Source organism: Lycorma delicatula, chromosome 2 (genome assembly GCF_047948215.1).
Source record: "Lycorma delicatula isolate Av1 chromosome 2, ASM4794821v1, whole genome shotgun sequence".
NCBI classification, from domain to species: Eukaryota; Metazoa; Arthropoda; class Insecta; order Hemiptera; family Fulgoridae; genus Lycorma; species Lycorma delicatula.
Genome location: NC_134456.1, coordinates 13423531 through 13495619, shown reverse-complemented (window position 1 = coordinate 13495619; position 72089 = coordinate 13423531). Strand labels below are relative to the sequence as shown.

At 32.1% G+C, this 72089-nt stretch overlaps 1 protein-coding gene across 1 annotated transcript; it reads right to left on the bottom strand.

The window, feature by feature from the left end:
* Positions 1-17402: 17402 nt before the first annotated feature.
* Positions 17403-71790, bottom strand: LOC142320124 (lysosomal acid glucosylceramidase-like). The gene is made up of 10 exons (XM_075357802.1): positions 71681-71790; positions 52085-52288; positions 49580-49706; positions 44448-44598; positions 39264-39421; positions 33887-34121; positions 27406-27613; positions 23885-23955; positions 20881-21254; positions 17403-17545 (listed from the first exon to the last, which is right to left on the bottom strand). The coding sequence occupies exons 1-10, from the start codon at positions 71727-71729 to the stop codon at positions 17446-17448; spliced, it is 1677 nt and encodes a 558-aa protein (XP_075213917.1). The 5' UTR covers positions 71730-71790; the 3' UTR covers positions 17403-17445.
* Between the last annotated feature and the right edge of the window lie 299 nt (positions 71791-72089).

Genomic DNA, 72089 nt, shown 5'->3' with positions numbered 1-72089 from the left:
CATATCCTCCAGTATATGAGGAGATGGTGGTCGAGATTTATTTGGATGGGATGCTGAAGTTGACATCCCAGAAGAGATAGTTACATGGGTTCCCTTTATGGGGAGCTTATTAGGTGGCTTACTGCCAGCTGTGATAGTCGCTATTCGTGGCGGTACGATTTTGGGAATAGGAACTTTCGTATGTATCATACTGTTTGATTCACTAGCTGCGATGGAGGACTTTTTATTCATTTTTGTCAGCTCTGAGATAGTGGCTGTAAGTGAAGCTACTTGATCAGATAGCATCTGAACAAGTTTTTTAAGCTCATTGCAGGATCCGCACTGCTGATTATTAGCATTTGTAGGAATTTGTTTAGTTGTAGCGGTGGCAAAAGATACGTCTGGTTTAACCAGGTTCCGTGAGTTGTTTATCTTTTTATATTCTCTACGTGCAGCCGGAAAAGATAGTTTTTGCTCCGTACAGATTTTGAGAATTGCCTTTTCTTCTTTAAAAGTTGGGCAATCTCGGGAGCGGGCTGTATGTGGACCACTGCAGTTTGCACATTTTTCACTTTCTTCGCAGTTAGTGTCGTTGTGACCTTCTTTACCACATCGAGCACAGATCTCAGTTTTCGTGCAAGATGTTGTAGTATGACCAAAACCTTGGCATCTGAAACATCGCCGTGGGTTGGGTATGAATGGTCGTACCCGAACCGAGAGGTAACCCACTTTGATCTTTTCTGGTGGAACAGGGAGACTGAATGTTAATATAAGAGACGGTGTCGGTTCTTCTGTTCCGTTCTGCCGTTTCATTATACGTTTCACCTCAACAACATCTTGGTGGCACAGCTCGTCAACTATTTCAGAGATATCTATATCCAGAAGGTCTCTACAAAAAATTACACCCCGGCTCGTATTTAGCGTTTTGTGGCATTCTGCGCTTATATTTATGCCACCCATACTACGGAGACGTAAGATAGATCGACTCTGCTCATCGTTGAATGTTTCAACCAGAATCGATCCGTCGCGTAATTTCCTGATATTCTTCGGGGAGCCACTTGCACCTGTTATGGTTTTGTTTATTAAAAACGGTGAGACCTTTTGAAGGGAGCCACCTTCCTGACTATTTTTGAGAACAACGAATCTGATATTTTTATATTTTGATTTTAAGAAATTCTGTTCAGTAGGACTTTTATCCTCGTCAGACGAAGCTGATCGAGGTCTCTTCGCAAGACTTAAAATGGTGGTTTTTTCAGATGGACCACCAACCATCATAGTATTTATTATTGGAACTGAAATTTTGGTCCCACGAGTACCGGCGAAAAATGGACCACTCCAGCAGAGCGCACGCGTACTGGAGCTAGAGCTAAATACAACTGGGTTCGCCCTGGTGCCCAGAGGACATCGTTCGAGACTCACTACGTAGAGCCATTCACCCATCGGCACGATTTGTTCCCACCTTGGGTTACGGTTGCGTTTCGTAAGATGTCGCAACACCACCGAGTGTAAATGTAAGAAATATCAGTGTAGGTTGTTGTTGTGTAATTGTGTATGTGTGTATGTTGTAATTTATGTAGTGTTCTTGGTGTAGTATATGTGTAAAATGTAAAGTGTTCCGCAGCTCATTGTATAGTGGGAAGAAAAGCTGCGGAGGCTAGGCCCGTGGGGACGCCAACCCCCAAAGTCTTAAAGAATAAGACTCCCCGTCGGGGTATTCCACCAGTTGCAGAACTCCAAGCGAAGCGGATCGTTTCTTGGATTTAGTTGTTGAAATGGTTGTTTATGATAAGGAAGAAACTAGTTTTGTTCAAGTGTCTTCCAAACCATCGAAATTCCGATCCGCTTAGGAAGATATTGTGTATTGATCCGTGGACTGCGTTGAACCGCACAGATAATTTCATCAACAGACATGTTGGACAGATCGTTTGTAGCTGGTGCGAATATTAGGTAGTGAACCCGTTTCCGAATATTGCGAAAACTCGCGTTAATTGTTTTGCTATCTGGAACCCTGCGATTCGGCAAACGTATTTCATATTCTATTGCAGCAGTTGTAGCATTTCATTACACACACACACAAAATGAATACCACATCAGCGTATTCCTCAGATGCAAATAAGTACGGCATTACTTCAACGACAAACTGATCACGTTCAAACTAAAATTCACAGAAAACCTTCGGTAACGATAGCGCAGTTCACAATACCCGATATACTTAGTGTATCTTACAGAATAATTTAATCACTAATATAGTATGTTATTTTAATCAATAGTTTAATCAATAATATACCTGTTGTTATTTTATTGCAAAGTTTGAAATAATAATTTTTCAATTAATTTATTGTATTTCTGTCATTAATAAAAAAATTATCTAAGTAATTTTTATTTTACAATTGTTGTGTAATTTCCTCTTTTTTTTAAATAGTTTTAAAAGTAAATTTTTTTTACAAATTTTTTACATCACAAAAATTCGAATTTGGTTTTTCTAACATTAAATAAGTACTTTTGTGACAAATGTAGTAATGTATACAGTTCCTAAATAAAATTCGAATTTTTCTAACTTTTCTTTGTTTTATTCAACTTATCTTACACCAATCTGTTCGCGATTAAATTTTCTACATGTACGGTTTAAAAGTTTTGGGTTTATTACCCGTTTAACAAAGTTATTGTACATCAAACATAAAAATAGGTTTTTTACCCCGATTTATTAATTTTCACCCCACATTTCTCAAAAACTTCTGTAGGTACCGTTCTGGGACCTATTTATACTAGATTGATGGATTACAGATTAAGACATCTAGCTTTAATTAATGTGGCGATAAAAAGATGTGTAAAAATGTAGAGGAAGACGAAGAGCGGAATACAAAAATAATTAACTGTAGCATGCACTTAACTTAATTCATTGAAGTTAAAATATTAGTACAAAACAGAAAGAAATAAAAAATAGCAACGAACTTCTCAACCGACTGATAACTCAAAAAAAAGATATTTACAATATGTTTTTTTTTATTTATTCATAAAATATTTACCAACATGTTTAATATAAATATTTCGTACAAGGAAGTAAAAAGGGGAAAATCCATTGGACGCGCGGAGCCATCGACCTATCTCGCTTACTTGCGCTCTGAGAAAAATTTTGGAACGTATGATAGATAAATTATCGACTCACGCGAGTGCTTGAAAAAGTATGGATTTCAACCCATCAGATGGGGTAGCGTAAATTTCATTCCACCGCAGACCAGATGATCAATGCTGAAAATTCTACTTTAAATAGTTTTTTTGATTTAGACAAAGCTTCTGACACGACTTGGAGATACGGAATTTAAAAATAATTACAAGACTGGGGAGTAAGAGGAAAACTTCAAATTGTTATCAGTTATTTGGACGAAAGACACTTTTGCTTCATAACTGGAAACCAATATTCGTTGCTCAGGAAGTTAGAAAATGATGTACTTCAAGATTCGTCGCTTAGCGGAAACTTATTCAGAATCGCAGTGAACAAGCTTATTCCCGCTATACTATATGATGTTTAAAAAAAAAAGAAGACGATCATATGGTATAGCTTGTTCACTGCGATTGTGAATAAGGTTCCGCTAAGTGACGATTCTTGAGTACACATGATGTTGGAAAAAGTTCATATGTGGACGACTTTGCGATTTTCTACGCCAGCACTCAAACCGCAATGATTAAATACAAGCTACAAACGTCTATCAACAAACTCGTCGAAGTAACAAACATGAATGTATTCCGGTTTTCATATGAGAAGACGTGTTGTGCGCACTTTACTAGGCAAATATAGGCATACAGAAGTTCAGTTTTGACAATGGACAACAGTATTATTGCATATAAAGAAACGTTTGTTTCTTAGGTTTCACTTTGGATAGATACCTTTCATGGAGGCCGCACAAACTGAACTAGCAACTAAGTGCCAGAAAGTCCTAAATGTCATCAAGTGTCTGTCAATTTTTAATTTGGACTCTGATAAAGAAGTATTGTTGAGACTTTACAAAGCACTGGCCCAATCTAGAATAGATTACGGATCAGTAGCGTATGGCTCTGCCAAAAAGTCTTATCTTAAGAAACTCTATGTTATCCATAACAAAGGAATCATGCTTGTTACAGGAGCCTTCCGTATAAACCCGATTAACAGTATTCTGTCATATAAAAGACATACAAACTTTGGCTGAAACAATCTGCAATGGCCCACCTATTTCAGACCGGCTGTAATAAGAAGAATGGACATCTGTGGAAGCTATTGTAGTGATTTGCCAGAAGTTATCCAAAAGAGAAGCCCCACCGTGGTTGATTTTAATGGCCACATTGACTTAAAGAAAGAAATAGGACAGGGATTACTTGATGATTATATTCAAAAGCTTTTCGACGACTGATTTCTAAATACAAAAATCACATCTATATATTCACTGATGGGTCGACAACCGAGAACGGCGTCAGAAGTTCATTAGTTGAATATGGTGAAACCCACCTTTGGGGCCTATCTAATATGGCCAGTGTCTAAACAGCAGAGTTATATGCAATTCAGCAAGATCTTCGTTATGTATTACAATACAACAAGGAGAAAGTGTTTGTCTGCTCCAATTCCTTAAGTGTAATCACTGCTTTAGGAATGGGTTCACATATGATGCACTTGATCAAGAAATTAACAACATTTAAAATTCTTAAAGATAATGGTAAACAATGCATCTTGATATGGACACCTGGCCAAGTCGGCATTCCTGGTAATGAAGCAATTGATAAAACAGCCAAACAAGTGGCAAACAGTTGACATTACTTTTGTTCGACTAGATGACCTTAAAAACTATAGCAAACAGGTTATAAGAAAGAAATGAATAAGGAAACGGGGGAGGCTTAATTCTGTTAAGAATACCCCACTTCGCATTAAAACAAAAAAACGTTCTTACCCATCGAGAACAAGTAAGTAGCCCTTACAAGACTTCGAATAGGTCATACTAGACTTACTTCAAGTTATCTGCTAGCAGAAGAACAGAGACCAATATGTGAAAGCTGCGTGACACATACCTTACAGTACAAAAATAAGTTTGTTATGTAATTAGTTTGTAGCATGCAAATCCAAGCCCACTCTGATGTAATATTAGTGTATAAATGGCGATTTTAATGGTTTAGGTATATTATTTAGCAATTCAGTTTCCTTAAGTTGAAACCAAAATGAATGATGGCAAAAAAAAAGAAATTGCCAGATTATTGAGACCAGTTACATTTCAGGATGGCAAAAATATTCTAAGTGGCATAAACTGCTATTAGTCAGTAATAAATTCAAACAGCCTGCCATCAAACTGCACCAAAAATTCCTTGAATGTGGTAGGATCTGCAGAGATTGATTTATAAAATATGGTTTCAGTTTTTGGCAATCTATCATCAAAAATGTACACCCATTTTCAGGATGTTACTCCCTAAGACACATTACATCATACTGTAAATCCCAATGGTAAACAATTTTGGTTTAGGTCGTGGAAAAAAATAATAAACCACTCCCATCTAATATAATAGTTTTTAGCTGGGTTTATTATTCTATCATCGAAAATTTCTTCAAGGAATATATGCCACGGGTCTGCATCGGCCAGCAACCTATGACCAGCGACTATTGACAAGAATAGTAAATGATGAAGAACTTCAACTCTGTACTTTTCTGGCATCAATGACCCCCTAAGTACTCCATAAACAGGAAATTTATGGACCTTATTCAAGTTAATTCTTCTTTACATTGTAAGAATTAAAGCAATAAGCTATTATATCTCTGTCTACATCCACACCATGTGGCAACTGTATGTGTTTTTCATCATGGTTAGAAAAGAATACACACACATACTTTTTTATAAACTTTCACAAACTAATGTTCTCAAGGGCTAGCAAATGGTTCACAAACTAACAACACTAACTTTACATCTCATGTACAATTTAGAATTATCTATCTGCATACAGGCATATGAATACTGATGAATATTAGGCTTTATAGTATAAATACTGTGTACTAATAAACACACATTTTAGCTTTGATAATTAATGCATACTAATGAGGTTTACCAGTCAGTTTATTTGTCAGTCATTGAGAATTTTCAAAATACTGTTAATTCCTACTCATAAAATCATTTGGATATTTTCTTTTATTTCATAACTAAATATCTTGTCAAACATGATCAGTAAAATAAATAAAGAGTTATCTGTTATTCATTATGTAAGAAATAAATTCAAACTCAAAAAGCTGTTTCTTTAAAACAAAATATATCTGTTTTCATTTTTATAATATAAAGTTGAAAATTTAAACATTATTTAGTCTAATCAGTATAACTTAGCACCCTTCATCAATTAAAATGTAAAATCTGTAGCACATCATATTTTTTTCCACTAAATGATTACAGATTGTATAAGAAATTTTTTTCAAAAATTTTATTTTTTAGAAATTTTTTATCGATGATTCCTTTGCCTAATCAACTCAACAAAAAAATATCCATGAATATCAGGTAGCATAACCAGGAGAAGCATTTCAGAACTTAACCTGACTCAAATCCATCTTGAAATGAATAAAACCACTTTCAAGAATCAAGTATCCTACAACTGGTTTGGAATGAGAGGAAGTGAACATTGAATCTCTCCATATTCCATGTCTTACACAGATAAAGTCATGAATAAACTAAAACTGTTATACTTTTGTGTTGGACTCAACATGAAATACTTCCTGGCTGTATGTGGAAGATGGAAACTACAAAATAAATGACAACCTGTGGAATGTAGATAAGACTAAATTTATAATACCTTCAAATAAAAACTGACAATATTTATTATAACTATCATATACTTATGTTAACATCAATAGAAAAAAATGTTCCAAGAAATAGTGACATTTCATATTGGAAATTACATTTAGTTGAATGGGATTATTTGTTCACTTTAGTCATTCTAATTCATGGTTATTATTTTTTTAAATAATCTTTTATAAACAAATTTATCAATTACAGTGTATGGCAGTTAGTTTTTATTAATACTAACAAGTATTTATAATCATACCACAATTAGTTACTAGTCAGTCAATCATTTACAGTAATTATAATTTTTGCCAAGATTTCCCCAATTTTATTCAAAATTACTATATTACAGTAAAAAAAGTAATCTCCATCATACATATAACCAATTAATCTTGGATGAATGTTTGATTTTCTTTTACATGCAGAATTAATAAAATATTTCTGCAAACTGACAGGACTATAATTAATTGCTTACTTAAGCTTTAACTAGATATAATTTTAAAACTTTCACAATTTTCTTACAAAAAATCAAGTAAAATGAAAACCTTTTGATATGGCGTTTAATGAATGAAAATAATTTTTCTTTTTCCTGTTTAGCCTGCGGTAATTAACATTCAGATAATACTTCAGAGGATGACATGTATGAGTGTAGTCTTGTAGTCTCAGTTCGACCATTCCTGAGATGTGTGGTTAATTGAAACCAAACCACCAAAGAACACCGGTATCCACGATCTAGTATTAAAATAACTGACTTTACTAGTTATGAAAATAATCTAACTTGAGAAAAAAATCAATTCAAAAACGTCTATAAATTTAAGAACTGTAGTCTAAGTGAAGTTGTAGAAATGATAAATAATAACTAAAATATCAGTTAACAACAATAACTCACAAAGTATAAAAATTTAACAAAATACTGTTTTAATTAATAATAATTAACTCAAAGTATACAACAGGCAGAACCAGACGAAACAAATAGTAACATAAATCACAACACAATACACATCTCAAACGAACCGCGATCATACAATCCATTATCACAACCACTAACAATACCGCGACACAATACCACGGGTCTTGTAATCATCTGTTAGAGTATGTCGCCAACATAGTGACAAAAAAAATTTATTCTACTTTTTAATCTTGAGAGGATAATCTCTATAGGAGTAATATCATTCCTAAAAAATGTATTTGCATATAAAATTTGTCAAGCATATTTCTATAAGTATTGTAAATAAGTAATTTTTAATGAGTAAAAAATACATCGAGACAGATATTTATTGAGTATACGATAAATTGGAATAATATATATTTAAAGAATTTAATAAATTACATGAACATATATTAATAGAATAATATTTGTAATTATGCAATGTTATAAATTAATTACTCCTACTGGTAAAATTTATTTTTATACATTTCTCGGTATAAGAGCGCTGCTTCAAGAAAAGTGCTGTAGCATACTCATTGAATTTTTTTTACCTTTTCTCGCGTTTTACAGATGTTATAAAAACTAAAACGAATTAAAGTTTTTTCATATTAATAATGCGTTTTATTTTCATTTTGGTTAATTATATTGAGATTTAAATAAAGATACTTAAACTTCTGACATTTAATATATTGTAATACTTCGTTAGGTTAACATCAGTTACCATCGGTCAACCCACCGGGATTGGTGTAGCGGTGAACTCGTTATCGCAAATCAGCTGATTTAAAAGTTAAGACTTCTAAGGTTCAAATCGTAGTAAAAGCAGTTACTTTCATACGGATTTGAATACTAAAATATGGATACCGGTGATCTTTGGTGGTTGAGTTTCAATTAACCATCAAACAACCAAAGTTTTGTTATGGATTGTGACACAATCCATAAACATCAAAGCAATGGACAACCCCAATATGTACAAGACTACACTTGAATTACATTCATACATATCATCCTCTGAAGTAGTAATACCTTATGGTGGTTCCAGAGGCTAAACAGAAAAAGGAGAGGTTTCCTGACATTGTTGATCAATATATGACAGTCAGAAAACCTTGGCAACAACAGTAGCTGAGAGTTTAAAAAAATCTAGGAATGCTTGGCTTATAATTTATGAGCAGTTGGATGTGCAGAAGCTGTCAGCTAAAGAGTGACAATGCATTTGAAAACACAAGAATGTAAACAAGTGAATATCGTCTCTATTTTGTGACATTTTTGAGTTATAAAGAAATACTTTTTTAATGATCAGTTGCTAATTAAATACTACAACACTTATATTATTTTGTTCTAATAATATTAATAATTATTATTATTAAATATTAGTTTGTATGCCAATATCGTATTCTTGACAGAGAAAGAAATTTAAGACTCGGATATCAGAAGAAAAATTACGGGTTGAAGTTTCTTGATATAATGAAGTTATTTGGATCTGGAGGGAGTAGCAGAAAATGCAGTATCAAAGAGTGAACTTTGCTCCTTTTGATACTGTCTTGATAAAGAAACTTATGAATTCTTTTAGAAGAGTTAAACTTGAGAAATAATGTACAAATCGAACTGTACTTCAATTTTTGAAGTCTTAATTCTACTCATATGTTACATAATTTTATTTCTGGGTCTAGGTCATTTCCCCTCTTTGTGAGCTTAAACATTTTTCAACCTCTCTTCCATTATTATTTCAGTTTCTACGAGACCTAGTTTTGTTAACTGTTCATTGGTTTATAAAATTATTATTATTAAACAAAAAGAAAACTGTATTTTTTGGTAGTTTAGTACATGACTTTTATTGCCAACGTAAGGAAAAATAATTGAATGACACCAATTATTTATTAGAGACTACAAAACTACATATAACTAAAGATATTACCTGAAAAAATAAAACTAAGGACTATCCCAATCTCATTCGATCTGACATTTTTTGCAGTAATATCCAGAGTTGATGTGATCACCTCTTGGCACATCTGGATAAAGTAATCTAGATTGATCTAACTGTTATCAGGTAGTAAAAGTAGCCTATAAATTAGTTTTAATTTTTGAAAGATTGAAATACCTGCAATCTTTTAAAAGCTATACACATTATTCAGTCTTTAAACATTGTATTTATTTTTTACAACTTTTTATCACACTAAATGAATTTTTAATTATGTGTCTTCAGAAAAATTAATGCCCAAATTTAACTTTTAGAAAGATTGAGCAAGTATTCCTCCTCTATGAATCATGAGACCTTGCCGTTGGTGAGGGGGCTTGAGTGCTCAGGGATACAGAGTAGCTGGACCGAAGGTGCAACCATATCGGAGAGGTATCTGTTGAGAGCCAGACTAAGGAATGATTCCTGAAAGAGGGCAGCAGCTCTTTCAGTAGTTGTTAGGGGCGTAAGTCACAATGACTTAAACGGCCATATCAACATCACTCAGTCCTCTGAGTACTGCGCAGCTGAAAGCAATGGAAAACTACAGCTGTTTTTTTTTTCCAAGAAAATGTGGCTCTGCATTTTCAAAAGCAATAATGGAGGCGCCTTCCTTGGTAAAATATTCCGGAGGTAAAATAGTCCCCCGTTCGGATCTCCGGGTGGGGACTACTAAGGAAGGAGTCACCAGAAAAGTAAAAAATAACATTCTACGAGTCGGAGCGTGGAATGTTAGAAGCTTAAAAAAGGTTGGTAGGCTAGAGAATTTAAAAAGGGAAATGGATAGGGTAAACGTGGATATAGTAGGAATTAGTGAGGTTCGGTGGGAAGAGGAAGGCGACTTTTGGTCGGGTGACTTTAGAGTAATTAACTCAGCGTCAAATAATGGGCAGGCAGGAGTAGGTTTCGTGATGAACAAGAAAATAGGGAAGAGAGTGGAGTATTTCAAGACGCATAGCGATAGAGTCATTGTAATAAGGATAAATTCAAAACCTAAACCGACAACGATTGTTAACGTCTATATGCCTACAAGCGCCCATGATGATGATGAGGTAGAATGTGTATACGAAGAGATTGATGAAGGAATTAAACACGTAAAAGGAGATGAAAATTTAATAATAGTTGGAGATTGGAATGCAAGCATTGGAAAACGCAAGGAAGGAAATATAGTGGGTGAATACGGGCTGGGCAAAAGGAATGAAAGAGGTGACCGACTTATAGAGTTTTGCACGAAGTATAATTTAGTAATTGCCAACACCCAATTTAAAAATCATAATAGAAGAATATACACTTGGAAAAAACCAGGCGATACTGCAAGGTATCAGATAGATTATATCATGGTTAAGCAAAGATTTAGAAATCAACTCGTTAACTGCAAAACTTACCCTGGAGCAGACATTGATAGCGACCATAATTTGGTGATAATGAAATGTAGATTGGGGTTTAAAAACCTAAAGAAAAGGTGTCAGATGAATCGGTGGAATTTAGAGAAGCTTCAGGAAGAGGAGGTAAAGAAGATTTTTGAGGAGGACATCGCAAGAGGTCTGAGTAAAAAAGATAAGGTAGAAAATGTAGAAGAAGAATGGGAGAATGTTAAAAAGGAAATTCTTAAATCAGCAGAAGCAAACTTAGGCGGAATAAAGAGAACTGGTAGAAAACCTTGGGTTTCAGACGATATATTGCAGCTGATGGATGAACGTAGAAAATATAAGAATGCTAGTGATGAAGAAAGTAAAAGGAACTATCGGAAATTAAGAAATGCTATAAACAGGAAGTGCAAACTGGCGAAAGAAGAGTGGATTAAAGAAAAGTGTTCAGAAGTGGAAAGAGAAATGAACATTGGTAAAATAGACGGAGCATACAGGAAAGTTAAGGAAAATTTTGGGGTACATAAATTAAAATCTAATAATGTGTTAAACAAAGATGGTACACCTATATATAATACGAAAGGTAAAGTCGATAGATGGGTGGAATATATTGAACAGTTATACGGAGGAAATTAATTAGAAAATGGTTTTATAGAGGAAGAAGAGGAAGTTGAGGAGGATGAAATGGGAGAAACAATACTGAGATCTGAATTTAAGAGAACATTAAAAGATTTAAATGGCAGAAAGGCTCCTGGAATAGACGGAATACCTGTAGAATTACTTCGCAGTGCAGGGGAGGAGGCGATTGATAGATTATACAAACTGGTGTGTAATATTTATGAAAAAGGGGAATTTCCGTCAGACTTCCAAAAAAGTGTTATAGTAATGATACCAAAGAAATCAGGGGCAGATAAATGTGAAGAATACAGAACAATTAGTTTAACTAGTCATGCATCAAAAATCTTAACTAGAATTCTATACAGAAGAATTGAGAGGAGAGTGGAGGAAGTGTTAGGTGAAGACCAATTTGGTTTCAGGAAAAGTATAGGGACAAGGGAAGCAATTTTAGGCCTCAGATTAATAGTAGAAGGAAGATTAAAGAAAAACAAACCAACATACTTGGCGTTTATAGACCTAGAAAAGGCATTCGATAACGTAGACTGGAATAAAATGTTCAGCATTTTAAAAAAATTAGGGTTCAAATACAGAGATAGAAGAACAATTGCTAACATGTACAGGAACCAAACAGCAACAGTAGCAATTGAAGAACATAAGAAAGAAGCCATAATAAGAAAGGGAGTCCGACAAGGATGTTCTCTATCTCCGTTACTTTTTAATCTTTACATGGAACTAGCAGTTAATGATGTTAAAGAACAATTTAGATTCGGAGTAACAGTACAAGGTGAAAAGATAAAGATGCTACGATTTGCTGATGATATAGTAATTCTAGCCGAGAATAAAAAGGATTTAGAAGAAACAATGAACGGCATAGATGAAGTCCTACGCAAGAACTATCGCATGAAAATAAACAAAAACAAAACAAAAGTAATGAAATGTAGTAAAAATAACAAAGATGGACCACTGAATGTGAAAATAGGAGGAGAAAAGATTATGGAGGTAGAAGAATTTTGTTATTTGGGAAGTAGAATTACTAAAGATGGACGAAGCAGGAGCGATATAAAATGCCGAATAGCACAAGCTAAACGAGCCTTCAGTAAGAAATATAAGTTGTTTACATCAAAAATTAATTTAAATGTCAGGAAAAGATTTTTGAAAGTGTATGTTTGGAGTGTCGCTTTATATGGAAGTGAAACTTGGACAATCGGAGTATCTGAGAAGAAAAGGTTAGAAGCTTTTGAAATGTGGTGCTATAGGAGAATGTTAAAAATCAGATGGGTGGATAAAGTGACAAATGAGGAGGTATTGCGGCAAATAGATGAAGAAAGAAGCATTTGGAAAAAATATAGTTAAAAGAAGAGACAGACTTATAGGCCACAAACTAAGGCATCCTGGAATAGTCGCTTTAATTTTGGAAGGACAGGTAGAAGGGAAAAATTGTGTAGGCAGGCCACGTTTGGAATATGTAAACAAATTGTTAGGGATGTAGGATGTAGAGGGTATACTGAAATGAAACGACTAGCACTAGATAGGGAATCTTGGAGAGCTACATCAAACCAGTCAAATGACTGAAGACAAAAAAAAAAAAAAAAGAGCAAGTATTGTAATTCTTTCACAAAGAGTATGCAAAAGAGTAGTGTAATGATAATTAAACATTAGATTAAATTTTTAACAAGTTTTTCACAAATAATAAAATATGTAGACTAGATTAAAAATTTAGGCAGAAAAAATGGTGAGAGAAAAAAGCTCATACAGAATGATAACCAAAATGAAACACTGCTGTTATCATTTTTATTATTTTTTTATTTCAACAGATATTTACTATTGTGAAGTAAATAAAATAATATTCTACATATAAAATCATTACCAATAAATTACAGAATTGATGGAGTGTGATTCTGTTGTGATGAAAGTATAATCATTATCTGGATTGTATGTAGCAACCACAGTAAGTGAAGATTTCTGAAATAAAAATGGGGTATCATATTCAGAAGTAGTAGTACAAGTAGTACATACGATTTTAAACATTATAAAATACTGAGATAAAAGTTTTGTTAGAATCTATTTTCTTCTTTAAGAAGAATGTATAAATTAATTGTGTGTTCTTAATATTACCAATGCTGTTATATAAAGACAAAAAATTTGTTCAGGGTAATATCAGAAACTTCTGACCAATAGAAATTTCTTTACTATTTAAAACCTTACCAGATTTTATAATGATGACAATCCAAAACCTCCCTCTAAGAATAACTGGGGAATTATTTGTCATAATATTTGATTTTTGGTTTTATAAAATCTTTGGATAAGAAGGAACTTTAGGTTTAAGCCTGCTATTTGCCAGCTTACTCATTAAAAAAAGCAACCTATTCGGAAAATTATTTTATAAAAAGCTTATTATGGTAGGTGGAAATAAATAAAAACTGATGTTTCAGAGTTTAACAATACTGAACCCCACTTTTGCTTCCAGGTGCCCTAGATCCTGGTCCTAATTAAAATAATAAATATCTAAATATTTTAAGTTTGATACTTTGTCAAATTGCATTTAATTAGGAACAACCATGAAATTTATTAGTGTATGCAAGGTTAAGACCCTCTTACCCTCAGCCTCCTAGTAACCCTTAATATACAAATACAAAGTATTGTGGTATTTTATTGCAATAAACCATTCTTTACCAATGTACATTCTCTACTTCCAGAGATAAGTAATAAGTAAGAAACTTAATCCTTTTGAACTGTCCAGAGTGTCCATATTAAGGTATCTGGGACCTTAATACATGAAAATTATAATTTGCAATATTCAAACTGTTTTTTTTTTAAATTCTGTTTTAGTTCAAGGGAAAGTAAAAGAACTAGGATTTTAATGAAAATCCTTTTGTTACATGGTTAAATTTCTCTTGGTTTTAAGGAACCTTAAAATAATAAAACTGAAATATTGCTTTATTGAAATTATTACTTGGCTGGCATCAAAGCTCTAGAGCTATGCTGCAAGAAGGAAAGTAGAATGGTAATCAGTCAAAAATTGGGGTATGGTTTTTTTTTTTAATTTTTCGACATTTCAGGACACAGGGACTCCAAAAAACAAAAAAGTCGGGGTAATGTTTGTATGTGAGTGTGTGTGTGTTGGAGTGTTTCAAGCTTATAACCTTTGAGTGAGTGGATAAACTGATTTTGATCAAATTTTATGCAAAGTCTCTTGTATATGGGGCATTTTTTGGTAATAATTTTTTGGGGTCTATATCCAATGTGGTGGGGGTAGTATTTGAGGGGCAATTTTCTCAAAATTTTGTAAACGTAACCCAATTTTATATTAAAGCTGTTACATTATATTAAGCTAATATTTTATATTAAGCTAGTACATTAAGCATATTTATTTTAGGATTTAAAAAAAAAATTACTCCTTCCACAAAACTTGAATAAAGGCTCTCTTTTTATTCATTGCATATTTTTAACTAAATTTTTTATCTTCTGAAGCATAATAGTAGTGCAAGTGACTTGAAAAGTCACTTCTAAAGTATTATTTAATACTTTGGGGGCAATGTTTTAAGTGGGGGAGCTGATCAAAGTTTAAAAATATCAAGTTTTTTATTTTTAAAAAACTTTTTTAGGTTTTAATTCTTTTAAAACTAAGAATTAAAACTTTTAATTCTATTAAAAGTTTAAATAATAAAGTTTTAATATTATTACAATAACATTTAATCATAATTAACTCAACACCATCAACAAGAAATCTTACATAACTTTTTATTGGTTATTCATTCTTTAGTGGAATATTTTTTTAGTTTCTTCCATTTAACATAGTAAACATAGAAAAATAAAAAAAAATTCTTGGAAGGAGATTTTGGAGGTGGGAGAGCAGAAAAGATTACTGAAAAAATAGAGAAATATTGTTTTTTTTTTAATTTTTAAAACTTTTTTTGGTTTGTTTAAACATATAATGGTAATTTTACAACAAAACTTCATCATAAATTACCCCCAACCCAAAAAGGATGTTAAAAATAGCCTCTCATTGCAGTTGAGTTTTAATAAATAATATCAATAAATTAATCCAAAATATAGCTAAATAAATTTCTTCATTATCTTGATCAAACATTTTCTGTTGTTTTCAGTTTTTTTCCACCAGAAGCCTAAATTTTTCATAACTACACAAAGACTCCACAATTGTTATTTGCTCCTTTATTAGTGGCAAAAGTTTCCTCAGAGAGTTGTGTTCTCCATGCCGTAAGTGAAACTCATTCACCATCCTCTGAATAACACCTTGTTGAAATCAACTTCTTCCTTGGCAGTTTTTTACGAGGAGTACTGAGTTTAGTTCCACTAGTTTTCTGTTGTTCTTATTGCTTTAAAATGCACTGGAGGGATCTAACGGTCGTTGTTGTTCTAATTGCTGTTGTTGGTAAGATAATAGTTATTATTATCTTTTCTGCTAAGATCACTGTAGTTTCTATGTTTAGTATTACTTATCTTTCTTAGCTTCTTCTTTTATCTTTGTTGATGTGTTTTGGAACCAACTGTATTTCAATATATTACTATAATAATATGATACTGTCAATAATGTTGCTATGTTTCAATAGCAACATAGCAATCTATGTTGCTCAATCAACTATCAACAGCTTCACAGTTGATGCTATTGAAAGGCTACAAGGAAAGTTGAAGAAATGTAATATTATCTTTCTACTACGTTTTATCTTTCTGCTGCATGACAATACACCTATATAATTCTTGCTTAAAGAATTTATATTTTGTGCCAAGATATCTAAATTACCAGATATCACTCAATATTACTATCTCTTAAGGTAAGAATGAAAGAGTTTTAACAGGTAGGAACATTTTAAATCATCTGGAGGGAATAGCAGAAAGTGTAGCATCAAAAGGTGATCTCTGGTCCTTTTGAAAATGCCTTGATAATGAATTCTTTTGGAAGAGTTAAACAAACTTGTGAAATAATATGCAAATCGAGCTGAATTGCAATGTGTTACGTCTTCATATTACTCATATGTTATGTAATATTATTTCTGGGTCTAGATCATTCCTTTCTTTGTGAACTTAAACATTTTTCAATGACCCCCTCTTGCATTATTATTGATGTTTCTACAACAAGACATACTTTTGTTAGCTGTTCATTGGTTTATGAAATTATTATTATTAAACAAAGAGAAAACTGTATTTTTTAATATTTTAATATTATGTTTTATCAAATTTGGTTTAGAACATGTCTTCTATTGCCTTCCTAAGAAGATATAATATAAAGAAGTTCCTCCTTCCTTATAAGACAACAAAATTACATATATGATATGTAACATATATTACCTGGAAAAGTAAAACTAAGAAATACCTCAATCTCATTAGATTTGGCATTTTTTACAGTAATATCCAGAATTCACTTAATCTGCACTTATTCAGTCCTTAAAGGTTGTATTTATCTTTCATGACTTTTTATAAAGATAAATACATTTTTAATTTAATAATTTTAGTAAAATTAATACCTAAATTTAAATTTTAGAAACATTGTGCAAGTATTGCAATTCTTGCACAAAAAATATACAAAAATGTAGTATAATGGCAATTAAACATGAAAATTATATTTTTAACTAGTCTTCTTCAAAGTAATCAAATATTCTTCAAAATCTAATATTCTTCAAAATAATAATTTTAACTAGTCTTCAAAACAATAAATATATAGAATAAAATAAAAATTTAGGCAGAAAAAAGGAGTGAGGAAGAAGTTGATTTAGAAAGAACAAAAATGAAACATTACTATTATTATTCTTTTATTTCAACAGGTTACCACACTGAAGTAAATAATCTAATATTCTACTTATTAAAACATTACCAATAAATTACAGAATTAATGGAGTGTGATTCTAATATGAGGAAAGCATAACCTCTGTCTGGATCGTAAATAGTAATCTTTGTAGGTGAAGATTTTCTGAAATAACAAATGGATTATCATACTCAGAAGTAGTAATTACAATCTTATTTTAAACAATAAAAAGTACTGTGATAATAAAAGTTTTGTTTGTTAGAATATCTTTTCTTCTTTAACAAGAGTTTATATAATAATAATATGTTCTTAAAATTACCAATACTGTTAGATAAAGACACAAGATTTGTTCAGGGTAATATCAGGAACTACTGAACCTCAGAAATTTCTTTACTGTTTGAAATCTTACCAGATTTTATAATAATCTGAAATCCCATAATCTCCCTCCATGATTAACTGGGGAATTATTAGTCATATATTTGATCTTTGGTTTTACAAAACCACTGGACAGGAAGGAACTTTAGGTTTAACCTCGCTATTAGCCAGCTTTCTCATTAAAAAAAGAAACATTATTTGGAAACTTTTTTAGTAAAAGCTTATTCTGGTAGTAGGAAATAAATAAAAACTGATGTTTCACAGTTTATCAGTACTGAACCCTCCTTTACAACCAGATGCCCTCGATTCTAGTCCTAATTAAAATAATAAAAATTAAAATATTTTTTGTTTGATTCTTTGTCAAATTGTATTTAAGTAGGGACAAGCATGGAGTAATATATGTGAAGTTCAGGTCCTCTTACTTCAGTGTTCCTAGCAAATATCTATTTCCAGAGATAGCAAGGAACTTAATTTTTTGACCTTCCCAGACTCTCCAGCCCCCTCTACATGACTTAATACGTGAAAATTAAAATTGCAGCATTCAAACTGCTTTTTCAAATTCTGTTTTATTTCAAAGAAAAGTAAAAGAACTAAGGTTTAGTACAAATCTTATTTGTGTAATGATCTAAAATAAAAAACCAACATATTGCTGCTATATTGAAAAAATTTGTTTTTTCAAATTGGTTTTGAAATTCTTATTTTGAAGAAATTATGAAAGAAAGTGGCGTCAGAGAGTTTTGAGTCTCCTTGTCTTTCTGAATACTAGTCAAAAATAACTATAAATAACTAAAGATAAGATAAATAATGTTGAAAATTACATCATTCTTCTTAAAAATGTAATCTACCTTTAACACTAACTTCATAGCATTAAAATATTTATTCTATTTCGCTTGAACTAGTCCTTGATTCTAGTTCCCTTTTATTAAGAATATTGAAATATTCAATCTGTTACTTCATTGTCTTATGCTTCTAGGAGCTAGAAAACACATTATAAAGATTGAGTCCTGATATCCACCTAGATATCTCAGATCTTTAATGGCTTTAATTTAAAAAGAAATTAAATTCCATAGTATTAAAATTTTACATTTAAATCATTAATATAAGAACTTTCAAAAACAAATTTCAAAGAAATTTGAGCCTTCTTACTAAATCAGTCTTCGTTTAATTAAAATAAATATCATTTTAATTACATCACTAATACAGAAATACTAAAGAATATTTTTATTCATTTCATTATAACTGTGTTTAAATTTGTTTCACAAAGATGCATTTTTAGTATTTATAATCTCTTTCTGTTTGTTCTCAACCTGCTCAGTACTTCCTACTACTATTATTCTCCTTGTAGAGAGTTTTTATGAATGTCAAGATTACTATTATTGAGCCTCTTCTTCATGACTTTTGTTTTTTTAGAGTTATAAAAATTATACAGCATACAAATCTTATTCAGATTTATTCAACTATGTGATATACAAGAACTGGTTTATTTAATATGTCTAAAACAATTGCGATTTCACTTTTGTTCACATATTTTTTTTTTTTGCAAGATGTTACTAAGTTATACCATGTATTGGGGTAAAATTATTATTTGGAAAGGATTCACCACATGTCATGATATAGGCCAGGGTGACATTACGATAGTTGTTTGGATCATACTTTTTTGAAGAGTACATACAAATGCTGGAAAAATGGTTAATACCTCAACTTCAAGAAAAGAAATTACAAAACATGAATTCTTAATAAGCCTCCACAATGTATATATGTCTAGAAGTGCAGGGGACTTCTTAAATATATTGTATAATAAAATCAATGTATCGCCCCCCATGCATTGATTACATTTTACTAATCAGACAAGCATGTGATCTGAGAAGATAAAAAAGCACATTAAATTAAAAGTAGATATTTAATGGGAAAATATAGATTATAAAAAAATTATACCCCATGAATGATGTGTTTTTTCCAGATCAAGCAGCGATTGCTTTGCTCTACATTGAGGAACTTTTATACTATCACTATAATAAGAATCTAAAGGTACTCATTAAGTAACATTAACTATATGTGAATGAGGTAGATAAAATTAACAAGAATAAAGTGCTAATCTACTTAAAAAATGTAGGATGTTAAAAAACAGCTTCTTATTGAAGTTGATTTTTACTAAATAATATCATGGATCAAACCAAAAAATAGTTACGTAAATTTCATAATAAAAGATGCATAATAAAGAAATATGATTTCTTAAGATGAATTTTCTTGAATGGAAAGTGCTGAAGAGCTTAAATAATGCTTTTTTCTGTAATTGGAATCTTGTTTGTGCATTAACTTATTTCTTTTGTCCCAATATAAGACACAGAGGAAGAGTCTGATACTGTAGGTAAAAAAAAAACATTTAATTATACTAAAATTAATACTTAGACTACACTTATTTATTCATGATCAATATGTAGGTTATATTTATTTATTCATGATCAAAATACTGCTGCCTTACTTTTTGTATTTGGGATGAAAAATGAATTTTGTAGTACAACAATTTGTCTTTGTTTCTTATGATCTTTTGAATACTAATTTTTGCACATACCTTGAAAAGAGATTTTGTGATTAAACTAGATTTATTTAAAAAAACTCCTATCAACTTTCATGTTTATTTAAGTAATCTTAAATCTCTTTTAATTATTTCTAATAATTTTTCTTTTCTTTTTACTTTATTATGTTTCTATACTGTAATTAAATATATGAAAGAATATATATTTTTTTAAACAATTTTATATCATACTTCATCATTCAGTGAGTTTCAAAGAAATTGTAGTTTTTAGGCTTGAATAAAGTAGTGTCTATCACCATCAACAGTGTCTAGTAGCTTCTTTGTACTTTATTTATTTTCTTCAAATCATTCTATCAATCAAATCAAATCAAATCAAATCTTTTCTTCAAATCAATCAATCACTCAGGTAATTAATAAAAGTCAATTGATTTCCATTCATTAAAATCAATGAAGCCATTCTGGAGTTATTAGGGCATAAAAAACAAATTTTACCTTCCTCTAGTTGTCAGATAAAAATAGGAGGAAATCCATTTAATAAAAATTAAATATAAACATAATTTAAAGTAATCATATATATAAAAAAACTTACGGATTATAAAAAATTATAGTACGGCTACCATCAGGATTAAGTACGCCAATATGTTTTACATCAACAATAGGTGGTCGTGTTGGAAAAACTGGGAAGATAGTACTGGTACTAACAGTTGTTGGTGGGGTTGACGGTGCAATATCTTGTTGAAATGGAACATTTTTAACCGAATTTACATCTATGACTTTGGATCCCGGTTGCAAAAATTTTGAAAAATGGCCTATCGCATAAAATGTTGGCTGTTTATAAAATTCATCTTCAGTTTTATTTATGATTATTGCTGCATCGCATGTTAGATTTGATACGTTTGGGCCACCATCTAAATTCAAACTTAAATTCCAATCTAAGTACGTTGTTACCCAGTGACTCATATTCTGTAAAAATAACACAATATTTAAAATTAGAAAAAACTTTAAAGTAATCAGAATGTTGGTGGAACTTAACTATAGCTTTTTTCTAGTGGTTGTTTGCATCTGAAGAAAATCTGTATTGTATTTACTACACAACTGTATTACAGTAATGTAGGTTTATCTTAAATAATATTACTCTCTTTGGAAGTTAGTGTTATTAATGAAGAGAACAAAAGTAATTGTTGATAAGAATGAAAAAATCATTAAAAAATATATACACAGTATATACAAAGTATCCCGCAAAGAAACGGAGAAATTTTCAGGACATGTTCTAGTGATGAAAATAATGACAAAAAATATTCATATAAATTTAGGTCTGGAAACGCTTTGTTTTCGAGTTACTGCTAGCGAAAGATTTCGCTCGATTTCAGCTCTTCTAATAAAATGAAACCCTACTGTAATTTTTGGGGCCCAAATTAAGGTGTAACGTTAGTGATTTCTTATGAAATTTGAACTGGGAAATAAGATAAAACAGATCCCAGAACTGTAACTCTAGTATTTGTTAAGATATCCAAGATAAAACACAAAATTCGGTGTCGAAAAAAGTATTTTATAGTTTGTAGCACAAAAGCTTTATTAAATTACTAATAAATGCGGAAGATTTTGTAACAAAACTTGTAGAGAATTTAATTTTGTAAAAATTAATGTAAATACAATAAAAATCAAATAAAAACTTTTAAAAATCGATTTTTTATTGAAGCAAAACAGACGAAAAAATACAGAGAAAATAGTATTATTATTTTTTCTGTACCTAATGAACATTATTTTTAATATAGCAAAAATTAAAAAAAAAATCAATAAAATACATGAAATGATAAGTGGTAACAGAATAACAAACTCATTTATAATAATTTTTCGAATTCCCTCTTTCACAATGTACACATCACAGCTCGCCGTAAAATGTTTCCGGTCGCTTTTCGTTTCATCTCAGGATCGTCTGTATAAATTCAATAGCATTTCATATTTTAAATAGTAACTCTTTTTAGAAATAACTTTTTGTTGATATACTAACTATCGTTTTCATATGTTCCCAAATGAAGTAATCTAGTGGCTTTAAGTCAGGTGATCTGATCGTGGTAGCAAATTGATCAGTTTAAGAAATTAGCATTCAAGCGATTTCTAGCTACTAAAGAAAAATGTAGCGTTGGACCATCGAGCTGAAAAATCATTTTCAAGGTAGTTTGAAAAGATACATCCTCCAAAAGAGCCAAAAAATTATTTTTCAAGAAAAGAACGTATGCATCTCTCGTAAGGTTTTCATTGAAAATAAATGATCCCAGAATCTTGTCATAAATAATCCCACACCAAGCATTAATGTGAAGTGTATGTCAAAAACTAGTTTTCACAGTACCATGTGGATTGCCTTCGCTCCATAAATGAGTATTTTTAGAACTGAAGACTTCGTTTCTCGTAAAAGTGGCTTTAGCAGTAAGTAAAATTGAATTTACCTTATCAGCGTTGTCTAGAAGCCAATGTCAGAAGTTTAACCGCTGTGGGTAATCTGATGGCAGAAAATTTTGAACCTTCTGCAGGCGGAAAGGATAAAGAATTTCTTTCGCTAGGTGCGTCAAACTTTGTTTTTTGATTAACCAGTGCGACATGAAATTCGCCTCGTACTAGTGCCTGGGCTACGCTGAATATGTTGATCAAACGATGTACATTATTAACACGTTTTACTTGTTCAACAGAAAACGAACACGTTGGAAACGACCCTTTCGTTCGTAAACGCTGAAACACCAAACAATGTTTAAAAAGAATGCTTAAAAGACTGCTTTAAAAATAATGTTTATTTTAGTAAGTTCACGCAGCAGCTTACTCATTCTAGCACCATAAAAAAAGGGGAAAAATTTTCACTATATGCCGTGGCGGAGATTTTAATAAAATTTAAAAACAATATTCTTGATTAAATAATTGTTATTCATAAATATATAAGTTTGCCGTTAAAAAAAATATTGCATGTGAAGCTATATTGATATGACGGGCAAAACTGCGATGTAGGAACGTTAGTTAGCGTATAAAACAACAAACAAGTAACATATGTTATGGGGAGGGGGGAATTTATAAAATAGAGATCATATTGACTTAACAAAAATGTAGTTTTTCACATTAAAATAGCTGCAAAAACAAATCTGATTTTTTTAAATCTCCTAAATTAACTCTCAGTTTTTATGGGTAATATTAGAAAGAAATCAAGGGCTACATGAAAAATTCTTGAAATTAATTATTTTGTGTTTCTTACAGTAATAATAATAATAATTTTCTAAACAGTGTGGGTAATCTAAATTCGACTGAATTTTACAAAAGTAATCACCTTAAAAAAAATTATTTCTTATTTACATAGATTAAGCAGTAATACTATGACTCTTAAGAGCTGATAGGACTCTTGAGATGTCATATCAGATAAATATTAATTAATTTAAAAAAACTTTAATTATATCCATAAAGAAAAGAATACTGCAACACTGCTGTGGGTAGAAGTTTAATTTGAGATATTGATAATTAAAAAACTAATCTAGAATCCTGAAAGTAATTTAATCTATTAAATCTAATTTTATTTATTATTACTTTAATGACGTAAAATAAGTGTTACAGACCTCAATAATATTTGAAATATATAAACCAGCTAGGTGCCATAATCCTAAGCGAGGTGGTTGAGGGTCAAAACCTGAAAAATAAACATTTTTTTATTTCAAATAAGATTTTGTTGGTTTATAGCATATTCAATGCATAAGCACCATAATTTTTATTATTTATTTATAAACAAAATATGTTGCTGCATTTATTTTAAACTAATTTTTTTGGAGTAGGTACAATATCTTTATGTCAATAAAATCACTTCTTACTGCATGCTAAGTCTTACAATTAAAATAAATCAGTGTTCTTTATTGCACTTATTAATATACAGAGGAATAATTTCTACACAGCAGTTTTTTTTATTTATAATACATACTGCAGTATAATATATTAATACACAACACAGTAGTCTTATTGAGGGAAAAAATATGGGGTTATCAAATATTAAGGGATAGGAGGATTTTTGTAGATACTTTTCAAACAGAATGTCTGGTCTTCCCAGATGTACTCCAGATTAAATAGTTTATTTAGAGGTTGGATCTATGCCTTGTATGAACAGTTGTTTAAGGTTCATTGTAGATATGGTAGCCATGAACTTCTATGTCCCCTGATTGATACCAGTAATTCTTAAGAGAAAAAATTGTTGAAACAAAGAAGGATTGATTTAAAACATGGAGAAAACTTAGCGAAAAAGTATGATATCCCAGTTGATCATTCAGAGTAAAGTAGAACTCATTATGAGCGTAGATTAAAACTCAATATAAGCATCAGTTGAACAAAATATCAGGTAAAATCATTGAGAAATTAAAGGATGAGTGGTTGGATAGAGCAGATAGGTCAAAGTCTCACACAGTCTGAAGTCAATTAAAAAATGTAGGAATTAAATCTTATATTGGAGACTGTTATTCATAAAATCCTATGTGTACAGAATTTAAAACATGAAGTATGTTGCAACTTTGAGCTGAATAACATTCAGAGTAGAGAAGCTGCCAGCAGGCTATGTTAATTATTTAATCTCAGACAGGAAGATGATGTAACATGCTTTTTAGAGTGATGTTTGGTATTGTGGTTAGTACGATATTCATAGTTTGATAAAGTTACATTAGATCAGGATGAGGTGATAGAATATTTAGATGGTTGAAGTTGGGATAAGTTGGTAGGCTATGAACATGATAGTACTGGCTACAAAAAATAATTTATTCAGGAATTTAATTATTAGACATTCTTTCATTCACATTAGATTACAGTAACTAACTGTCAGTATATTTATAATCTACAAGATTCATATGTAAATGTATTGTTGCCTTCAGGGAACTTTTCAGCTGGTACTGATATTGGTAACATATAGTATTAGTTCTTTCTTTATTTGGCCATTTAATGAATGGTTTCTTTCTTTTGTTTATTTTATTCTATAATTTTATAAAAGAATATTCTGATTTACTAACACAGCAGGTAGCTTTTAAGTCATGCCATAAGTGTGATAGACTTTTAACTAGTTTATGATAAACTGTTTTCTCTTTTAGTAGTATTTGTTTTTTTTTTTGTTATAATTTTTTTGTTTAAACAGTGTACTCTTCTTTGTCTTATAATGTTAGTAAATATTATTTATCTTGTAGAATTATGAAAAAAATTGTTTTTATGTACTCTACTTCATTGTAAAATAAACATATCTTTTGTTAATATTATTAACACAAAATATTACAGTTAAAATATTATTAATTAATTAGTAACCATGAATTAATTCAATACAAATTAAAGATATTAGATGAAAGAGTAAATAATTTTTATGAGCATGTCAAACATTTACATCAATGTTTGGATAATCACTATTATTAATTGATATATTAATTTAATAACACTAATTCATTAATTTAATGTACACTATTAGTACATTAATTTATCTGTAAATCATTTACACGTAATATTTAAAAAACAAATGAATTGTTCAGAAATAATCTGTTGGGTTATATGAGAGGAACCCTCCAATGAGGATCTGGCTTTATGGTTAACATTTAAGTTGGATTCTTACAAGGAACACACCATTCTAAGGATGAGTGAGGTTATTCCTTTGGGAACCTTATACTTCTCTATTGAATTGCTAATTTCTGAAGAAAAAACAATTTTTATTTGCGTCAGATATTTAAACTGGTAATTGTAAAACTGTTTATCAATTGCTAATCCATTCTTATCAATATAAAAATTATCAATTCTTGAGATGTTTTTAATAAGATGAGCACTACTTATTATTATTAGGGAATCTTAAGCTTTTCTCTGGGAAGAGTTATTTGACTTGCACAATATTTTTTATAAAATTAGATCATATTTCCCTAGTAAACACTCAATCTCTTTCTCTTTATATGTTGGCAAAAGAAATTGTGTCAAAGATATATATATATATATATATATATAATACACACAAATAACTTGTTTTATGGGTGTTCTGCGGAAACCTTTTTGTATTACCTAGGGTTTATTGCTAGAGTTTCAACAATTTTTATTAACAACACATCTTGGTCTAATGAACTTAGAATTTTACATCAGCAATTTCATTATATGTATTTTAATCATTATCAAATTTTGAGTTACCCAAAGCACCCTGTCTAAATAAAGTTGAAATTGATATTATGGGTATAATTTAATGATAATACAGTACATTAACAAACAAGATGTTAAAAATTAAAAAAAGACGTTACTACAAAAAACCCACTTTAATGTTTATAAATTTACTTCAGTTTTTCCATCAAATAAATTATTATGAAAGAAATCATGATTTTGGATGATGAGATTAACTAGCTAGAAGTGGTAGTACAGGCTTCACAATAACATACTAATATTATCTTTCCTTTAATTAACTGCATTTCTATATACCCATTATCATAACTAGACAATACCCCAGAAATAGTTTTCTATCTTATTTATGAAAATAAACATTTTTTATAAGCTGGATAATAAATATTTAAGCCATACTTATCAATTTTGTTTGTGATTATGGTCTTTTTCTTTTAATTTTTTAAATATCAATTTGTATTTAGTATTTCCATAATCAATTAAATTACTTATATTAATTTTTATTTTTATTAATTAAATTAATGTTAATTCCTTATTGAGGCAATGCTTATAAAATACATTGCTTTGTATATATTGCCTCACATTTATACACAGGAGGGATATATATTAATTTGTTCTTGTAGACTATCTAGCTCAGTCATTATTATAACTGTGATATGTGCTAAGAATTTGAGACACAAGAAGAACTAGAATTGTTTTCTATAAAAGTAATATTGACTATAGCTTGTTCCTGTATTGAACAGAACGAAGGCAGCACTTCGGTTGCTGTCTACAGTTTGCATTTTGGTGGACTTAGCATATCAATGGGCAATAGTATGTTTGGGCTACAAAAGTAAACTATCTCTTCACTTTTCCTAGTAACCATGGCACAGGCGCACTTTACTCTTGAAAAACTGGAATACAAGATAAACAATGTAAAATAGTTATTCTAGAATAATGGCTGTGCCAGATTTCTAAGAAGATGAGTTCTTACCTATTACATTAGAGCCATCTGATACATCAGTTACACGCATTAACTTTGAATTAACTGCTGGATTGACACTGGACTCTGTATATAAAATTTCTTGTTCTGGAAATTTTTCATTAATAATATCTAGTACATTCACCGGGCACAAATTATCAAAATACCAGTGCAGCCCTATTCCAAGAACATAATCCTTAGCAAGTGGATCCCTCATTACCTGAAAAAATATCTTTTTTTAAGTCATTTTGATATATCTCTTTTTTTACAATGATGATTACAGAAACATTAAATTTCAAAACTAATAATATTTTACAAAATTTTCTGCCTGAAGGCTGGTATGAATCTCATCAATGTAATCATTAATTTCTTGTTGAACCGAGGTAACACTGATTTGATGTACATTTCTGACTTTCAGAGTTTCTATACTAGCAATCATAAAGTACAGGAAAACAAAAAAAAGACATCAATTTTATGAAAAAAAATTTAAGAGCATTTTTACATACAATCATATTTATAGTAAATTTTTTTATGTATGAGTACAATTTTATATACATTTCTCATTTTTGAAATGAGTTCTGAATGCAATAAAGTAAAAAAGAATATAATTTAATTTGGTATGTAATATTATTTACTTATTAAATACTCCTATTTGAAAGATAATGCCAGGGTTATCAGAAAGTTATCTGCCTGACATAGAGATGGCACAAGTATGACCAAATGACAATGATATTTGTGAAATATGATTCTTCAGTTGGTGTCTGGAAAGTTTGGACATGTGGGTACAGTTGCTTGAGATGGAGATCCAGTAAAGCAAAAAAATTTTAACATCGTATGAAAAATGGATAAAATTGAAGTTTGAGCTGTTATAAATTAATTTGTACAATGAATAAACAAAAAGAGTTAGATTCCACTGTAAAGGATTCTTCCGCTTGGTTTACAAAGGTAAAAAAGTGGGCTGCTGAAAAACATGGTTATACAACTATTTAAGATTATGAACTCTCAGGATGCCGAAAAACAGATGGCCAACAAAATTTCTGTGTCCATTACATTTCATACAATTATTTGGATATAAAAAAAATTTTTCCAATCGATGTATAGTGTGTCAGTTAATAGTCGACAAAAATTCATTCGAATGAACCACTTCTTCAGGATGTTTATATTAACTTAAACAAAATTCCGTTGAGTTTCTTCAATGTTTTATAACAGTAGATGAAACATGAATTCCATTACATCCCAGAGACCAAACAATGAATGGGAGCAGATGAAAGAGCGCCAAGAAAAGTGAAAAGAGTTCCATGAGTAGGAAACGTCGTGGCTATTGTTTTTTGGAATTCTTGTGGTGAGGTGCTCGTAGACTCTGGGAAAAGGCAGAGCCATCACCAATAACACTATTAGACTAATAGCACTGAAAAACATAATTTTTGTTTCCTAACATGCGATACATGATTTTAATCTGTTTTTTGATGCTGATAATGAATATGAATTCAGAATCTTTCTATCACTCACCATTTTTGAAAAATTTTTAAATTTTAATTAAAGGATTTTTTTCATTTTTCAATGTATAGTTAGCATTTTAAGCTCCTCTATTGTATTTTGTTAGCTCATTTTTTATTGTTTAACTTTGTTAACTCAATTTGTAAGCTATAAATAAACAATACTAGACAAAGAATTAAACCATATTATAGTTACATATTATGACATCATATCTAATATTGAAGAGTAAGCCTTCAAGGACAAGATTAATCATGTCGGTGCAGGTCAAAACATGTAGCTGAAAACACAGCTGTGTTGTTTGTATTAAATACTGGATTTAGGAATGAATTAATTTTTTTCAGTCTTATTGCTGTCTTATGTTTGTTAACAGTGCAGTGTCATAATGCCTTAAAATTGTGTAAATGGTGTGGATGCTTTTTTTATATACGAGGTGCGACAATAAAGTAATGAGACTGATTTTTCTTTACAAGATGTGGCAACCCTGCAGTTTCCGTAGGCACACCATCTTTGACCTTGGTATATAAGCTACTTCTAGTCCAAGCGGCACATTGATGCAACTGTTCAGTCGTGAGTTGTGCTGTAATAAGTGAACACGTGTTTGTGTCCCTCGTCACAGCTTTTTGGACATCTTGTGTTGTTTGAAAATGGTGTCCCTTGACCGCCATTTTGACTCTTGGAAATAGAAAAAAGTCGCACGGAGCGATATCTGGTGAATAAGGTGGCTGGGGTAGTACTGAAATTTGTTTTTAGGTTAAAAATTGCTGTACTGACAGAGCAGTATGGGATGGCGCATTATCGTGATGCAGAATCCAATTATCAGCAATGTTGGCACGGAAACGAAGAACTCGTTTACGAAGTCTTTCTAAAATTTCTTTGTAGAAATATTGGTTAACTGTTTGTCCAGGAGGCACCCACTCTTTATGAACAATTCCCTTGGAATCGAAGAAGCACACAAGCATGCATTTCACTTTTGACTTTGACATGCAAGCTTTTTTGGTTTGGGTGATCTCTTTGAGCACCATAGCGAACTTTGGCGTTTTGTCTCTGGATCATATTGAAAAAACCATCCATCATCACCAGTGATAACACGGCTCAACAAATCTGGATTGATATCCGTTTGCTCTAACAGATCGGCTGCCACATTTTTCCGTGTTTCACGCTGTTGTGTGAGATTTTTGTACAAATCTTTCTCATACCAAGATCTTCAGTTAATATTAGACGAACCGTTTCTCAATTGATGTTGAGTTCTTCTGCAATCATTTTCACGGATAATCTTTGATCAGATTGTACGATTTCACGTACCCTGGTCAAGTTGACATCTGTCCGTGAGGTTGATGGTCGACCACTGCGGTCTTCATCTTCAACATTCTTCTGCTTTCACTAAAAATTTTATGCCACCGAAAAATTTGAGCTCTTGACATAACCTCCTCTCCAAAAGCCTTCTGAAGCTTACCATAAGTTGTCGTCGTGTTTTCACCCGATTTAACGCAAAAAGAAATGGCATACCCATGCGCAATATTTTGCGGTTTCATTTCTGTGACGAGAGACACAAATACGTGTTCACTTATTACAGCACAACTCACGACTGAGCAGTTGCATCAATGTGCCGCTTGGACTAGAAGTAGCTTATAGACTAAGGTCAAAGATGGTGTGCCTACACAAGCTGCAGGGTTGCCACATCTTGCAAAGAAAAATCAGTCTCATTACTTTATTGTCGCATTTCGTATGTGGTGAGCTTACCATAAAATCAAATATAAAAAACATTACACCTTTATTTAAAAAGACATATCATTTGTACTTTCAGTGTAAAAGTGGTGATCAAGATAAGATGTGGGCTCCTCATATAGTATGCACTAATTGCTCTGTATATTTAAGAGGATGGCTGAAAGGTGTATGGAAGGCTTTGCCATTTGGTGTACCTATGGTTTGGCATAAACCAAAGGATCATGTAACTGATTGTTACTTTTGTTTAATAAGTGTGTCTGGAATTTCTAAAAAATCTAAACATACTGTAAAATATCCTTCATTGCAATCTGCAATCAGGCTTGTACCTTGAAATTATTCTAGCTCCTGAGCCACCTGTGAATGTATATTTCTAAAATAGAGAAGAAGAATTAGGCAGTACTGAAAAATACAACAATGATGTTGATTTAAAATTATCTTGCAGTAAGCCACATCTTATACCACAAGGTGAATTAAATGACTTGGTTAGGGATTTAAATTTATAAAAAAGTCAAGCTAAACTGTGAGGATCAAAACAAGGCTGAAATTTACTTTAAAAAAATAATTTGGATTATTGCACAAATATTGATGAGCTATGAAGTGTAGCTTGGGCTTCATTTAAAGACGTTTGCAAAAATTTTCTCAGCCAACAAAAATCCGACTATTACCACGATATTGTTAATCAACTTCTTACTTCATACAGAGCTATGGGATGCAATATGTCTTTGAAAATACATTTCCTCTACTCACATCTGGATTTTTTCTCGGACAACCTCGGAGATGTAAGTGATGGATACGGTGAGCGTTTCCATCAAGACATTTTGGTGATGGAAAGCCGCTATAAAGGGAAATGGAATATTAACATGCTAGGCATTTACTATTGGACATTAATTCAGGATCTGCCTGAGGCTATTTATAAAAGAAAATCATCAGTGAAATCATTCTAACACAGGTATGACCATGCAAAATTATAAGTTTTACAGATTTTAACTATATTTTCGCTTAATCTTTTTTAAGCATAATTTATTTATAACTAAGGCTGATAGAAAATTATATTTACAGATCTGTAATGTACGCAAAAAAGCAATTCAAGAAATAGTATCATGCTTAGAGAAACATAATTTTTTTTTTTCTATCAGTGTAGTCTATACTGAGTTCTATTCAAGACAAATGTCCACAACTAGTCAAAAAAAGTTTTCTTTAAAAAATGTTTCTTTGAAAAAGTTTTCTTTTAACCATAATGTGTCTGCACACATATCTAAGGTTTTTGTTACAAAACCCCATGACCTATGCCTTGAAGTGCTTCCACATACTCTGTATTTGGCTTCTGGTGTTTACTTCTTCCAAATCTGAAGAGATGGGTTGCTGGGTGAAGGTTCCCTTAAAATTTCACATCAAAGCAGAGACAACCACTTTTTTACACAACTTTACTACATTTTACTGAGAGCATTTAAAAGTTGAACAGTCATTTGGTCTAAATGTTTCTAATTGCAAGTTGACAGGTTTGAAAAAAAAATCTATGAAAAATCTTGTGGTTTATTTGTGTCAAATAAACTTTGGACTTTCCAAAGGACCATTGTATTACATCTTGGGGTTAGTTAAAAAGTTAGAACAATTTTTCAGCATACAAAAATAGACTAAGATATTTTTTGTTTATGTTAATAAATACGATTCACATACACCAATTTTTAGTAAATAAAAAATTATTTATTCCTAAAATAAAATAATAGTATTTAATAACTAGCATCAACCCAAAAACAACAGAACTTTTCAAGTAATATGTCACAGCTGTTTATTTACAAGAAAGGCCTATTAGAATTTAGTTTCTATTTTAATAAATTACTGTTACATTCTACTTTTGCTGTCGGGTGCTGTTACCTGGTGTGGGCTAGAGCTCTCCGACAAGCTATTGTCATACGATGTCCTACATCATAATACCGCAAAGAGTGGTCATTATGATGTAGCGACCTGTATTCATTTGGCGCCAGAATCTGACCCAGAGTGGTCATGTTGTACATTCAGTCCAGATGGACGCACATACGAATATTCGGATGAACACTTATCTTATTTGTATATGTAAGCGTTAATTTTATTTGTATACTTATTTGTTCTTAAGGTCAATTATATGTTAGATGTTCAATTATACGTTATCAAAAGGTCAAGATGACAAGAAATTAAATAACAATTCAATAAATAACAAGGCGTTGTTTCAATTCATCACCTATGCATCTAGTTCATACTTGCTCTAAAACCTTCCACAAAGGTTTTATGGTCCTCCACATCGCAACAGATCTAACAATCATCTAATATTATAAAGATCTTCAGATTAGTTAATTTAAAATAAAATTAAAATATACATTTACAGAAACAATAATGATTGGTTGATGATGTTATAAACAGTTCAAATTAGATAAATATGAATTTTCTGCGTATTTGTTTAATGAACACCTACTAAAATAATATTTAAGTTCATTTTATCTAACCAGATATTAATCATTTAATATCTTCAAAGTTATTTTATTCTGTACCAATTTCATTTATTTAATTCTGAATTGTTGAAATGTTATTATTTCAATCTTACAATTATTATTTTTGCATATTTACTCTGTTTATGATAATTTTTTTCTTTTTTCTTTATTAATTTTGTAGTTTGTTATGCTCCTCTGATCAAGGGGTTTCTGTGGTTTCCCTTGATTCTTCTAGTCAAATGCTTGTGCAGTTCTGTTATCTATGGAATGAGATACCTGCTATACTGGATACAATTTACATAATGTATAATTATGTACGACCTGAATGGACTATTCATTTATTTGTTTAGATCTTATACTGTATTTTATACGAATGCAAATTAGCTTGACAGATTGGGACTAACCATCCTGGTAGTATTGGACCCCCTCTATTCATTTATTTGTTTGTGTATACAATCTGCTGAGCAGTATAAACCCTTTTTAAAATAATTTTTATAAACTGTGTTATGAAAATGGCAATTTTTACAAAGATTGTGTCGCTTGCTTCCTTTGCTCTGGTAAATAAAATTGTAATCTCTCACATGACAACCAACAGAAATATAGATACTATGAGTTCATAATAATATTTTGTATAATTGATAAATATAAGACAATAGAGAAAGCATATGAAACTTATTTTTGAAATAATCAATCATGTCTGTAATAGACATTATTAGTTATTTCAAAGAAATAACTTATTCCATGATGCAATATAATTTTACAAGTTTACTGTAACAGTAACATATAATGTATGAAGTGCAAGTTACCGTCTTCATCCACCATAATGCATACAGTCGCTGATCATCTAACAGAATTATTTTTGTAGTATAATTATGTTTTCTTAGTGTTGGACCCAATTTATTAATAACCCAGTCTCGCTGTTCTTCTGGAAACATAATAAGACTAGGAAAGAATAAATGAAACTGGAAAAGAGTAATGGGTTCATTACCAGTTGTCATACCCCAGAAATCTATACCTTCAGCTTTAAACGTATCAAACATTCTGTAAAAAATATAAGTAAAGAAATAAATAATTAATCAAGAAAATAATTATAAAACTATTAAACTAAAATTGCGCTAATAAATAAAATACAAGGGAAAATAACAATGGCAATACAATATGTATGACCAAAATGACAAAAGTAGACATAAAACACATCAAAATCTACGTTAAGTGTATGGTAACAACTGCTGTTACAACATAAAACTTCCAATTAATAATTCTGGATTAAGATGATAGTAACTTCAAGCAGTATAGGTTTTTTTTTTAGTTTAAAAGTGTAATATTTTCAATATATATGAGTGTTTTAATTTGTGCAGTTTAACATTACAAAATATTTATGTTACAAATTATCATCTGTCATTTGACTGAGGCAATGCTATTCTCCACTCTTTTCTGTACCGAGCTAATCTTTTAATGTCAACTTTTTATTTACTGTATTTTACATCCTCAGCTACATGATTTATAAATTGCTATAGTTAATATATTTATAGTTAATATGTAGTTAGGAATAATTCATATTCCTTTATAGAATTCTCCTTTTAACACATTTCTCTGTTAAAAAATTAACTAATGCTGGATATTTTAATATAATTCACTCGCAGACCTAGTTCATTTCTTGACAAGATTCTGCTCCAAACTTTTCTCTCCTCCTTTTCATTTTAACAGTTCTTCTTTTCGTACTTTAACCTGGCTAGTTTTTAGTAGCCTCATGTAATACTAGATTTCAAAGGACTATTCTTTTTTTCTTGATTAATTTTATTATCATTGTTTTGGTACCACAAAATGCTCCATTCCATACAAATAATTTTAAGAATATTTCTACTTTTATCTATACTGGATATTAGTATTATTCTTAAAAGCATATTATTTCATAAAAGCTCTCTCTTCTAACTTGAGTCAATCAGGTTTTTAACTTTGCTTATTGTATTCATTATTTCTAATTTTACTTCCTAAATATCAAAATTCTGTAAGTTCTAATGTAAAATGTTTGTCTTTCTTAAACTTTAATTGCTTGTTATTGTTTTCATCAAATTTCATTACCTTAGTTTTATTTTATTCTATTTCATCAAAGAAGCATGGGAATGTGAAAATGGAGATTTCTAGTTTATGAAAAATATCATGCCTGTCTGGGATTTGAACCTGAGACTTCTGGATGAAAGACTGAGATACTAGCACTCGGCCAAGGAGATTGGCAGATAAACATTTACGTGACAAACGTTTTTTAAAATTCATTAATTTTTCTTATTTATTTTTAAACTGAATTTCTTATTTAACAAAAATTCTTCTGAATGGCATAAATGTCATCTAGAATTTCTTTGAACTCATTTTTGGTATCTGGCTAAAGAATAATGTCATTGATGATAGTTACTATTGTACAAAAACTTGTCTTTCAGTTTATGAGTTGTTTCTTATATATATATGAGTACAAGCTGAAAATTATTCCATTACATCATATCGATTGTTCATTGATGCTGTTAAATATATTCATGGAAATTTAAAATAAAAAAAAAATGGGTTACAAATTATAACAAAATGAAAAGGAATTTTTCATATTATTAGTGTGAGAGTATAACAAAAATAATAAAAGCAACTACTATTAAAAAATTCATATCTTATTAAAATTAAGAAATTATCTTTTCTCATTGCGACAAATCAAAACTTAAAAATATCCCATTGTCTACTTTTACTGATGTTAAGATAATCCATAATTTTACAAAATATAAATAACCTACTATGTTACCTTTGCTCTTAAGCAGGGTTGTTACTTTACATGGACTCTAAATTGTGATGAATAATTATTATACATTATGGGTAAATTTTAAAATGAGAAGAATGTGAAAAAAACAAGCTATCTAAAATAATAGATTACTCACTATTTGTTAACTTATTTCAACACATCTTTCAAAAAGACCAAATAGATTTTATTAATAAATAAAAAAAATCCCTTTCGGCATGCTGGAAGGAAGAGGTAGATTTCACCAGTGCTAAGTAGGGGATAAAAAAGATTTCCACTTTAAAGTTAAGAAAAACTTCAAATTTACTCAATACAACAATGGTTGGATGTGAAAAAAGTTTCACATGTTTAGCATACAACAAGCCCTATCTTCCAATTGTAGCAATAATTTGGTCATCCCTTGCCATAAGGGTTAGTCACAGCAAAAATTGTTTCTGACAAAAATTTTAGGTAATGTATAGAGGAATAACAACGACCACTTTAAACTGATTTGATATTGTGCCTATTAAGGGAAGTATGATTTTTTTTGTTTCCAAACCCCATTTTTTCCCACCTACTGGGCCAATGGTTGGTGATATCAAAAAACCTTACTTAGATAAGTTTTAAGCCCTTATCCAAAGAATAGTAGAAACTTTAAATGAATTCGATATTTTACTTAATAAGAAAGTTATAGCAATATTTTTTTGAATTCCCCCCCCAATTCCACTCCATTGTCTGATTTTGCCCATTAACGAACCCGACCGAGATTTTGGGTTGTTATATTTTATGTATCAATTTGAAAGTAATTGGCACAAAATCACGGCAGTTTATCATGTCCACAAGAAAGTGAAATAAATATATATAAATGTATATACAGAGTCATTCACGGGAACCGGATGTTTTTGAAGTGGGTTGTACTCGGGCGTTCGTGGTGGGAGGGGCACGTGGCTGGTGTCTGACGTTTCCTTTGTTCTTAGCATTTACATTTTAGTCGTTGAGATGGAGCCGTGGACGCTAGACCAACGTGTACGTGTATGTGTAACCGTACGTGTATGACAGTTTTGTGCGAAATGACGAATCCGTAACTGCTGTTCAGCGAGATTTCCCCCGTCAGTTTAATATCCATCGTAATGCAAGCGTCCCTTCTCGTAACACAATATTACGATGGGTAAACAACCTTCGAACATGCGGTTCAATATTGAAGAAAAAACCACCGGGTCCCCGACTGCTAGCACTCCGGAGAACATCGAACGAGTAAGGGAAGCCATTGTCAGAAGCCCACGCCGCTCTATTCAGAGGCATTCAGCAGCGCTTCAAATGAGCACAAGTACGGTAAGACGAATTTTGGATACAGACCTGCATTTCCATCCTTACAAGATAGCCGTCGTGCAGCAGTTAAACGAGCAAGATTTCACGCAGCGATTACAATTTTGTCGACAAACGCTTACCGTTTTCGAAGAAAATGAAAATTTGTTATTGTTAATGAGTGACGAAGCCCATTTTCATCTGAATGGCTTCGTCAACAAACAGAATTGCCGGTATCGGGCAGAAAGAAACCCGCATCGGCTTCACGAGAGACCACTTCATAGCCCAAAGGTGACTGTCTGGTGTGCAATAGGAAAGGTCGGTGTTATTGGACCATATTTGTTTGAAGAAAATGACGCTGCCGTAACTGTAACAGCTGATTCTTACATTGCGATGTTGAATACGTTTTTCATCCCTGAGTTACGAAACCGGGGAATCGATTTTCAAAATGTGTTATTCCAGCAGGATGGAGCTACAGCGCACACAGCGAGGGCAACGATGGCTGTTCTCCGTAACTTGTTTCCGGGACGGATCGTTTGCAGATTCGGCAACATTCCTTGGCCCCCTCGGTCCCCCGACTTGAGTAATTGTGATTTTTTTCTGCGGGGGTTCTGAAATCGCGTGTGTATGGCAATAAACCGCGTACATTAGAGGACCTAAAGATCGCAATTCGTCATCACGTCACCCAGATTGATGTAGACATGCTGCCAAGAATTGAGGCCAGTTTCCGTGAATGGCTACAACAATGTATTGCCCAAAATGGACATCACTTGCCGGACATAATATTTCGTTCATGAGTAAGTAGCAAATGCTTTGATTTAACAAGTGTTTCAATATCAATAAAACTTTTTTAAAGTAAATAATCAATTTTTTATGATTATTTTAAAAACATCCGGTTCCCGTGAATGACTCTGTATAAACTTTTGAACTGACAGTGGTTTTGGGGTCTGGGGGTTGTGAAATGCAAAGATATGTCAAAATTTTCCAGAAGTCAAATCATGGTACCTATTACATTAGGTAGCTTTCTTATGAAATCTACCTAATTTAATGGATTTATAGAAGAAATATATAAATCATTTGACCATTTGATTCAGAGCACAATTCTTGTCCGAGGTACCTTAGAAAAAACGTTCCATTTTAAAGAGGATGGTGAAATTTGTTTAATATACTGCAATTAAAAAATATCACAGCTGTTTTTATTCTTCTTCACATAAATTGATTACTTCTATTTTTTATTAAAACAATCAATATGCTAATAAAATTGAAATGCTTGAACAACTTTATGTATAGATGAAGAGTTCTGTGTTTGGGATTAACTGCTGGTTAAGATGAAGTAATGTAAAACTAATAAATATATTCTAATTTCAAATTTCTGCAGAGCAACTCATTAGAGAAGGGGTGTGTTTTTTTACAGTAGGAAAGGAATATTGATGAACTACCTTGGGTGATGGCAGAAAGCATTGAATTATCTTTTACAGCATCTGATATTTTATTCTTTTTGTGAATAAAGATACTAATATATTAGGTATAATTACTTTTATTGATAAACATATGTATATTAAAAATCTTTAAATACTAATCTGAAAAATATTGCCTTTCAATGAAGTATCATTTTAAATCTATTAACATATTTTTTTATGTACATAAATATATCTTTAATGAGAAATATATCAGATTTATTGATATATTGATCTCATAAATTGATTCTTTTGAGAATTTAAGAATCAATTTATATCTATCTTACTTAACGATCCAGTATCTGAGATTTTTCTAATGTTTAATTAATTTTATTCAGCCACCCTATAAAATTAGTTATAATGTAAAAATCAGTTAGTTCACTTAGATAATTATGTATTAACAGATTGTTATTTGCTACAATGGAATTATTTTTCTTATAAAAAAAAACCATGCAAGAAATTTTTAAGAAGTTTCTATCAATAAAAATTTATTGATAGATACCATGAATAGTATGAAATTTTAGCAAGATCTAGCAGTAGATGCATTGGATGAAAACAGAGAAGGTCCCTATTAGATTATAAGGTGATAGCACCCAACTCAGTAATATATTTCATGTAATAAATATAACATTAATTAAACTATGTTACATAAATGTAATAACTTACTTCACATGATAATCTGCCCAAAGTTGCTGAAACTCTTTTTGCAAATACTGTGCTGATATAACGTTATTAACTTTCATCCAGTTTGGTGGAGACCATGTTGATCCTAACAAACTTATAGGTCTACTTGACATGTTTAATGCTCTTTTTATTTGAGGTATCTAAAATCAAAGGAAATGTAAAAATAATTTAAAAGTAAATCCACATAATACTCTTATAAACATATTATTAAATGCTTCATGCTTTATAAGATCACTTACTATAAGTACATTACTGATAGCAATGTTTTTACATTTTTATTTCTACCATATTATAAGCAAATAACATGTATACCTTTAGAATATTAAAAATAGCTATAAAATTTCTCAGTGCAGCTAGCAGACTTTCCTGATAATTTAACTGATTATATATACTCCTTTCAATGAGGTGGTGCAGTATTTTTCCCTGAACCAATCTTTTTTTGAGTCTTTACATTTTCAGTTTTTAATCCTTTAGTAAGATAGAAACTATTTTCCTTGATTGTAAAAGAATTTTTTTTTTCTAAATTATAATGGTTAACATAAAACAAAATAATTGTTGAAGATTTGTAGAGGATGAAATTTTATACATTGCTTCATTATTGAGTGAGAAATGCTATCTTTTCCATAATTTACAGTCCATAGTATTGTTTTGCTGAGTATTATTTTATTGTAAATAACTGCAGTTATTAAAATAAGATTTCTAACAAATGTATTTAAATAATTTATTATTATTATTAATAAACTGCTGGTAGTATAAGCAGATTTAGATAGTTGAGCAAGAAATCTAGAACAAAAAAATAGTTATGTGCTGTAGGTAACTTCGTGCAAATAAGAGTAAGGCTGAGCCAGTACAAAGAATGGCAATAGTTAGGTGGGCAAAAACGAACACTGCAACTGTTTTTCAATAAAATGTGTATTGGCAGAATCAGAACAGAAGATTTTAACTTCTTATGGTGAGTACTGTTTACCAATTTAAACTTACTGTAATATTGCTGGATCATTTTTAGTCAATAAGAAAAACTATTTAAAAATCTTAGGAATGCAAAAAAAAAGTTTATCTACTCATCTTTAAAGTCACAATATAAAAGTTTTATTCAATAGACTGCACAGGATTTGTAGTATTTAATTTTAAAAACAAGATATCTTGTTATTTTATGTAAAAAAAAAAAAAAAAATTAATTGAATGTGGCATTCTATTTCTGCTGGAATTTGTAGAATGCGTGGATATCTTTTCATTCGGGGAAAATGAAAGATGTCTATGGGATGATATGCTTCTCTTGGAATATTCAAGATTTATAGTGCACATCAAAGCAGTAAATGAATGATTAAAAAAATAGTGATAATGTGAGGTCATTAAGGTGTAAGAACAAAGAGAAACAATAATAATACTAATAGTATTAAATGCATTAATAACCTTTTACTAATTTGACATTTCAGTGGTTGACTACTTTGGGAGATATATCACTTTTTCATCCAGTATGTTTTGATGAGGACTCATGAAGTTTATTAAAAAAATTTTATTTTTGTGTATCTAAAAATGAATTAATATGATAAAATTACAAAAGTAAGTTTTTGACGACTGGTTTTTTTTTGCAAAAAGCTATAAGAGACACCTCTTAATGTTGGAGAAGACAGACTAGTTATTTTTGTCATCAAATCTAAAAAAAACCAATATAAATAAATAAATCTTTTATTTTGATCAGTGCATAATAATAAATTATTCAAATCATGTTAGTAATGGCTAGATTTGCAGTTCCGTAGTTTATAAAAAGGACTGCTACAGCATTTGCTTTGATGGATCAAGGGAAAATGCGATAAAATCTGATTAAAGTATTGCATAAAAACATGCGCTAATACTTATAAAATAGTAGTAGATGTGGACAGAATCTTATTACTAATTAATATAAACACATGAAATAATTTAAGTTAACTACCTTGATGACAGTATTCATGTTAAATAACTACAAAATTAATCACAATTCAGAAGATGTCATGGGTGTTTCCAGAAGGCAGGTAAGAGAGAGGGCAGGTGCCTCCCCTTCCAAGATGGGACAAATTAAAAAAGAAATAAAACAAAAAAATATATATAAATAAACAAATTTTGAAAAATTTAAAATTAAACATTTTGAAAGAAACAACAAAATAGAGACACTCACAACATCTGTGAGAAGATTTAAGAACTACTATTACTTACCAGCACCACCTGGTATAGTCATATACCATATAAAACTCAATTTTAAGAAAAATATCAGTTAGAACCTTACTTGTCAAATCAATGCAGCAAGATGCTACGACTGCGTCTGCATCAACGTTTTATGAAATTAAATTTATTTTTTCTTGCAGTGAATTAAACAAAATAAATACCAGCAGCACCAATGAGGATAGGGATAAGGAAGTATAATCACCCTTTGGTTCAAACACTGTGACTACAGAGCCTTCTTCTACAGTTCAAACCTATTTACAACACAGTGAAAGTGAAATTGAAGATGATGTTTGTCATGAAGAGGATACTGGAAAATTCGTTGGCCTGTGAGCACTATGCCGGTTGATAAGAAGAAAATATCTCTTAGAAAATGTCTGGGTATCTTTGAAGAACTATGAATTTGCGGCAGATGTCAAATACCTCAAGAGGAAATTCAATCATCAGTGGCTTTACGCATACTCACTATAAGTAGTTTGCTCAGGGTGACTCAGAGGTGTTTTCTGTAAATATTGTATGTTGTTTCTGCCGTCAGCCAGAACAATGAGAGTCATAAATGTCAATGACATTTATGATAAAATCGCTGAGTTAGGTAAACGCAACAGAGAGGTAGGTTTTTGCTGGATCCCTAGCCACATTGGGATTCTAGGTAACAAAAGAGCAGATTCTGCTGCCAAAGAAGTATGTATTCAACCTCCTTTCACCACCCGAGTTACTACCTTTGATTTCATCAATTGTATAAAACAATCACTGAGAGCAAGGTGGCAAAGTGAGTGGGCGACTACCGTCGATAATAAACTCCGACGGATTAAAGATTCAGTGTTGCCATGGGGCTCCTCTTGCAGAAAATCTTGTTTTGAGGAAGTGGTCCTCTGCCGGTTACGGTTAGGACATACGAGGATCACACACGAATACCTAATGTCAGGAGAAGCCTATGCACATGATACAACTGCTGCATGACTTTGCACCACATTCTCGTGGACTGCATATGTTATGCGGCATTGCATTGTCAGTTTAATATACCCAGAAACATCCGTGATATCTTGTGCAATAAAACAGAATTTTTGACCGGATGTTTCTCTTTTTGCATAGTACCAGGTTACTCCAAAGAGTTTAATATTATCATATATGCTTTTCTGTAAGAAGAGTTTATTTAATAATTTTAACCTTTACTTTCAATTTTGATTTTTTTGGTTCTATGTATTTAATTTTACTATCTGGGGAGGGGATTTTTGCACAACCCATCGGAAATAGGTAAGTTTTATATAGTTTCTTTATTCGATTATTTTAACTTATATATTTTATAAACTTCGTCTGTAGTATTAGTTTTGAGTTTTATTTTGCCTTCTTGGCTTGTTTTAGTAAATTTTTATTATATGATTAATATTATGTTTACACCTTATATAGTTTATTCTTTTGAAGTTATTTTACCCTTTTATTAATAAAATTCCGGGCAATGATAACGCCCAGGCGTTTTTCACCCACAAACAACACAAAAAAAAAAACAAAAAAAAAAACAATGAGAGGTGGTTGATATTTTTTTTCTACCAGACCTCTCACTAAGTACAAGGATGTGCATGATTATTGCAAAGTGCATGTACATTCCCAGGGCCATCAGACTGCAAAGGAATCTGCAAAATCGTTCATGGAGGGCGTTCCAGTGTACATCCAACTTCACCAATTTTTATGAAAATAAGTAGAAAAAAACAAAAAAGTACTGTCCTCAGTTGTTCCTTGTGTAATTTTTTCTGGCTCACATGATTTACCTCTCAAAGGCAAAAATCTTGATGAAGGCGTACTTATTGATTTATACAATTTTTGCATCGGAGTAGATGATTCACAACTAAAAGACCATTTTAGGCATGGAACAAAAAACGTCCACTTAAAATCAAATCAAAATTGTTCTAGAAAAAACCTTACATTGAGAATTTTGGAGAATTTTTTTTTAAATTATGGGATTTTTTCATCTTTGAAACAACTGCTGTGTTAAATTCTTCACATTTCTCCCATAACCTGTATTCTGACTACTTCTAATGTAATAAATAACATTTACAGCTATTTTCATGAAAGTGAAGTAAATTCTAATGTAATACATGAAACAGCAGACAAGATAATCCTTAAAATGATCTTAAAATATCAAACTCTGATTCCTTGGTTTGAGTGATTAAAAGAATTAATTATTTGAACTTTAAGGCTACCTATATTAAGATTCATTATCCTACAAAGTAAAACTGAAAAAGATGAAATACTTTGTAATGAGTAATAAGAACAAGCATTAGGTCGATATTGATGGCAACTTATAGATCTTCCAGTGTTTTTGAAACCTTCTTCTATATTATCAGAACTGTTTAAAATTATTATTTAATTAAATATCATAGTGTATAGAAATTTTAATGTTAACCTTCTATAGAATTTTGATCTTGCGAAGAATGAATTATTAACTCAATTTAAGTTAATGGAACTAATATTTCTACCTCCTAGCCAATTTGAACTATAAGTACTGTTGTCATTTGCACTGACACCATTCTTATAAATTTACCTAATTATAATTTTCTTTTTCTTTTTGTGTAGATAATAGTTTTTTAAAATCACAATTATCAAGATGCAGTAGCATCATTTAATAATGAAAAAATGCAATGAGAGAATGATTATTTTTATTCTTTTAGAAGAATGATCAATAAAATTTAATTAAAAATTTGAGATTTATACCAGGAATAAACTGGGAAACTAGTAACAAGATTAGCTTGAAACCATAAAACAGGCAATAGAAAATTTATTTTTTAAGAATAAACATGTAAAATCAAGGTCCCTATTTTAAAACATAGAATGCAGAATGCTATGGGGAAGAGTCCTGAGTCCCTTGTTTTTCTTGTTGTTTATAAAAAAAGCAAACAAAAAATTACAAATAAATCCTTATATTCTATCATTACTGCCTTGGTAGTATAAAAAGTTTATTTGATATGTAACCTTATATAAATAATCATCCTCAGTTAAGTTGAATGATTTTAGAGAAGGATCATACTCTGGTACATATGAATAATATCTTAGACCAAAATCTGAAGCACCGAGTACCACACGACATACAGAATATTCTACACCATCTTTGGAGAAATACGATCTGAAAATGATTTTTAAAAATGTACATTAGTGAACTGTAGCTGTTTTATTTTATTTATTTTTAATTTGTTTTTTAAGGATATGACATTTTCATTCAATAAGTTGAGAAAATCGCAAATGATTTTTAGTTAGTCATGTTTTTCATCATAGACAATAAAATTGCATATTTAAAAAGTTTTAAAATTTTAATGCAAAATAAAAAGATTAAAATTTTAATGATACTAAAAGAGTAATTAATGAACTTTTTATTATTATTGATAAACAAACATTTTGCTAGAAATAAAAACTTCCAAACTTAAATAATTTTCTAATCAACCGTCAAAAGGGATTGTAGTTTCCTACATCAATGACAACATTTTGAATGGAATATTGTGTATTAATGACTTAATAGCAGAAATATCTGATAAAATTGGATTAAATCATAATCATAACAGTAAGATTTAAGTATTCTTAGCTTGTAGATTAGCTATAGCTATAGAAGGTTAAGTATGGTAACCAGTCCAATTTGGTCATAGGCGGCTTTCTCATCTCTAGAACTATTGGACTGATTTTGATGAAACTTGGTCAGATTACTTCTATAAATGGGGAATTGATGTCACTAAATTTTAAACTTAAAAAGTCAAGGGGATGAAGCAGTAAGGTCACCCTCAGTATCACGAGATTTTGCCTAATTAAGGTCATATTTTTCTTAGGTACATTTGTTAACAATTAAAAAAAAATATTTCCAAAAAAAGATTTTTGCAAACTCACACTCCCACTCCAATAAATTCTTTAAATAAACTACTGCCTAAGTGGGTGTCATTAGAATACCCTCCCATTACAAGGATTTCTAGTACAGCACTGACGTACAGCTGCTGTACTTTCTTTCTTTCTTTCTTTTTCTGTTTAGCCTCTGCCACCAGCTGTGTTGTAACATCACAGAGTGTAGTACAATTAAATAAATGAATAATATTCAAATTGTAAAAAAGTATTTAAAATGGAAGCTAGTACTGCCACACCCATGTGAATAAATATGGTATACGAGTGCGCTTTAGTTAGACTCATTGAATTAAATAAACAAAAAATATTATATTTAAATAAAATGATAAATATTTTAAATTAAGATATGTGTGTGTGTGTGTGTGTATAAGCCGTGCATAAAAAAGCAGGAAAATCGTGGTGGGAAAGTCCTACAGCTGTGTTATCAGCTTTTTTTTTACATAATATGGACATAATATTTTGAATCAAAAACTGAAATGAATAACTTGAGTAATAAAATTTCCAAGTTACTTATATCAGAGTAACATCCTATCTTTTTTATTTATTTATTCCATTAAATTTAAGAGTATTTTTTTTACTGTTTGAAAATATTCATAACTGAACAGGATGCTCAGAAATTTATGTCTGCAAATACTAGTGGTTACAAGAAGCTACTAAATCCTTCAATTTGAATAATTTAAAAAAAAAAAAACATACAAGTAAATGCAGTATGTAAAATTAACTACATGCAAGAGGATCAGGGAAATACTATTATCTCTTGCATTTCGTAAAAACGTATGTCTCTAGTTGGATTTTTTTGTTAAATTGGGTGTTTTATAAATATATATAATATAATATGAGAGGATTGCATTCTGAGTCCTTATACAGCAGAAGTATTTCTATTTTGTTTGATTATCATTCAATTTACACCTAGTGTGTTGAGTAAAATTTGTTGGTGTTGATGCAGATTTTTTACTACAATAAGTGTATTAAGTAACAGAAACAATCTTGCATCCTGCTAACAATTGCTTTAACAGTAATGATGATACATTTTTTATCCAGTGTTTTTTGTAGATCATAGATCACTTTACATTTTCCATTGCATAAATACACATTTACCAGTTGCATTTTTGGTGTAACATATAATTTTGAGAACATAATGAAAAAATGAAGTAAAACTCTAGGAAAAAAACAATAATTCCTCATCTTACAGACTCTACAAAAAACATGGAAATTAGAAAGCTCATAGAATTGTTATAATTATGAGTAAAATAATACTGAGAGCAGAGTGATTTTTCATTAGTTCAACTTGCTAAAAACAAAAACAAACTTTAAAACTGCAATAAGGTTTATGTTAACACCTACTGTAGCCAAAATTATTATGTTTTTATGAAAAGTTATCAGTGCTAGAACTGATTGCTTATGTGGTATCATGCAATTTGTTCTGATTACATTGTGATTATTCATGAGAATTCATTTTTATTGTTTATTAATAGTCAGTCTTTAAAATAGAATTTCATCCAAAGTCTTTCAAAACTTACAAAGTTGCTGAATTTTTCTATACAGGATGCATTTTTGTGTAAATATTTAGAAAAAAAAAGCTTTAGTAGCTAGTGATGGAGCAATTTTAAAAAAGATAGTTATTTTCAAGGCTAATGTTGATATGTTTAAAAAATTTCTTTATATAATGAATTAAAAGACAAAAAATTCATAAATTGTACATTTTAACATTCTATCATCACAATTGTTTGTTAAAAGATAGGGCAGAAGATTTAATCAAATTTGCTGGTGTATGCATTCATATTTAAGATTCATTCTTGGTGAATAGACATTTTATGAAGTTTACTATCAGAATGAACAGAATATATAGAGATTTAGGCTGTAGTTCTCAAATCACTAAGATTGCTACTGTATTTTGAATCATGTCTGCTTCCATATAAGTAGGACATATATTCTTTTCTTAATCTATGCTATTAATAACCACTGCTTTGTAGACACCTAAAAATGACTGATTATGGTCAATAGCAAAGGTTCTTTTTTTCATTGAAGACATTTCTTGAGTATATATGTATAAAGTAAAAAAAAAAGTCACTGGGAGATTTTTTATTGAAAGAGAATGAATGGTATGTGAAAATGAAAATCAAACTCTTCTTATTTAAAATAGTATTTCTTTATTTCTTCCAACTAGTTTTTAAAGAAGTTATGCATATTAAAATGTGTAGACTTAGATATAAGAAAAACTCGATAAACCTCACATTAAGTTTAATATCATATTCCATAAAAAAAAATATTTGAAAAGTTTAATCTTAAAAAAACATGACATATTTTTCATTACATTACAAATGACTGCAAATGTAAAACCACTGAATAACATTGCATCATCCAGCCAATAAAATTACTGAATTATTAAAGAAAAAAAATTGCAGTGATATTATTACATAATCAATATCACATAATAATATTCAATAACTTCCTCATTTGAGTAGAATCTGTGTGTATTTGATTTTTTTTCTGAGGAAAGGGTATAATACATTTTTAATTTATGGTTTTTGTATTAGTTTTTTTTATGATTGTGATGCATTTAGAACATCTGAGTTACAAAAACTCGAATAAAAGATACTTTCTCTGAAAATAATGATTCTTCTAATTATAGTCATCACTCTGATGAACAGAATGATGATGTCATTCATCAGGTAGAATATCATCTACATTTCAGTAAAGTTTGAGTGCAACAGTATATTGGTTAAGTGAACTTGGCAATGAAAACCATTTCCCCAGTAAGACTTGATATACAAGAGATGCTAGTTACTTTTGGGGTGTCAGCCTACAACCATTTAGTCTTAGCAACCTAACAACAGTAAGGAAAATCTATTCACATTTTTTAGAATTTTGTAATCTTTTATTTACATTTCTTTATTTCTTGGTTTTGTTTAAAAAAATTCAGAGTACAATGTAAGATGGTATTGCTACAATTTGTATACCTTAACATGATCCCTTAATATATAATATGTAACCAACATCTGGAATGTCGCAGGAATAGCATATTAAAATAATGTGAGGCGGCCGTGATGTATCAACATCTAATGCCACATTTAACTGTGATATAGATTACAGAAGTTTCAATTTTTTTCACAGTGGATTGGGTTTACATTTGCATGTTAATGGAAAATTGATTGCTACCATTGTTATTCAGATAATGGGAATTGTATGCTCTTATCAGTAAATAAAAGAATGATTAGAAATATTTAAAATTTACAACATTCATAGCCATTTCAATATACTTACTATTCACTAGTAATAAAAATAAAAAAAAAATCTTAAGTCTGGATTACTAGTATAGTACAAAGTAACTTATTGAAAGATTTATTACTTGACCAATGGTGTACAGAGGTTCAAGGCTGTTGCCTTGTCTTGATCCTCCTGAATGGTAGTTATTTTGACCAACACCAAATTAGTCAATCAAGAATTTCCCATCACTGTAGTTAGGCAGTTGAAGAAGAGTGCTTTTGCAGTGACCAAAGCACTATCAATGGAGAAGCACAGATAATTTCAGAAGAGGAGAATATGCTCAATGAAGGGAATTTGGCCACTTCAGATTGATGTGAATCTGACCATCTGATAATAAATCAAAATAGTTCAATTCAGAACTGCTAAAAGGTTGAAGCTCTTCTAACAAACTCTCAATCTATTTCTTTTAGTCTTATGATTTTAGTCAGACAGCTAAAGTGGTGCTTTTAAGAACCTCTTCAAAGTTAAACTTGCAAACTGGCCTATAAGTCATGGTTATCATCAATTCTAGGAGTTCAAAAACTAAATGGTTCAATTCAGTCAGGCTATGAAACTGACTTAGTAAATGGTCCTGCTCAGGGCCACCTATATTCAAGGAACCACTCTCAGGTGACATAAATTTGGTCATAATTTTTTTTATTGGTGTTCATTTTTGTTTACCAATATGACTGAATAAGAAAAGTGTGATAGACCCAAAAGACAGACATATTGTTAAATGAGTAAAGAATGTGAGATAATTGATTCACTCTACTCTGAATGGTATTTTAAAAAAAATGATAACAGAAACATGCAAAAGCAGCATTGTATATTTTAATTAAAAAAAAGAAACATGACATTAAATAACTGTAAGTGGTACTCCAAATACATTAAACAATGTAAATGGCTATTAAAAAATTAAAATTAATAAAAACATTATTATATTTTTATACATCAAAATGATCTATGCTAATACTGACCTGAGAAGGTTCTCCTGTGCTTCATAAGAAAGCGTATTGAATACGTAACCAAATGAATCAGTGAATGAACCTCCAATTCCTCTGATGGTTTGAAACTGTTTGGTTATATTTACAACATATTTTTCCCCTGAAGCAATAATTTTGAGGTATTGATTAAAAAATGTTTTCAGTATTATACTTATATAACAGAGTTAATATCAAACATAATCTATAGTGTCATATGGATAAAATGGACAAAAATGTAGAAATTGATTGAAAAGGATCTCGATGAATAGAGATTCATATTAGGATTAAATAGAAATGTTAACAAGGATGTTATTATGTTTATATATATTATATATAAAATTTATTTATGTATACAGCAGCATGCAAATTAATCTGAACACATCCGTTATTTAATAAAAAAATAACATTATTTAGAAAAAAAATCAAACCTGTACAATTTGTGAATATCTAGTAGTAATTAATATGTCCTCCTTTATTCTTGATCACTTCAAGTACACGATTTGACACTGATTCAACAAGCATATTATATATTTTTTTTAATATTCATTCATCATGAAACCATACTGATATTATTGCATTAATGAGGTAAATTTTTGTGATACAATTCATTTTTGAGAGTAGTTTTTAACTATTACCAAAGGTTTTCAATTGGCTAAAGTCTGGGAAGTTGCCAGGTCATGGGAGTACTTTAATATTTCATTCTTTGAAAACTTTTTCACTTTTTTGGTGGTATTGCATGACACCAAATCTTGCTGGAACACTCCACTGCCTTGTGAGAATTTGTTTTGAAGTTGTATTACAACCCTTTCTTTCAAAATCTCGATATACCTATTACTTTTCAAAATACTATCTACTGGAACTAATGAACAAGGCCTTCATGTGTGAAACGACTTAAAACATTTTTCTCTGGGGATGTTTAACTGATTGTTGGGTATGAGCTGGTATTTTCATCTGATGCTTTTATAACGTTTGGAACCCTTTGACCCTTAACGTAAAAATATGACTTGTCGCAAAACATAATCCAGTTGAGTCCAGCATGTGTGTTGGCCCACAAGAGCCTTTTCTGAACATTGCTGGTGTTAAAAGCTGCTTTTTAGCTGGCCAACAAGCTTTCCATCCAGCTGCAAGAAGTCTGCATCTAACAGTTATCACATGTAGATCTATTCCATTGGCTGCTAATTCTCAATTTAAGTCCACAGCAGATAATTTTGGACAAGTTTTTCTCACTAATAACTGATCTTGTGTTGGAGCAGTTTATCATTTACAGTGACATTTGCGTTTCCTTTGAGGTGGAAAGAACCAGTTTTTTTAAACTGTTTTAAAATAGCATTCACTGTCCGTAGTCTAACACCACACTCAGAAGCTATTTGTCGTTGTGTCATACTGGTGTGCTCGGAAAGAGAAACAATTTCTGAATATTTTTTGGAGCTACGCCCATTATTATATATATTCCAAGTCACAACAAAAAATACAAAAATATGATTTTGTAACAAAAATTGAAATAAATTTTTACAAAACATTATAACATGAAAACAAATGGATGTGGTCTGTATAGTCACAACATAGAAATAAAAAAAAATTCAGAGTTCAGAACTAATTTGCATGCTACTTTATATATATATATATATACAAATTTTTATTTAAAAGGTCATCATGCAATTTACACCTTAATTTACATTATGTAAGTCAAGAAATTATATATATATATATATATATATATATATAATGTATTATATATGGAGTTTATGTCGAGTAATCTACCAATTAAGTTCGGGTCAAATTCTGGCTATTTGCCCTCCGGATAGTTTTTAGAGCTGATTGAAAATTAGGGGAAATGTCTTTCAGAAAATTTCAATTGAAACATTGGGGGCTCTCCAGAGGAGGTCAAGTCTAAAAATGGCATATTTAATGCTGAAAATACATATAAGAATAGTAGGTATATGTTTGTAAAGGGGCTTGAGTTCTGTTGATTCACACATCTTGAGAAAGAGAGAAGATAGGGCTGTGTGAGAGAGAGGGAGTGAAAGGGAGAGGGTGAGAGAGATGTAGAAAGGGAGATAAAAACATGTCCATCTGAATTAGCAGATTACTCAAAAAAAAATTAATATTACTCCAAAATTAATATATTAATTAAATTATTTACTCCAATAAAAATTTATATATATATATATATACATACAAATAAATTTTTATTTAAAAGGTCATCATGCAAATACCTAACATCTACATTAATATTAGTATGAAATAATAAATATATATATATATATATATATATATATATATATATATATATAAGAAATTATTAGTACAAAGACTATATATATATATATATATATATATATATATATATACATAATATAGTTGTATTAGCAATAATTTAGTTTTATTTTTAAAGTTACCTGCAATAATACTTTTGTTGAATAAAAATTTAATAAATGTACTTGTACATTAAAATCAAAAAAGTTTAAAAGAACTATATATTTAGATTTATCTATTTACCATGAGGAGACAAAGACTGCATTCTGAAGAAACCAGTTGCATGATTAAAACCAGGATTCTCATCACTTGATGAGTAAATATGGAATTGTCCAGGTGAAAGCTTTTTAGGTCTGCTTATAGTATCACAATATGTAGCATTGCATACACAAACATAACCATATTCTTTCTTTACTTTATTACATGGATTATCACCATAACACAAAACTGAAAAATGAAAAACATAAGTTGCAGAAATTGTTCACTGTAACAATATAAAAATATAGTGGTAGGCCTGGGGGATTTACAAAGAATGAAAATGGGAAAGCCTAAAATAATAATTGTTTCTTATGAATTCCCTGTTGAAAAAATACAAATTGGGGAGTTCAGATGTTTGAGAAGGGCTTAGATGACTAAGACCCTCCAGATGGCAGAACTGCTTATAGAACTGAATAAATTATCAAAATAGTACTAATCAATTTAAAAATGCACAGTGAAGTACTTTTTAAAACATGTTTGAAGAATATAGATTGGTTGATTACTATTCACATTTGGATAGAAATTTTGATTGCTATATTACACTTGATGTTAGTGATTAGCAATTGTTTTTAACACTTTCAATTCTGTAAACTTCATCCCCAAATTTCAGTACAGTAAACTTGTACTGGACATGGACATGGTAGTAAACTATTTGCATCCCTTATAAACTTGTTTGCTCATACATGTTAAATGTCTGAGGAAGTAGCAAGCTGAAAACTGAAGGTATAAAGTAAACATAAAATGAAACTCCTGAATCCTCATCAGAAAAATCTGTTCTTCTAGCAACTGAGATTGATTTTGGTCACATTATATGTTGTTTATGGATGCTGTTGATGTTTATTAGTATGGCTATGGCATTTATACTGGAAAAATATTCTACATTTTGTGAGGATATTCCTCTAGCCATGTACTATTTATTCCTCTAGAGGTTCTTTTTTCTGTTTAGCCTCTGGAACCACCTAAGGTATTAGTTTGAGGTAAATGAGAATGGTATATATGAATGTAAATGATGTGTAGTCTTGTACAATCTCAGGTCAACCATTCCTGAGATGTGTGGTTAATTGAAGCCTAAACGCCAAAGAACACATGATCTAGAAATCACCATGATCTAGTATTCAAATCTGTATAAAAGCAACTGCTTTTACTAGGATTTGAACCTTAGAACTCTCAACTTTGAAATCAGCTGATTTGTGATGACAGTTCACCCACTAGACCAACCAGGTGGATTATTCCTCTAGAGGTTGCCATCTGCTAAAGTAACAACAGTGAACAACCGTAACAAAGTAACAACAATTAACAACAAGTGTTGTTAATGAAAAAAAAACAAAATTATGTTGAAAAAAATATTTTTTTTAGAAAAAATTTTACATTTAAAGTATTCAGATAAACATTTCACTTGATTTTCAGTCAAAATCAGTTGTTTCTGCTAAAATAAATGTAAAAACAATATGTAAAACATCTAATTAGAGTTGAAAATAAAGTACAGAATTGTGCAACTTATTTTGAAGGTTGGTTATTTATTTATTATTATTTTCTTGGGCAATCGCAGTAAAAAGCATCCTGGCCGGCCCAAAGGCAAGGCGCAGGAGCTATAACTATTGTTCTGACATGCATTGTATAAGGTAACATGAACTATTGAATACTATGGGTGAGATATATGAATGAAAGACAAAATACCAGACATGAAAATTCATGAACTGCCAGATGTTAACGGCCATTGTCCACCGCCTGCAGCTCCACCTGATCGTTCCCTTCAATAACAGGCGTTATCTTATCGCTGGAGCTTGTGATGTACCGACAGACCAAGCAGCATGTATCCAGCAACACAGCCTTCTGCATTGGTCGGAACAGATTTGCTGGTGCTCCAACGAATCTTAATGAATCATGCAGAGAACGTGAAATCTCTCCCATCGCACCCAAAACCACGGGGACTACCATTACACTCTCCTGGTCACAAATCTCCCTGACTTGATCTGCAAGATCCCTATACTTCATTAGTTTTTCCATGTACTTCTTCACTATGTTGGTGGACAATGGGATTGTGACATCAATCAGGAAGGTGATCTTCTCCTGCTTCTTGGTCAGAACGATTTCTGGCCTATTTTAAGTATGCTCCACTGTCCTGTCCGTCAGAACAGTACGATCGTAGTACACTTTATACTGATCATCCTCTAATACAGGCTGAGGAGCATACTTAAAATACGGGACTGAAACGGCAAGGAGACCTAGGTCCAAAGCGAGTCTCTGATGAAGTATCTTCGCCACGTTGCGTATCCACAAAGACGGCACAGATCAATGGTTACAGCAGGATCCTTAACGACATGCTTTCTGTAGCTGAGTGTGCTGAGTATCTTGTATAGCAAATACAAGGTCCTCCGTCTCAGCAAACAACTCAGCATACTCCAGTCAGACCACAGACGCATCTCGATCAACTGCTTCATCCATAAGCGCCGCATAGTACCTCCCATGCAACTCCCTCGAACGCCACCTATCCATCACACTGGTCTCGGAGAAGGTATCCTCAAGGGCTGGAATTTCTCATCACTGAGGCGCAGTGGGGTTAGACTACTGTCACTTTTTACTATAACCCCGTGGAGCAAGCTGGATTGGCTCTTCTCTAGGAAGTATTTCCGGAGATTCAGCAGCTGTTTTACATGAACTTCCCGCAAATCCACAACGCCTCTTCCTCCTCTATTTCTGGATAGGTGAAACCGCTCGACGGAGCTGCGCGGGTGATGGGAGCGGTGTCGCGTGAACGATACACGCATCATTCTATTAAGCCCTTCAAGGTCTGTCCGCGTCCAATTTATCACGCCAAAGCTATAGGAAATCAACGGAACGGCAAATATGTTAATGGCCTTTACCTTATTAGAACCACTCAACTGGGAACTCAAGACGGCTCTTACTCTACTCTTGAAGTCAGATGTAAGGGCCTCTTTCGCTCGACTATGGCTAATTCCAATATCCTGCAGGAAACCAAGGTACTTATATGACTCAATACGCTGCTTTGCATTCATGAGTGCAGGAGCATCCATCTGCGGCACTTTACACGCCTCAATCTGCGACCATTTTCCTCTCTTCATGGCATTGACCCTACACTTGTCAAGACCAAAACTCATGCATATGTCGACACTGAACCTCTCGACTAATTTGACAAGTTGCCGGACACTTTTTTCAGTATCAGAAATAAGCTTAATATCATCCATATACATGAGGTGGCTAAAACTGTACTGCCCAAGAGCAAAACCCTTCTTGGACTTCTGTAAGATGGAAGACAGAGGGTTCAACGCTAAGCAAAGCCATAGAGCGCTCAAGGAATCGCCCTGAAAAATGCCTCGGTTGATCTGTATTACTCCGACCTTAACGGAGTTCTTAACTGGAATAGTTAACGAAAGATTTGTGCACCACTTACCCATAACGACACTTAGGCACTCAACGACAACGGGATCGACTTTGTAGAGACGTAAGACCTCCATCAACCAGGAGTGCGGAACCGAGACTACAGGAAGGCCTTTGCCTTCCTGTAGTCTGTATAATCAGTATATAGGCTGCCCTGACTCTTCTTTTCCGTTACAGATATAACGCTATCAATCACTAGCTGCTCTTTGCAGCCCCTACTACCCTGACGACACCCTTTCTGCTCCTCAGCTAAGATCTGATGTCTCTCAAGATGCTTATTGATTTTGGCAGTGAGAACAGAAGTAAAAAGCTTATCTATTGTAGGGAGAAAGGTAATAGGTCTGTACTTGGACGGGTCTGCCGTCGCAGGAGAAGATTTCGGGATCAGATAGGTCATCCCCTAGGGTGAAAAAGGTCGGCATTAGACTTGGCATCTCGCAAGATGGCAGAGTAAAATTCTGCAAGACGCTTGTGAACAGAAGAAAAGCGCTTGTACCAAAAGTTATGCACTCCATCAATCCCAGGCGCCTTCCAATTATGGGTTTTCCTAATCGCCTCCTGTACATCTTCTAGAGTGATTAAATGATCTACCATCGTCTGGACTCTATCAACTCGTTTTCGTTCGTCACGGATCCACCTTGCCCCACTGTTATGCTGTGAGGAACACGACCAAAGCGGGCCCCAATAACCCAAGACCTCACTAGTAGGGGACGCGTTCACCTGAGGTTGTTGCTGAGGTGAAACCTGCAACTGCTTATACATGGGGACTCTTACGCATTGCAGGAGCGACGATTCACTGGCCATTCGCTTTGACTGCTGTGATCGCACCGATGTACACTAACTCATGGAGCTCAGTTATGGAGGGTACTAATCTTACTTTTTCTTCAAGAATCTCAATAATAAGGCCCACTGTGTTTCTCGTGCCGCGATTAACCCTCAGCCTTGGTATATGCTGTCTGGCCGACGGATCCGTACCACCATACAGCATCGGTCTCTGCAAATTGATCGGAGAGGGGATTGTCGGCTCTTATCGCTTCTTCTACAGCATTTTCATCTGAAGATGGGCTGGACAAAACCCTAACTCCCTAGAAACATCAGCTCGGATTAACGCCACCACATCCGCAGGAGCCCTATTAGACTTAAAAAGGGATCTGCGCTGATCCAGGATGTTTTGGACAGACTTACATCGTAGCTCAGGGAACTTCTCAACCATCGCTTGGTGCAGCGGAACACTATACGGTTTCATGTCCGATTCCATTTTTGTTATAGTTAGGTAGGTACGGTAAAGGAAGGCATTATGTTCATCTGTCCATTTAAACCGCTTCCTACCCCGGGATTCTACAGCACTGGGTAACTGAACTTCAGCCACAGAAGACGTTCCAGGCCTTGTAGTACCATTAGGTGAGGCGCCGCCACTCGCTCTAGCACTCCTCGCCCCAGACTGAACATCACGACGGCTCCGAAGTGTGTCAGCCCGCAACACCCTACCGCCCCGGTATTTATTCACATCGTTGTACTCCATTAATTTTCAAAACAAATGGGTAACAGGATAAGCTCACGCGGGCAAGGCTCCGACACCTCTAGAAACGGCCGTACCTAACATGGAAAATATACGCCGACCAATCTGGAACAGACGCGTTAGATTTAAAGTACCTGTTAAGGTCCGCGGGTGGGCCTTCGAAGAACACCACCTACCCTGTATATCTACAGGGCCTTCCTCTATCCACCACCTTGAGGACGCGCCCAGTAGGGGGACAGGATCCCCCTCTGGGTTATTATTATTATCCATAAATTTAGATATTGTTTACATTTGTAAATTTTTAAGGTCTTTTTAATAATTTTTAAAAAAGATTCCCCTGCATGTACAGATCATTACATGAAAAGCCAAAGTAAATAATTTTGTTTTAGATTTTCATTTGTTTATAAATTATTTTTGAGTGTTATGTATTTATAAAATTAAATTTACAATTACAATTTAGATAGCTGGCAATTTCAGTTGACACAAGATCCGTTCAAAATTGAAGAGTACATCCTTCCTGATTCAGGAGCCGGCAAATGTAATTCTCAAAGCAAAAGCAGACTTCCCAAACATGACTGTTGAAGATTTTTGGTTATGCTATTTTCCTATGTATCCACAAGTTGCTAAGGAACCTGCAAGGTTGTTTGTGTACTTTTCAGTCTGAATTTTCTATGCTCGCTTACATCAATTCAAATTACCGAGCACAGCTGGTCATTGATAGTGATCTGAGGTTTGCATTATCAGAGTTGGAACCAAACATTCAAAGGCTTACGAAAGAAAAATAATGCCTACTTATTTTTTTTCATATGTCATAATAAAAGCATTGTAAAACATTCATTGAGTTAATTCAGTTAAATCTACTAACACAAATAGCATAGTAAAACATTTTTACTTCAATTTATTAGGTCTAGTGGCAGCATGGAAATAATTTGACGGCACAAACTCAAAAAGGTTCTAGACCACCTTCTCTTCCTATTTTTTGGTTTAAATTTTATTACAAAATGTGTTTTATATATATATATATACACACACACATAAAAGCTTACAATGCAGTTGTAGGTCTTCCCCATCACGGGGCTTTTTTCTGATGCATGACTTAAACACACAAATTAATTAAAAATATTTATCATTTTATTTAAATATAACATTTTTTGTTTATTTAATTCAATGATTCTAACTAATGGGCGCACACATACCGTATTTCGTTCACGCGGGCATGACGGTACTAGCGTCACCTTTAAATACTTTTTTACACTTTAAATATTATTCATTTATTTAATTATACTGTTCACCTGTGACATCGCAACACAGCAAAAGACTACAGCAGCTGTTCGTCAGTGCTACACTAGCGCTCCTAGTGAGGAAAGAGGGGACTATTGACGCTATATTCCCATTTAGCCACTGGTTTATATATAACATTCTTTGGGATTGGGTGCGATTTTGCAAACTTTTTTGCAAATATTTTTTAATTGTTAAAAATGTTTCTAAAAAAATAAGACCTTAATTAGGAGAAATTCTTATAATCCTTGCTGTAAATTTTGTAAGGGCGGCGGGTGCCCAAGTGCTCACCAACCACGTGAATTTGATGCAATATCTGTTCAGGTTTCGCCTGGCGGCTGATGAGTTGTGTGTCTGCGGGGAGGTCCAGTCGAACGAACACCTAATGTTCGACTGCCCTGCTCTTGGGGGGGGGGGGGGGCAGAGACCGGGCCACCCTGGAACTTAGAGGTCAGGGGAAAAACTGGCCGCTCATAAACGGCGAGTCAATGTGGCGTGAGCCGCATTGTCGGACCGTGTGGGAGTTCCTCGATGAGGTTGCGATGTTCAACCGTCATCGTTAGATTGTTTAATTAAATGGGATTTATTGATTCCTGTGGCGTGTTGGTGGGAAGTCTTCCTTGAAATAATGGCTGCCATCAGCCAGTAATAAGCTCCAAGCGCTTTAAATGGTGGACAGGCGCTAGCTGGCAAACAGCGACCGAGGCGTGGCGGCTTAAATTGCCGTCTTTTAATTTTATGACTCGTATAGTTTTAATTTGTAACAAGAGGTGCGCCTCCCCGATCTAGTTTTAATGTGACAAGTGAGCGGTAGGGACACATAAGGCGGGTGCTTTACGGCACCCAACTTAACCGCTCACGCAAGATAGGAGCTCATTAGGAGCATTAGGATAACGAGGTCGCAAATCTGTTTCGAGGCACAGTAGCCGTTTTTGGCACGGAACATTTGGTCTATGCTCTAGGGCGACCGAATGGGGTGGTGGCGGGAGAGATGCCAGCTAACCAATCCTTGCTGTACAGCCTCACCCCATTTACCTTTTAAGTTGAAAATTTAATGGCTTTAATGTCCCATTTATAGAAGTAATTTGACCAAGTTTGGTAAAAATCGGTCCAGTAGTTCTGGAGATATAAGGTGATTTAGAGGGCGACACCGAACACACACACACACACTGAACAAACGAACATCCGGTAAATTTCCATCCGTTTTTTGGGTTCCTTAGGTGTGAAAACGTAAAGGCCCGATGGAAACCACGTATGCCCAAATTGGACCGATCACAATACTTTCCCTTCTAAAGCTATAGCTCTGCTGTAGCGCTAGACGGGAAAGTAATATTTGAAGGCGGTTAAGGAAACAGCGACTCTGGAGGAATTAGGTGAGTTGCTGTCCGATGAACTGTGTGTGCAGGTCAAGGGAGCCAATAAGGCTGAGAAGTTGTCGGGTGCTCTACGAGTTAGAGCGCCGGACTTAGGCGTTGATATAAAGTCTAGTCATCCGGCTTCCGGATGACGTCCATCCGTTCCGCTTATGAAGAAACAAAAATTGTCACGTTTGTTAAAACGTATCGCGCGGCTAAACATATAACGGAAGGAGGATCAAAATCGGATGGGTCCATTGTAGGGCGGTCATCCGGGAGGATAACAGATATCTGTGCTGGGCTGTGGGGCATGTTTCGGCGACCTGTACGGGGACCGACAGGTCACAGCTCTGTTACAACTGAGAGGTGTGTGTCATCACGATGAAGATCACTAACAGTCATTAAGAGGGAGCGAGGGAGTGAAGTATAGTTCCCTGCGGAGCCACCGTTCGTCCGTGCTTTCGTGGAAGGGGGGTGAAGCCCTCCGCGGAATCCTTTACGGAAGGGGACAATGAGGCACGGGGACTTCAACACTCCCTTGCTGGAAGAGACAGAGTCCCGGTCCATATATAACTAAAAAGATCATCCACGTATCTCGCCCGTAATAAAATTTTATGTACTTGATTTATATAATGAACTATTTTACTTTCAAAATCTTGCAGATAAATCTCGACCATTACAGCGGATAATGGAAAACCCGCTGTAACGGCGGAGAATTTATTATTATAATATTATTTATAAATCTTGGGTCTTCTCCTATATTTATTAATTTGTTTTCTATTATTGAAATTGTATAATCAATGGGCATGCTGGATGCATATTCGTTATGTCGAAACTTATAATTTTGGTTTTACTATTAATATTTAATTTATCAATTAATTCGTACCCGTTTTTTATATTGTATTTATATTCTAATTTAATTTTTGTTCTGATTATTTTATCAATAATTTTGGTAATTATATAAGTGGGAGCGCTTTTAAAATTAATTAACGGTCTCAGGGATACTTTCCTTATGCAACTTTGGCAAAGTTTTGGGGCAAAAGGCTTATATGGGTATGGTCTACTATGGAATTTTAATTTATTATAATAAAATATTTCTTTGTATTTTACTATGAAGTCTTTTGTAATTCTTAAACATTTTTTTGTTAGGTCATTAATTTTTCACAACCATTTTCGTTTATATAATTTATTGAATCGTTATATTTATCGATTGAATTGATGACGGGGTTCATGTTTTATCAAATTTAATTATTATACAATTATTTTTTAGTTTATATATTTTATTTTTATTTATTATTGAGTTTTTACTATGAATTAAGTTTTTGTTATTACTTTTATTTTTAATTTTATGACTTATTTTGTATTTTTTCTTTTTCTCTATCAGTACAATTAATTTTACGGATATTATATTCCGAATCTATTATTGCGCTTTTAATAATTTTATCAATATTATTATCTGGCAAGTAAAATTTAAATGAATTTGCAATTATTAATTTTACTTTATCTTGAAAATTAACTTTCGCTAAATTTATTAAATTTTTATTTATTTTAATTTTATCTGGTTTTTCTTGTATATTATCAATATCTATGTAAGTTATACTACCATTATTTATCGATTGATAATTTATATTATAAATGTTATCATTGTTATTTATTGTATTATTATCGCTGTTTTTTATTTTTATCAAATCACTTATTTCTTGAAATTTATTTTTATTATTTTACTTTTATATAAATTAATGTTATATTTTATAAAACCAGAGATAAAATTAAATAGAGCGCTACCCAAAACGTTTAATAAATTTAAATGCATATTGTATAATTCAGTATTTATAGTTTCTCTTATCGTAAGCATATTTTATCTTCTGTTTTACCCTGAAATTTTCTACATATAATTTATAATTTTTGTTCGCGTATTAAGTAAGGTATTAGTTTTAATTTTAAACATTATTTATTGAATTTATAATTCTACATATTTTTATTTATATATATATATATATATATATATATATATATATATATATATATATATATATATATATATATATATATGTGAACGGATGCATGAATTGACTAGCGTGGTATTTTCCGATTACCTTCCGTTTTAAATTTAACAGTGCTGGCATCACAGACTGCTCGTAATAACTAAAACTTTAACAATATGTTTTGAACTTTGGTCGTGAAAGGAGCAATGGAGCAATGTGCAAACATTAACTATTTTTTAAGTCACAGACACTCTAAAATGATACAAAGTATTTACGGTAGTGACGCAATGAGTCGTAAAAACGTTTTTATGTGGTTTGAAAAATTTCGTGATGGTAAAGAGAGCATTAAAGATGATCTACGTCCAGGAGCATCATCGACAGTTCGAGTAGAAGAAAATGCTCAAAAAGTGGCTGAAATTCTTCGAAATGATTGTTGTGCATCTACCGGGTTAATTGAAGAGAGCACTGGAATTCTTAAAACAACTGCGCATCGCATTCTAACTGAAAATTTGGGCAAAAAGAAAATCTGTTGTCACTGTGTGCCCCACTAACTCACTGACGATCAAAAAGATTGCAGAGTGAAGCACTGCAGAGATATGAAAAGATGGGCCGCTAGGGATCCAGATTTCATGTCTTGCATGAAACATGGTGTTTTCAGTATTTCGAATGTTTTCATCGTTTAGCCACGATTTCAGATATCAAGAAGGCTACGACCACGGTACTGCAGGCAATTTCAAAGGTTGAGCATCAGAATTGTTTCGAATAATTTGTCAAACGCGTCCACTTATGTATTGACTCACAAGGAGCCTATTTTGAATAAAAAGTCATATAAACTAAAAATAAACGTCTTGTATTTTATTTGACGAGTCACTTTTCCTGTGGGACGGAAAATGTGTGTGTGTATATTAGAGTGGTCCAAATAGGGGAAAATTTTTGTCGAAAAACGTGCACCCCCTGATTTAAAAGTACTCTCAATAACAAAATTTTTGACGCGTTGATGAACCCTTTCCGTTCGAAAAAAGTCATCCCCCACTCCACTTGAATTTTAAAGGGGATTTAACATGGGTTTTAGGTTATTTTCAAGTCGTTACGATATAGCGCTTGCATGTTTCATCACAAAACTTCAAAAATAACGTATATAAGGGTTTTTGGGGTCGGAGAACACGAATTTGAAGTCAAAAACTTATTTTGACACATTGTAACTGTCAAAATCGCTGTCAATCAATTGACAACTAGCGTTCTTATGAAGGAAAATCAATGTTAGACATTACAAACAACGTTAATTAGGGTTTTTGGGGTCGGAGAACACGAATTTGAAGTAAAAAAACTCATTTTGGCTAGGTACGCTAGCTCTTTTTGATGAAGACATCTCAACTGAATTAAAACTGAAAATGGTTGAAAAACTAGCAATTTCGGGTGAACCTTACGAAAATTTATTATCTGCGACAGATGATGATTGTGATTATGATAACGAACCTGCTCACACGAAACGCTACGAAACTAAAAATGTTAACGAATTATTAAACAAAGAAATCGACTTTTTTGTCAACACGGAGTCCTGGAATTTTTTTAAACGATTCGAACTTGCGACTAGCTTTCTAGAAATTGATCCGTGTAAGTGGAGCGAAAACGAAGATTTTTTGGCTGCTTTGAATTGTGTTAAAAATCTAAAGGTCGTCAATGACTGCTCAGAAAGAACGGTTAAATTGGTGAAAGAATTTAGATGTAAATTCACTAAAGATGAAAGTCAATTGCAATATATACTACAAATTGTAAATGATCATCGCAAAAAACATCCAGATGTATATAATTACATTACATATGTAATGTAATATAATAATAGAAATAGAAATCATAAAATTTTAACAACATTATTTGAATAATTATATACATGAATATAAAATTTTTTAAATCAAATGAGAGTTGATCTTTTTGAATCTATCCTTCAGATTTTTTTTAATTGACAACGACTTCAACAGTTTTAATGTGTCAAAACAATTTTTTCACTTCAAATTCGTGTTCTCCGACCCCCAAAACCCTAATTAACGTTGTTTGTAATGTCTAACATTGATTTTTCTACATAAAAAAGCTAGTTGTCAATTAATTGGCAGCGATTTTAACAGTTTTAACTTGTCAAAATAAGTTTTTAACTTAAAATTCGTGTTCTCCGACCTCGAAAACCCTTATTAACGTTATTTGTAATGTCTACCATTGATTTTTATACATAAAAACGCTAGTTGTCAATTGATTGACAGCGATTTTGACAGTTACAATGTGCCAAAATGAGTTTTTTTACTTAAAATTCGTGTTCTCCGACCCCAAAAACCCTTATTGACAATTTTTGTAATGTTGAGCATTGATTTTTTTTCATAAAAACGCTAGTTGTCAATTGATTGACGGCAATTTTGACAGTTGTGATGTGTCAAAATAAGTTTCTGACTTCAAATTCGTGTTCTCCGACCCCAAAAACCCTTATATACGTTAATTTTTAAGTTTTGTGATGAAACATGCAAGCGCTATATCGTAACGACTTGAAAATAACCTAAAACCCATGTTAAATCCCCTTTAAAATTCAAGTGGAGTGGGGGATGACTTTTTTCGAACGGAAAGGGTTCATCAACGCGTCAAAAATTTTGTTATTGAGAGTACTTTTAAATCAGGGGGTGCACGTTTTTCGACAAAAATTTTGCCCTATTTGGACCACTCTAGTGTATACATATATATATATATACACACACACACACACGAGTTATAATCTGTTATAGATAAATAAAAAAATCACACGAAACTTATAAGTTTAACAACAAAACAATCACAGAACATCATTTTCCTACTGAACTTTTATGGTCTGTCATTTACTAAACTAAAAATCTAACACACTTCCAGGCTGATGAAAATTAGTCATGAAAGAGTGAGCTGGTACCAGGACTATTTTGAATGGAAATATTTAAAAACAATTGAAAAGAACCTTAACCAAATAAGCAGAAACTTTTTAATTTATTTTTGTAACTGTAAAATAATTTCAAACTAGCAAAAATTATTTTTTCTCATACAAAGTTTATTTAAAGCTATTTAAAAATTTATCATTAAAAATGCCAAAAAGTTAAACTTTAAAAAATAATTAAAACCTTTTTTATTTCTTGTGTCCAAAAAACTTTCTTAAGTAAATTAAAAAAATGAGTTTTTTGTTCAATTGCATCATCATATTTAAATTAAAAAAAAAAAAAAAAAAAAAAAAAAAGTGAAACAATAGAATAATATTAATACAAATTTTTGAAAAAATTAATTATAAAATATTTTGTTTACGAAAATAAATAAAATTGTAATAAATTTTTTTTTTTATTACAATTTTATTTATTTAATCAGCATACTTACTAAGAATTCATTATCTAAATTTATAAATTCAATTATTATTTTTTAATACACGATATTTTTTTCGAATAATTCATATTGTGATGTTTACTTATTTTTAAATTTCCATTCTATCATTACGAGTATCAGACTGTTTTTACTAAGTAAAGTTAGGTCTTGTTTTAAATTGACTTTTTCATATTTCATTTGCTTGTTTGTGACACAGTTCAATCAAATATATTTTATGATTTTTATGAGATTTTTCATTCTAGTTAGTTTCAAATATATTTTTTCCCAACGTGTATGTTTCAATCTGTTAAACTAGTGAACAATAAGCAACCCCCCTCCCCCAGACCAATGAGATGAGAGTAATGTGTATGTCATGTAAATTAGGTGTATGCAGTCTTGTATAGACTCAGATTGACCACACCTGAGTGATTTGGTTAACTGAACCCTAACTCCCAAAGTGTAGCGGTATCCACTGCCTACTATTCAAATCCTTGTAAAGGCAACTACTTTTTGCTAGGATTTGAACGTCAGAACTTTCGACTTCCAATATCAGCTGTTAAACAACTGATTTTCAACGATGAGTTGACCACTAGAAAAATCCAGTGGGCTAGTCAGAATTAATTATTTTTTTAATATGAATGTGGGTAAAACAATGTACATTTGATGTTTTTTCATAAAACTTTGTTTGAATTTGGCGTTCAGTACAACTGTTGGGAAGAGTACTTGTTATACTACACTCACTGAGTAACTAATTAGTTAGTAGACGATACAGGACATCTGTACCTTTGCTTATGTCAATACAGTGGGGGAATGGTCTTGCTCAGGAGCTTCCTGCAGAGTACGAGATTGATGGTCTCGAGCTGGTTTCGATTATGCTTCTCAGTTTCGCTGTTAGCAGCGTAGGCGGGAGGCATGACCGTCATCTGTTTTGCCGATGCTGGGCGGAATGTAGACGGACAGTTCTCATCTCTCTTCTCGGTTGTAGAGCCAGGTTGAGGGTGGGCTGCTGTGAGCATAGCTCTGCCGTAGTCTTGCTCCGCTCAGCGTGAGTCAGTCAATTCGGCCTTTGGCAGGGTTTGTCCTGTGAGTAAGGTTATCGGAGCCCTTACTGCTACACGCGAGCTCTGGGCTGTCGATATCGCGGGTCAGGCAATACCTGACTCCCCGGTCCGGGTTAAATCTGTTGGAGGTGGCTGACTGACGGAACCCAGGTAGGATCGATAATCCAGAGCATGCCCAATCGTCCCGCACCTTACGACATATTGGCTGGTGACACTATAATATATCTACTTGTAAAACTTCGTGGCAGAGGGTTCATATAAAAACCTTCGTCTGGAAAGCCTCTGTCTTCACAGGCAAAGAGGAGGAAGAGTAGAATTCACAAACATTGATAAGACGAATCAAACCAAGTTTCGACTGAAAGGAAACGTAGCGATACCAAAATATATGGTTATCAATTGGGAGTGAAGGAGATTTTAGCATGATAAATATTTTTCTGAAATCCGAGGCATTACGGAAGGTCCTGCAGGAGCGGTAAAGGATGAGACTGCGTAGAACTGTTTGTTAAAACTGTCAACGATTTACAATCGTCACGGCTGCCGAAGGGGGAAGAAGATTGGACTGTTAAACATTGAAGTTTCACCCCGTGTAACTCTAAATACCTTGATGGAAAAAGTTGTGTGCAGGGACCTTCTAAACTTCACAGAGAAAAAAATCGCTGAACAACTGAATGAATAAGGAATTATAGCGTGTTGACGATTAAAAACTCGACGTAATAGAGTAGATCTACCCTACGCATCGCATGTATTGACATTCAACAAACCAAAGTGCCCCAAAAAGGTAAAGGTTTTTCTTTCTTTTTCCTGTTTAGCCTCCGGCAATTACATTTCAGATAATACTTCAGAGGATGATACGTATGAGTATAAATGAAGTATAGTCTTGTACAGTCTCAGTCTCACTGCGCTTTGAAGAATCATATGACACACATCGCTTGTAATTTATGTTCTAGCAGTGACTATTATAGAAACATTTATTACGGTGTATATTTTACTTAATAAAGTGGAATAGCTGTTAGTGATTATTTTTACCATTTGTTGAGTTGCTTTCATTTAAGTCTTTGTCATTTAAATTTGTAGTAGTACAATACAGTTATTTTCTTTTAAAATGCCCAAGTTAGATGAAAAAGATACAGTAGTTCATAGTCAGGCGTGGGAAATTGTTTTTAATGTTTAAACAATTTCTTTTTACAAAACAATGCCGGAACCGGAATAGTGAGGAAGACTGAAGTGCTGAATACGGTTGTTCAAGCGACAAAACGAACGGTACAAAGAATTATAGCAGAAGGGATATCAAATAAAACTGAGATGCCATCCGTATTCGTTTCGCCGTGAAAACGTGTAAACCGCCCCAGTACTGCGTGCAATTTAGATTCGTTTGACACGGATGCTTCGGGACGTTTAATAAATAAATTTTATGTAATCGAAAAATGCGTTCTACTGAAGAGAATTATGCAAAAAGCCCGCAAAAGTGAAATTTATTTCAAAGAGAGTGAAAGATCTTTATGGAGAATATTATTTAAAATGGATTGAGATGGAAAAAAACAGAAAAAACCGGAAAATGCTGATAGAACGGCATGACATTAAAATTCAAAGAATGCAATTTCTACGACAAATTTCCCTGTTTCGCGAAGGAAAACCGATTGTATACACAGATGAATTCTACATTCACAATAGTCATTACACACCAAAATCGTGGGTAGACAAAACGAACCTTCATGAGGGACTGAAAACACTAGCATCCAAGGGCTCACTATTAATAATTGTTCATGTCGGCTGTAATAAATTCATTATCAATGCTTTACTTATGTACGATTCAAATAAGAAAGAAGATTATCACAAATCGATGGATTCTGAAAAGTAAACGAAATGGTAATTGGAAAGTGTATTCCCAATTTGCCACCTCGATCGGTCATTGTACTAGTTAACGCATCGTATCTCAACATTCTGCTACAAAAGCAGCCAAATTCTACATTTCATTATCACTAAATCATGGTCGCTATCAATGTCTGCTCCAGGATTTGTTTTGCAGTCGAGGAGTTGATTTGGAAATCTTTGTTTAACCATGATATCTATCTGACACCTTGCAGTATCACCAGGCTTTTTTGTGTGTTTATTACTCTATTATGATTTTTAAACTGGATGTTGGCAATTACTAAATTATACTGTGTGCAAAACTCTATAAGTCGGTCCCCTCTTTCATTCCTTTTGTCCAGCTCGTATTCACCCACAATGTTTCCTTCCTTGCCTTTTCCGATGCTTGCATTCCAATCTCAAACTATTATTAAATTCTCATCTCCTTTTATGTATTTAATTGCTTCGTCAATTTCTTCATATACACACTTTAGTTGATCATCATCATGGGCACTTGTAGCATATAGACGTTAACAATCGTAGTCGGCTTAGGTTTTGATTTTATTCTTATTACAATGATTCTATCGCTAAGCTTTTTTAAATACTCTATTCTCTTCCCTATCTTCTTCTTCATTACGAAACCTACTCCTGCCTGCCCTTTATTTGACGCCGAGTTAATTATTCTAAAATCACCTCCCCAAAAGTCGTTTTCCTCTTCACATCCAACCTCACTAATTTCTACTATATCTATATTTAACTTATCCATTTCCCTCTTTAAATTTTCTAACCTTTTTTTTTTTATAGTCTTAGTTAATCCCGGGAGCAACCGGCATCCGCCTTTCGGCTTACCACCTACTTAGATTAGAGAGCTATCCTTCCCGTCCCTATCCTACAAAGAATATGCGTTAACAATCTTTTTTAGACTTCTAACATTCTACGCTCCGACTCGTAGAATGTTAGTGACCCTTTTAATTTTCTGGTGACCCCTTCTTTAGTACTCCCCACCCGGAGATCCGAACGGGGAACTAGTCTACCTCTGGAATATTTTACCAAGGAAGGCACCTCCATTTTTGTTACATGAGAATGCAGAGAGCTAAATTTTCTTGGAAAACCAACAACTGTAGTTTTCCATCGCTTTCAGCTGCGCAATAATCAGAATATTGAGTGATGTTGATATGACCGTTTAAGTCCTCCTGACCTACGCCCTTAACAACTACTGAAAGAGCTGCCGTCCTGTTTCAGGAATCATTCCTTAGTCTAGCTCCCAACAGATATCTCTCCCATATGGTTGCACCTTTGGTCCGGCTATTCTGTATCACTGAGCACTCAAGCCCTCCTCACCATCGGCAGGGTCTCATGATTCATAGAGGGAGAAGACTGAATTATATGATATTATAAAACTACACAAAGATCAAAAGAGATGACATTTTCGGTAATTATGGTCACACAGTTCTAGGTTGCCACCTTATCACCCTGACTTAAATGTCATTGAAATGATTTTGAGTCAAGTGAAAGGACAAGTAGCTAAAAAAAATACTACTTTTAAAATGTCAGACGTTCTTAAGTTAGTTGAAGAGGAATTTCATAAAGTGTCTGAAGCTGAGAGAAGGAATGTCTGCGAGCATGTCTCAACGCTGAAAAAAAAAAATACATTGAAGATGAACGTGCACATCGACAATTCTGTGATAAATGTGAACTCAGAATCGGACACGATCTCTTTAGAATCTACCGACGGCAGCGACTTCGGAATTTGCGAGCTACCACAATAACGTTAGTAAAAAAAACAACTATAATAATTATTTAAAGTACTTTAAAATAATTATATTAATTGATTAGCATCAGTTAATAAACTTAATGCTACTTAATTAAAACTAGTTTAGCAAGTAGCATCGTATATATTTATGGATATAAATATCATCTATATTAAACTGATAATGTTTTCAGTCGACCTAGTACCGTGGCCAAATGTTTTCTGAATGCTGGTAGTTTTTTGTGCCCACTTATGTGCCGATAGTTCTACTTCAAAACGAAGAAAATCATCAAAAATTGATAGCCGAGGGTGGTGGCGTATGTACAAGTTGCGTCAACTCTTGCAATTTCTTTCAAAGCGAACGGTTTGATTGCAAAGTTGCATTGGCGTTAGCAAGTACGGTTGAATTTATTGTAAACAAATTTGGAAATCATCCAGCCAGAGAAGACAGCCCAAAATTTTAGAAGAAAACAGCAGCTGCTAAGTAAAAAAGTTCCTCTCCTTTGAGGAATGAATCTTCAACCAGTTCCATGCCGAAGGACAGTGAATGAAGAATAGAGAAGTTTCAAGCCATAGTAATTGCAAAAATCCCCATGAAGGGAACTGAGAAGATAGAAATAAAAATATTACAAAAAAAGAAGACTTAGGAAAAACAAAATTGGATTTGCCAAAAGCACAGAGACCTTTAAGTGAGAGGGCGAGTAGTTCATCCGTCCTACAAGCTTTAGCAGGGAGTGCATCGATTATTGACTCCAGTGCTCTTACCGCACCATCTGTGCTGGTGTCATTGATGCCGGCAGTAAGACATCCTCTGTAATTTACTTACAGGATTAGAAGGATCCATCTCAGAGGTATCAGAATATTTCGAATTTGATCTCAAGGTCTTCAGGAACATGGAAAGAAGAAGCAAAAAAGGATAGCCTAAGAGTAAACCTATAGTAGGCGATAGTAGTAAAAAATGAGGTAGTTTCTATGAGCTTTTGGAAATTTTATAATGAAAATATGATTTTTTAACATTCGTGTGACGTTAATACAGCATTTGAACGTTTTGACAACATTTGTTGGAAATTTTGTCAAAAATACATTTGAAAAAGGTTGCCGTGTTAATTTTAAATAATTTTAAGTGGTAAGACATTTTACACCCTGGTCATATTTTGTTTCTTTTGGGGTTTTAGTACCCTTTGACGTATTTGTTTTTAGATGATTTGTTATAATAAGGTCAGTAGACTACTACTGACTACATCTCTGGTGTTTTTAACAGCAAGTGAAAGAAATATTTCATTTAACATTTTTTTTTTTGTGGAAAGGGGCCAGTGACTGTGGGTAGTCAATATCTCTAAAACCAAAAGAATAAAAAAAGAAATAAGTAAAAAAATAGATTAGTAATTATTATAACTTTATAATAATTTATTATATAATCTATAGTAAAACAATTTTAAAAATATAAAAACTTTTTAAAAATGTAATAAAATCCTGGAAGACTTAAGGTGGAAGTACCTCCTCAATCGTTAATGTTTGGTGTTTCTGGAAACAGTGCTTACAGTGTACAGTAAGATTATTTCTGATACTACCTAAATATTTCATCATGAATTGTGACTGATGATGATTATGAGATAAAACGTTTTTAGATGTGTTAAATATACATTTAAACATTTTTTATGTCTAAAATTTAATTCAAAAGAACTGCTGTATTCTATCTACGCGGTTGCAGAATAATTAAAAGATGAAGTATCATCAACCAAAAATAAAATCATCATAGAAAATGGTTGTTGGGATGTTCATCAAATTTTCATGTGGCCAGCGCTATGCTGGAAATTTTAAAGTTTATTATACTGTAAAACTTAAAGCAAGCACCACAGGCTATCTTAACTTTCATATTTATAATCTAAAACTATAAAAACATTTTATAATTATACATTTGCAAAGTATGCACAATTTCTTTCATGAACTTCAATGAACAATAATTAATAAAAAACTAATATTTAATTTTGAAAATAAATTTAATGTAACAAAAGCAAATACATACCTAAACCTGCAAAAAATATGAGAACTTTAATAAAAAAATGCATTTCCATTTGAGTTTGAATCTAATTAATGAATAAATCCTGGAAGAGATTCAGTTTTAGCAAATAATATATGATTAAACCAAATACATTTCTACAATGGTTTAAGATTATTTTTTTAAATACTTCTTTTTTTTTAATAAAAAAAAAAGAAGTATCCTCTTATTCTGATCTAATAATCTTTTTTATAATTATGTCTGATAAATAATTTGGTGACTAATTTTTTTTTTACATTTTTTTTTGTTTATGTTTTTTGAGATAAAACAATTACTTTAAATTTATACAACACATTCTTACACAATTTAAAGTAATGTGTATTTGAAAAAGTATTTACAGATTGCCTTAATTGAAAGAAAGTTAAATTATTTAAAG

Coding starts and splice junctions, on each gene's coding strand:
- LOC142320124 (XM_075357802.1), bottom strand. CDS start 71,729: ATGGAAATGCATTTTTTTATTAAAGTTCTCATATTTTTTGCAGGTTTA. Junction 34,122..39,263: donor TGGGCAGATTATCATGTGAA/GTAAGTTATTAC, acceptor TATTTTTTACAG/AATGTTTGATACGTTTAAAG. Junction 17,546..20,880: donor ACTATAATTTTTTATAATCC/GTAAGTTTTTTT, acceptor TTGTTATTTCAG/AAAATCTTCACCTACAAAGA.